The 72,089-nt window shown below is 47.9% G+C and overlaps 1 protein-coding gene and 3 long non-coding RNA genes across 4 annotated transcripts; 2 read left to right on the forward strand and 2 right to left on the reverse strand.

Moving 5' to 3' along the window:
- The first annotated feature begins 7,771 nt into the window (after positions 1-7,771).
- Positions 7,772-13,557, forward strand: LOC115557791 (uncharacterized). Its single transcript, XM_030375892.1, has 4 exons — positions 7,772-10,257; positions 11,210-11,274; positions 13,054-13,273; positions 13,405-13,557. Exons 1-4 carry the CDS (start codon positions 8,017-8,019, stop codon positions 13,555-13,557), a joined length of 2,679 nt encoding a protein of 892 aa, XP_030231752.1. The 5' UTR covers positions 7,772-8,016.
- Positions 13,558-14,510: 953 nt separating this feature from the next.
- Positions 14,511-20,001, reverse strand: LOC115556675 (uncharacterized). Its single transcript, XR_003979114.1, has 2 exons — positions 19,568-20,001; positions 14,511-14,641 (listed from the first exon to the last, which is right to left on the reverse strand). It is a non-coding gene; the product is annotated as an uncharacterized LOC115556675 (long non-coding RNA).
- Positions 20,002-33,721: 13,720 nt separating this feature from the next.
- On the forward strand, positions 33,722-37,218 carry LOC115556670 (uncharacterized). Its single transcript, XR_003979109.1, has 4 exons — positions 33,722-33,778; positions 36,476-36,577; positions 36,817-36,943; positions 37,108-37,218. It is a non-coding gene; the product is annotated as an uncharacterized LOC115556670 (long non-coding RNA).
- A 19,223-nt stretch (positions 37,219-56,441) lies between these two features.
- Positions 56,442-57,632, reverse strand: LOC115556668 (uncharacterized). Its single transcript, XR_003979107.1, has 2 exons — positions 56,913-57,632; positions 56,442-56,737 (listed from the first exon to the last, which is right to left on the reverse strand). It is a non-coding gene; the product is annotated as an uncharacterized LOC115556668 (long non-coding RNA).
- Between the last annotated feature and the right edge of the window lie 14,457 nt (positions 57,633-72,089).

Raw genomic sequence — 72,089 nt, forward strand, 5'->3', positions numbered from 1 at the left:
CTCGCCACGCCCCTTCAGCCAGCTCCTGCGTCTCCCGGCATGACACCCCCCAGTGGGTCTGCCCAGACCAACGCTCGTCGGGACGCTGTCCCTGTCGGCAGCCCCATTGGCTCCGACCGCGCCCGGCAGACCTTCAACCCTCCGGCTGACAGCGCCATCCTGGACACGCCCATACCGCCAGAAGGTCCCGTGTGACCCTTGACCCGCCCGCGGACGGCGTCACGCCGATGGCACACGCACGCATGTTTTCTAGACGTGCCAGCACCGCCAGGAGGCTTGCCGGGAAGCCTCGTTCGGCTGCTCCACCACTGAGGGGCTCAGATACGGAGGCCTCTCCGTAGCATACCTCCAGGACATCATCTCATAGTGTGGGGTTGGGTTGGAGATAAAGGTTAGTTGTGTGATGATGGCCCGTGCACCCAGCGGCGCCGCATGTGGCGCGCCGACCTTTGCTTTTGAACCTAACCCTAACCCTTTTTTTAGCAACTTTGGAGTTTCTAATTTGGATGTATTTTACTTCTTTTACTTTGTTTTTTTCAACTTACTTTTAAACAAAGTTTGTCTTAACTTAGTTGACCTGCATTTTGGAGCGAATAAACTTTATTCTTTTTTACCACCTGTGGAAATTACCTTATTCCCTTTGGTTTTAATCGAATCTCCTTCAAATGGCCCCCCCTTTTTTGGCTGGTGAGTACAGAGACATCTACGTGTTCATCTTTTTTTAACTTTGGACTGTAACAGTTTTGGGATATTCTACAACCCCATCGGGCGGATCAACGACACCCTGTCTCCTAACCCAAGCACAGCCTACCTCCCAGCTAAAAACCACTCGACTGAACCGATTGGGGGAATCAACGTTATCCTGCTTCCTTGCTAAGCTAACCATGCCTCCTAGCTAGACATTGCACCAGCTGACCGGATCAACAGTCTTCTATTTCGCCATTATTATTTTACATTCTTTGTTTATCGTATGGTTATAACTACATCTATTGTTTTAATCTCCATTTTTTGCAAGCTATGGTTTTAACCTTATTTTAGATTAGTTGATTTTACATCTCTCTATTATCTTTTCCTTATTTTTTGTACGTTGGTTCTTTTTAAACTCCAACTCCCAAACCCCCTCCTGTTTTTGTAAATAGGCCTGGGCCTTTTTTATTTTCATTCCATTTTCTCCCAACGAAATGGCTAATGATTTTAGAAATAGGTTTAGCCTATTGGGTAGGCCTACTCACCCCACAGACCCACAGAAACATTCTCTTTTGAAATTGACTCCGGTCGGGACGAGTCTTTCAACCGATCTAGACCCGAAATTAATTAAACATTATTTTCAAATACTACAATCAATTCATCACACAGAAATGTTAGAAGAATCCATTAGAACAGGCATCCCACCATTAGGGATGGCTAGGAAGGTAGCTCAACTTACAGCATTCATCAAACCGGCGGCACCTGACGATCTGGTCTTAAACCAAATCAAAGAGAACACAATGGATTATATGATTAAAAATGTAAAGACTTTAATCCAACACTGTTTTCCTCCCACATCTGTACTGGTTGAGCGGCTAGGCCCCTCAACCACCGCGGCCTAGCCGCCCCCCACTGCCACAGCGCTTACCAGTGACCAGGCCGCGTCCGCCTCCGGTCGTCCCACCGGTGCGGACCACCTCGGCAGTCATTGACCCTCCTTGCGTCTTGGAGACGAGCCTTGGATCTCCCACGCCGGACCCCGAGCCCCCAGTCACCATTCTCGCTTCCTCAACCCCTAGACCCAGCCGTCTCTCCCCTACAGGTGACGCGACCCGGAGGCGGCTCTGCCCGCCGTCCTCCTCGCCGGCGCTGACCTCTCCACCACCTGGCCAGGCGGAGGAACCTTCCCTGACAATGAGAAAGATAAACATCATTAATAATGGTTCAATTAAGAATCGGACCCACTCACAGTTTGCGTTGAGATTCACCCTTGCCCTCTCACGCCTCCTCTGACCACTCCTGCTGATGTTGCCCTTGCCCCAGTGGGGGAAGATCCGAGTCGCCAAGCCCCGACTTCTCCTTCCCTTTTCTCTTCCTCTATGCTCAGTACTTCTTACCACCAGCCCTGCATACACCCCCCTACGAACCACAAAGCCACTATGTGGTCCCTCCCTATCAGAAAACCCATAATTATCACGGGCGATTCAAACTTGGCCCGGATTCCAAAAAGAAAAATGGACGACATCCAAATAGACAGCTTTCCAGGAGCTACATTAAGACACCTAACAGCCGTCTTACTGAGACACACATCTCCCAGACCGGACACTAAACTCATTTTGTTATCCATCGGCAAAAACAACTGTCTTAGAGAACAAACAGCCATCACAATAATCAAGGACACCGTGACCCGACGTTTAATTAGGACAGCCAGAGAAAAATTCCCCCAGGCTGGCATTGCTATTCCCCTCTTAACGGTATCTATTAAACTATCCGCCACCCAACTCCGTTGTGTCAAGGCTTTTAACGACTTTATTAGAGATAATATCGAGGACGTTGACTCACGTGCTGGCTACCTTAACACACTGTCGACACTTAAATTCCAGACCGCCCATGACAACATTCACTGGACTCCGGAGACAGCGAAGTCTATGCTGGATGACTGGCTGACTCAGCTGGATTTATAGATAGACCACCAGGCGCAGCGCCGTCCCCTCCGTCCTCAGTATCTAATGTCACTAACCTTTCTGCTCTTCATCTGTCCCCGTCAGAACAGGAGATCCTCAAACGAGGCCTCATCTTCATCCCGACACCGTCACTCCCAGACCGTGACCTGTTGAGACTACACCGTCTATCTGGGAACCAGCCATGAAATCCATCTCGAAGCCTATACGCCAGCTCATCGATCAGGACCTCTGTTCCTTCCGTGACCTCCGACCTCGACGTCCTGTAGGGGAGGACAATATTACTGTCCATCAACAACAGGCCCTCAACAAATTAAAATCTCGCCATGAGATAATTATTAAACCGGCGGATAAGGGAGGGCAAATTGTAATTCAGGATCGAACTAATTACATTCTGGAGGCGACACGTCAACTTAATGACCCCATCTACTATCGCCCTCTCACGCAGCCCATGTACCTGGAGACTCAGACGATGGTTAGAGTCTTAATTATTCTACCTTCTCCCCAAAATACACAAACCCCCAGAGAATTGGACTGTTCCATTCGTGGTCCCTCCGGGACGCCCCATAGTAAGTGACTGTGGCTCTGAATCGTACCATTTGGCGGAGTTTATAGATTTTTATATAAACCCCCTATCCCATACTCACCCGAGCTACCTCAAGGACACGTATACATTTGTTAACAAGTTAAAAAATCTCACCGTCCCCGATAACACGTTTATCTTTTCAATCGATGTAGATTCCTTATACACGAACATCGACACTGTCCCGGGCCTTGAGACGGTGAAAAAAGCATTGGCTTCGTCACCTGATCCATCTCGTCCTGATACATTTATTTTAAAGTTTTTAGAAATCGCTCTTACCCTTAACGACTTTTTATTCGACAAATCGTTCTTTCTACAAATATGCGGCTGCGCCATGGGGAGGAAATATTCACCGGCCTACGCGGACATTTATCTGGCCGACTGGGAGGAATCTGCATTTCTTAAATGCCCGTCACGCCCCTTAATTTATTTCCGCTATCTAGATGATATCTTTGGACTCTGGGACAAATCCGAAACGGAATTCAACCACTTTATATATATCCTCAACTAACACCACCCCCGTATCAAACTCAAACACACTCTCCATCTTCAGCAGGTCCCCTTCCTTGACACGATAGTTTTTTTCACAGAGACGAAGGATGGACACAAAACATTAGCCACCAAGGTTTATTTTAAAGACACGGACAGGCATTCCTTATTATTTAACACCAGCTACCATCCCCGGCATACTTTCAGCTCCATCATCAAGTCACAACTAATCCGTTTCCACCGCATCTGCTCTCTACCCCACCACGTAGAGCAGGCCACCAGGACCCTTTTCAAGGCCCTTAGACCCCGCGGCTATTCCAAACGTTTTCTTCGGACTATTAAAGGGGAAGTGACCGCCCTCTTCCAGCCAGGCCGGCCCGTTCTCCCTGGAAAAAAGAACACGGAACATAGGTTAATTCCATTCATTACAACATTCTCGCGACAACTAGGCCCCCTCAAGCAAGCTATAAAACAACATTTTAATTCTGCCAAACCTCAAACCGCCCCACTCGCTTCTTTTAAAATTTTAATGTCATACCGCCGTAATAAAAATCTGCAGGACATGCTAGTCCATACGGCACTCAACAAAGCACCTGAAGTACATCTTCAACTGTCGAGCCGGTGCCCCCATCTCGCAGACCTTCACACTACTCTCCTGCAATGTCGTCTACGCCATCCAGTGCAAACAATGCAGGATCATCTATGTGGGCGAAACGGGAGCTACTATCAAACAGAGGTTATACCAACACATTTACCATATTCAGAAAGGAACAAACGATAAACGGCTGTATACTCACTTCATCTCACATCATATCAACGACTTTTCATTGTCCGGTCTAGAGACCAATGTCGGTTGGTCCCTGGTCCAGTGGAGAGCTGCTGAGAGAAGGTGGATCTTTAGGCTTTCCTCCACAGCCCCGTTTGGCCTAAATGATGATCATCATGTGTGTGTGTTTTTACTCTTGCCCCCCCCCCCACCCTAGCCCCAGGGCCCCCCCTCCGTCCCCCCATTTTTTATTTTTCATAACATGTATGTGTGTTCATTCTGCCCCCCCACCCCAGCCCCAGGACCCCCCTACGTCCCCCTATTTTTATTTTTCATATATATATATATGTATATTATTATTAATAACAATATTATATTAATATGATCTTCCACTGCACCCACTGTTATTATTTGGTATTTTTTGTTATATGCCCCGTGCCCCCCTTCCCTGTCATCCTTTTATTTACTTATTCCTCATCCCCCACTCACCTGCTGCCCCTCTTCCTTTAATATATCTGTAGGAGCCGCATTTGAGTTTTGTTTGTTTTCATAATTTACTTAATATTTCTCTCTTTTCGTAGCTACGTAATTGCTCCCTCTACACGTGGAGAGTGTGCATAGTGTGCCGCTCAGTAAATTGGAGAGCATAGCGCATGAGCGGCAGAAGGCGTGCCGAGCATACAGTCTTTTGACCTCGGCCTGGATCCGCGATAGAGCTTGGCCTGCGAGAACGCTGAACTCTAAAGCAATTTGCAAACTTTATTTTGTACTTTATATTTCCTTTACAATAAATATCGACAAGCATTCAGCAACAACTCTTCTCTTGGACTTTTTTGGATCTGGGTCGCGAGTCTGACCCTGTGCCCGCTTTCTCCAGGTGGTTTGAAACAATTAATAGGAAAGGTTATTGGAAAACCAAAAGGATTGTTTTTGCTACTACATTTCGTCAAAAGACTTGCTGTGAATTCGAAAGGACCTGCTGCGAATTCACGGAGGACTCCCTTTTTTTGGATTTCTATTGAAGTTTTGTGTTGGAACTGCGCGAACCGAAGACAAAGGACGCGGCTTGAACGCGCAGCTGGCCAAACAAAGAAACACGTCGTTGGAGGTATGCGCTTTCAAAGCGAACATTTGTTTATTAAAGCATGGCCAAACAATTGAAAGCGGTGAAATGACGGCCGAACCCGAATGGATGAACTTCGATTTTTGTGAAATAATACGACCGTTTTCGATGTTTTTCTACGTTTTTTGAGAACTTTTGCATTTACTGCAATAAGAGGAATACCCTTTGTGTTTTTTGGAACTGTATTGTTTGAGAATAATGGCCAATTCTGACGAAGAAGAAATGACACTGGCGAGTAACATGAGTGACTCTGTTGCGCAATTGCGCTCGTCTAGAGCGGGGAAAATGTCACATGTAACACGAAGAATGAACATTGTAAATGATTTAATGACTAGTCCGGAATATCTTTATGAAATTAAGCAGAACATGATTCAGTTTAATCAATTCCTTGAAGAATTCAAAGCCGTGCATGCTTCCAATGTTAGACGAGGAAGCAAGCAACGAAGACCACCAACAATGGTATCAGCCTAGATGCATACAGATAACTGCTTTTATTGCTAACGTTGAGAAATGGATTTCAGCGATAGAAAACCCAAGTTCCCATAGCACAATTGAAGTTTCCTCTTCTGGCACACAAGTAGAAGAATCTCTTCCTCCTGAGTTACTTGAGAATGCAAATGCTGATGTTCAGGATATCGATGCACAATCATTTAGGTCACATACATCGTCTGCGTCATTGCGCATTAGTGCAGAGGCAGAGAGAGTAGCTTTAATAGTTAAAGCTGCAAAGCTGCAGGAAATGCATGCAATTGAGGAGCAGGAGCATATTCTAAGGAGGCAGAGAGAATCTTTAGAGTTGCATTCAGAAATTGAAGCTGCTACTGCTAAAATTAACTATTTGAAAGAAGTCGAAATGAAGAAACCTGTCCAGCCTGATGTTAAAGCTCATATGCCTGTGATAGGTGCAGAAGCAGATGAACTGAAGATGGAAGCATCAGTCACACATGTACCACTGGATGAAAAGCTTGACAGTTCACTTTATTTCCAGGACAGGACATCCCCAGTGGTTAGGACCAGGCCAGGTGTTCAGGTTCAATTCCCCCTTCTTAATTTAGGTCCAGATAGACATCACAGCAGACCTGTTGTCCAGCCCAGGGCCAGCAGTGATATCCAGCCACAACTACAGCGAACCTCGGTTCACAGCATTCCCCCTGTCATTCCCCAGTCACTGGCAAGTTCAATCCCAGTCCCTGAGCCCGCTGTGCCTCGTTGGCAAATTCCTACACCCAGTTCAGCACAGGAAAGTCATATGATAAGAGTTCTGGAGAATCAGAGTGAATTAACAAGAATTCTTGTGAAACAGCAACTTTTGTCTACACTACCACAAGGTAGCATTCCATTCTTTGATGGACAAGTTCTTGAATACAAATCATTCATTCACTCCTTTGAAAACATGATTGAAAGCAAAACTGATAGCAATAAAGATAGATTGCAGTTTCTTATTCAATACACTAAAGGCCCAGCACAAAGGTTAGTCAAGAGCTGTGAGTACTTGTCTCTAGATAGAGGCTACCAGAGAGCAAAGGACTTACTAAAGGAAAACTTTGGAAACGAATACAAGATCACTTGTGCTTACTTGGAAAAAACCTTATCCTGGTCCCAAATAAAACCTGAGGATTCTAAACCACTGCAGGAGTATGCTTTGTTCCTTAGGAGCTGCTGCAACACCATGGAGGAAATGGAGTACATGGAGGAGCTGGACACGATATCCAACATGAGAAGCATTGTGCTGAAGCTACCATACAAACTCCGGGAAAGATGGCGTAACAAGGCGTATGAACTGCAAGAACAGCGTGGTCGTAGAGTAAGGATTTTAGATTTAGTCTGCTTTATTGAAAAACAAGCCAGGATAGCAGCTGATCCAGTCTTTGGTGATCTTCAAGATCATCCAGCAAGCAGAGGAAAGGCTAGATCCCCTGTCACACAGATCTCCAAGTCACCTAGCAGTAGTTTTGCCACTATTGCCCAAAGTGAGACAAAATTAAACCTTCCTTGCCCGTTCTGTAGCTCAAGGCACACATTAGACCTGTGTAAAGACTTTGTAAAGATAGCACACAGAGACAAGCTCAGTTTTATAAAGGCCAAAGGCATATGTTTTGGTTGTCTCTCCACAGGCCACATTAGCAGAGACTGCAAAAGGCGTCTCAGCTGTAAGACATGTAAGCAAGCTCACCCAAGTGTCCTTCATATTGAGGCAAAAGATAGTACCACCAAAAGGACAGAAAGACCCGCTGATGTGATAGGTAGTGCATCAGCAGAGTTATGTGGCCATATAGGGGCCGGAGACCAAGAGAGTGTGCTGTCCATTGTCCCAGTTCAGGTTAAGGCAGCAAAGGGCAGCGAAGTGTTACAGGTGTACGCTCTCCTGGACCCTGGATCCTCCGCCACGTTCTGCTCCGAAGACCTTATGTTTCGACTCCATCTGAAAGGTAGAAAAACACACATCCTTCTACGCACAATGAATCAAGAAAAATCTGTTCCAACTAATGTCGTATCCGGAATTGAAGTTTCAGCACTGTACAGCAATAACTTTTTACCTCTTCCTGATCTCTTCACTCAGAAGGAAATGCCAGTTACCACAAACAACATTCCCAAGCAGAAAGACTTAGCTCAATGGGAGTATCTAAGTCAAGTCAAGCTTCCCAGCATTAGGTCAAAAGTGGAGCTGTTGATAGGCACAAATGCTCCAAAATGCATTGAACCATGGGAGGTTGTTAACAGTCAAGGTGGGGGCCCCTATGCAGTTAGAACCTTATTGGGGTGGGTTGTAAATGGGCCACTGAGAAGTGCCGATGGCAGTGCAGAGAGCGTGACTGTGAACAGGATATCAGTCGCAAATCTTGAGCAACTTCTGATCTCACAATACAATCAGGATTTCAGTGAGATAGCGTCTGAGGAGAAGACCGAAATGTCAGTTGAGGACAAAAGGTTTTTAGAGATAGCCAATGAGGCGGTCCTACAAGACGGACATTACCACCTCAAGTTGCCCTTTAGGAAAACTGAAGTCAGCATGCCCAACAATCGCCAGGTTGCAGAGCAGCGCCTCCAAGCTCTGAAAAGGAAAATGAAAAGGGATGAGGAATACAAGCAGTCATATGTAGCATTTCTCAATGACATATTTGAGAACAAGTATGCAGAGGAAGTCCCAGAGGAAAAACTCACACAGGCACCGGGAAAGGTATGGTACATACCACACCACGGGGTGTACCACCCCAAAAAGAGGAAGCTTCGAGTGGTGTTTGATTGTGCAGCTACGTACCAAGGCGTATCCCTCAACACAGAGCTGCTACAGGGTCCGGATCTGACCAATTCACTTGTCGGAGTCATTTGGAGATTCCGCAAAGAATCCATTGGCATTATGGCGGACATCAAGTCAATGTTTTATCAGGTTAGAGTAGAACAGTCAGGAAGGGACTACTTGCGCTTCCTGTGGTGGCCTCAAGGTGACACCAGTCAAGCCCCGAAAGAATACCGTATGCTTGTACACATATTCGGTGCTGTGTCCTCCCCCAGTTGTGCAAGTTTTGCATTGCGAAAAACTGCCGATGACCATGCAAGCTGTTTCCCCCCTCAAGTAGCTGAAACAATCCGGCACAACTTTTATGTGGATGATTGTGTGAAATCAATGGCCAAAGAGTCCGAAGCCATCCAGCTCGTAAAGGACCTCACTGCACTATGCAGCAAAGGGGGATTCCAGCTAACTCAATGGGTCAGCAATAGCAGAGCAGTTTTAGCATCTATCCCGAAAGAACATAGGGCCAAGGAAATCAAAACACTGGATCTTGACAAAGACAGCCTACCCACTGAAAGGGCCCTGGGACTGCAGTGGTGCGTGGACTCTGACAAATTCCAGTTTGACATCAATTTAAGCCAGAAGCCACATACCCGCAGAGGAATACTGTCTGTTGTGAGTTCCATTTTTGATCCCCTCGGCTTTCTTGCTCCTCTCATTCTCCCTGCCAAGCAGCTGCTACAGGAGCTCTGCCAGAAAGGCTTGGGATGGGACGAGCCATTGCCCCAAGCCATAGTGGACAGGTGGACAGGATGGACAAACAGTTTAGACAAAATAAAAAGCTTCAGTGTTGCACGTTGTCTGATACCCAAAGGCTATGGTACAACAAAACGTGCAGAACTACACCACTTTTCAGACGCCAGTGAGAGTGGCTATGGCTCAGTGAGCTACATCAGGCAGGCTAATGAGCAGGACACTGTACATGTCACTTTTCTCCAGGGAAAATCCAGAGTCCTTCCTTTGAAGAACATCACCGTTCCACGGCTGGAGCTGGCCGCTGCAGCATCGTTGGTAAAGGTGGACAAAATGCTAAGGGGAGAACTACATGTTGCCTTAAATCCCTCCACTTTTTGGACTGACAGCCAAACTGTACTGAAGTACATTAGAAGTGATACTGCAAGATTTAAGACGTATGTAGCGAACAGGGTATCGCTTATTCGGGACAACTCAAACCCGTCTCAATGGAGATACGTAAAAGGAAAGGACAACCCTGCCGACGATTCCTCAAGAGGATTGAGTGCAGGCAAATTCATGGAGCAGAGGAGGTGGATGCATGCCCCAGAGTTCCTATGGAAGCCTGAGGAAAGCTGGCCAGAGGTGGAGACATTGGGCTCAGTGTTACAGGATGATCCAGAGGTCAGGAGAAGCACTGCTGTGTTTACAGCAGTGGTGGACACTGAAACACCCACAGACCAGCTTATTTCATACTTCTCAAATTGGATGAAGTTGCTTAAGGCGGTGGCATGGTACCTCAAGCTGAAAAAATCCTTGATGTTGAGAGTCAAAGAAAAGGACTTTCCCTCATATCAAGTCACCACACGCTCCCACAGCCAAAAGGTGAGCCCAAAACTTAAGGTTTTCAGGACCAAACCCAGTGGACAGTTACTCACAGTGGAAGATCTCTCACAGGCAGAAAGATCAGTTATCTCTTATGTTCAGAGGCAAGCATTCCCAGCCGAAATTAGAACACTGCAAATGACCCCACCTCAAGTGAAAAGGAGCAGCAAGATCTGTAGGCTCGATCCTGTGCTAGATGAAGGCATCTTAAGAGTAGGTGGCCGGCTGCATAAATTTGCTATGCCTGTTGAAACGAAACACCCCTGCATCTTACCTAAAGACTCACACATTTCAATTCTTCTTTTAAGACACATTCATGAATGCTGCGGTCACAGTGGTAGGAACCACATGCTTTCAGAGCTCCGCAAGAAATATTGGATTAGTAAGGCAAACTCAGTAGCAAGAAAGGTGCTTTCCAGATGCGTTGTGTGTCGACGTGCAAGGAGCAAAGTTGGTGAGCAGAAGATGGCAGATTTGCCAGCAGAACGAATCCTACCTGACCTACCTCCCTTTACCAATGTCGGATTGCCTCCTAAAGACCACCATTAGGGGACGTAATGTATATATGTATACATATTTTTCTGTAATATGAGATATTGATTTTTGGCTCCTTTTTTGTAATTATTTTTAATTGATTCTATAGAGAACAATTAGGGGCCGGTGTGTAGGAGCCGCATTTGAGTTTTGTTTGTTTTCATAATTTACTTAATATTTCTCTCTTTTCGTAGCTACGTAATTGCTCCCTCTACAGGTGGAGAGTGTGCAGAGTGTGCCGCTCAGTAAATTGGAGAGCATAGCGCATGAGCGGCAGAAGGCGTGCCGAGCATACAGTCTTTTGACCTCGGCCTGGATCCGCGATAGAGCTTGGCCTGCGAGAACGCTGAACTCTAAAGCAATTTGCAAACTTTATTTTGTACTTTATATTTCCTTTACAATAAATATCGACAAGCATTCAGCAACAACTCTTCTCTTGGACTTTTTTGGATCTGGGTCGCGAGTCTGACCCTGTGCCCGCTTTCTCCAGGTGGTTTGAAACAATTAATAGGAAAGGTTATTGGAAAACCAAAAGGATTGTTTTTGCCACTACAATATCTTTAATGCATTAACCCTGTTTAAACGAACACAATATTTACCTTTATTGTTCGGCGTCACTTTGCACCCCCTGTTGGTGACCCAGATTAACGCCAGCGCCACGGCTTTCCATGCTCCATCTCCTGGATGTATGGTGGTATTGCAACGTTAAAGTACAATAACATCAAAACGTTTTTATAACGGTCTAATTTGACCTTATTACCGTCCCCACTTGTAATTACAATTTGATTCACCCTCCCGACTCCCCTTTGACCTTTCCCTCGGCTCCTTCTTCCATCCAGGCCCATATTTTTATTTATTTTTATCCTTTATCAGTGTCCCGTGCCCCCCATTCCATGCCTCCTTCTCACTTATCCCCTTTCCCCCACTTACCTGCTGCTCCCTCTTCTTTTATGTTTATATACATTTTTTCAAATGCATATATACATGTAAAAATCGATGTTTTTAATGTATGAACCCGCATCACGGTCGCATTAATGTACATTTTGCCTTTTATGTTTTTGTATATTTTTTTACCCTTGGATTGTATCACCTTGACCCCCACACTGCAATAATTCGATACAACGGTATTATTTTATTGTGTTTTTAATTATTTCTATTACGGCCGTCATCTCTGCTTCCTTAACACCACCCGGTTTAAGGCGACTTAGCAGGCCCTGCTGGCGGCTCCGGTTGGTGCAGACACCACGATCCTCCGGGCTCCACCTGCTGGTGACCTGGAGAAACACAGAAAAAGTGATATAATGTTGCATTCCTTCAGCATTACTTTTGAAATTCGACCCCCTGATTGGCCCAAATTCAAACTTTAAAGTTGTTTACCCTCCTGACCTCTCATTTGCTCTTCACCTGACCCCCCCATTGGCTTTTCATGTTTAAATTTGAAATTGTTTTGATGCCCTGGCCCCCTATTGGATGTCTCTGCCCCAGACCTCAAGTCCCCCCCTCCCTCCTACATGTCTGTATAAAAATATTTGTTTTCGTTGTCTCTCATTTGTGTTTGTAACCACGGCTTGTCTGGATTCTCCATTATACGGTCTGTTTCTATGCTATTTGTACCTGATGAAGTCATTGTATTGACGAAACGTAGTACTATGCCCACAGCAGCCTAATTTCCAAATAAATCGGTTATTGGCTGGATCGCACTTGTCTCATTACCTTACAGTTCAGTTTAGTTTATTTCAGTATAGCTTAGATACTTTCCGTTTAAATTCGAATTCGAACTATTCGAAAAGAAACATGCAACCGAACCACCTTCAACATGACGGTGAGTGGACCCTGGTCCAACGGGGACGTCGCAGGCGGACTCCTCGGGACCCCCACTACCCCCCACCGCTGATGGATTTCTCCACGTGGGCTGCACCTGATCCGCGTCCCGACCCACGACCCCGCGACCGGCCCCGACCTCCGGTCACCACCGGAGTGCGGCGCGCACTGGGTCTGCGCGTCCGCCTCCACCCAGGCAGGCGCCGCGTGCCCCGGCTGCTCAGCTCTCTGACGACCCAGACTCCTGGCGGCCCTGAAGGCCTCTCACCACCTCGCCAACGCCGAGGGCCCGGAGCCCCTTCCCGTCGTCGCCAGGCTAGCTGAGTCCCTGAGGGTCTCCATTCGCCCTGCTGTCCCCAACGCTGCGACCGCCCAGCTGATTGACGGTGACGCGCGCAACTGGCGGTACACCAGCATGCTGCTGCTCCGGGACCACTACAAGGCTGCGGTGGACGAGAAGGTGGGTGCTCTCCTCCTCCTTCCAGAACCCATCTGGCGCCCGAACTTCACCGTGGCCCTGGCCTGGGCTCAACGCCACTTCGGCCAACGCCTGCGCCCGGAGACGGTGAGCGCGCTGCGCTCTCGCCTCAGAGAGGTTCTGGACGGTCCCTCTGGTCCAGCTGTTCCCACAACGCGCCCCTGGAGCCGTGCTGCCACGCTTCACCCTACCTGCTGGACCACCGCCTCCTGCCCCCGGCCTCCGGTCCCCTGGACCCGGTCCGGAGTTCCTCGACGTGGGGGTAGGAGCTGCTGAACGGCGCTCCCCGGCCAGGCTGCCGTCGCCTACCAAAGGCCCCCTTACATGACCTCCACCCCAGCCCCCCACAAAGGATCCCCCTTTCTTATTTTTCTTACCATGTGTTTGTGTTTATTCTGCCCCCCTGCCCCAGCCCCCCTTCGTCCCCCTATTTTTTATTTTTCATACATTCCTATTTACAAACAATATTACTTTTAATATGGTTTCCAAATGCACCCTGTGTAATTATTCTATTGATGTCCTGTGCCCCCCCCTTCCCTGCCATTCTTATTTATTCAAGCGATCACGTTGCCACATCACTCCTTAAAAGTGCTTTAATGTACTCTTCAAACCTCGACAGTACATTGATTTGACCCACTGTTTTAATAGGAACGCATGGTTTTGGTCTATTTGGCGACACCTGCTGACCACGGGGAACGAAAACACTCTGCGGCCATTTTGGTCCGAACTCTTTTAAGTTTTTCGGCTCAATTTGTAGCTTTTTGTGTTTTGTTCTCGGCTGGTTCGTCTCGTGTTCTACTTTTACTATTTATCGTCACACATTTGGATTTTTGTGACCCCTAATACCGCTCTTATTTAATGTTTTGTTTACGTTTCTGCCCACGGAGGCCGCCATCTTGGATCTCCAACATTAATATGGTTTGGAGTCACTTAGCACCCCCTGTTGCTGACCCAAATTCATTATAACACCACGGTTCTCCATGCTCCATCTCCCTCCATCTCCCATCCCCTACTCACCTGCTGCTTCCTCTTCCCTATTGTATATATGTAATTTAAAATGTATATATAATGCAAATAAGGATGCTTCTAATGTTTGAACCGTATTTACGGTCACATTATTACACATTTTATTGTTCGGGGCACGTTCGATCTTTTATGTTTTTATTCTTTTCTGTTATTTGTTGTTTGTCCTCCACTGCAATAATTTAATGCAACGGGGTCATTTGATTATGTTTTTATTAAATTCTGTCGCGAGCTGTCAGTCCAACACCACCCGGTTTAGGGACAATCAGCGACCACTGCTGGCGGCTCCGGAAGGTGCAGGCACCATGGTCCTCCTCACTCCACCTGCTGGTGACAAAATTATGCTACATTGTTGCATTATTGCACAATTACATTTGAAAATTCAACCTCCCTATTGGCCCAATTCAAATCTCAAAGCTGTTTATCCTCCTGACCCCCCATTGGCTCTCCACCTGACCCCCCCATTGGCTCTCCACCCCAAATTTCAAAATTGTTGTGATGCACCGGCCCCCCATTGGATGCGTCTACCCCAGATGTCAACTTTCCCCTCCCTCTGTTGTGTGTCTATAAAAGTATTTGTTTTTGTGCTGTCACATTTGTGCTCTGTTACCTCAGCTTGCGTGGATCCTCTGTCATAGGGTCTGTTTCTATTGCTACTAAATTTGTACCTGATGAAGTCAATTATTTGACGAAACGTCGTACTAGCATACAGCAGCCTAATTTCCTAAAAATAAATACGGATATTGGCTGGATCGCACTTGTCTTATTACCTTACAGTTTAGCTTAGCTTCATTCCGTTATCGTTCGAGTTCCTGCACTGCTCGAAGAGAACCATGCATCCCAACGACCCCCTAACCAACGGTGAGTGGACCCTGGTCCAACGGGGACGTCGAACACGGATTATTATAGATTTAATTTGTACGACATTGGGACTGCACACACATACCTGTTAGGTAACCTTTGCGATTGGTGCTTCCTTTAAACCAATATCCAACATCCACAGCGAGATCCAGGTGGAGTTTTTCTGCATGGCCTCATCCATCTTCTCGACTTCAGCTTTGCCGCAGTTTGGCCCGCTGGTGGGGCACATATCCAGGAACCTGTGGACAACTTTGCTGAGATCACTGTCATATACCCGCACAGTGAGCGGGTTCATCTTCTCACGTCCTGTAACGATAGGTACATATATGATATATGCCAGATTAAAGGTACACATCAGACTGAAATTGTTTGTGTGTTTGTTCTGATTAATATAATACATTAATTAATATCTAAAATGGGTGCTGGAAAATGTGGAAAATGTAATGACCTGTATCATTTGATCCATCTGTGATCAACGTGAAAGGATTGGTCCTCAACTTCATGACCAGTTCCTTTCTAAAGTGAGGAGCCACTGCTTCATTTATTATGCAGGACATTTTTGTGCGGGCAGCCTTGAAGCTCTGTGCAGTAGGGGAATCTTTGAAGCATTCTTTCAGCAATGGGCTGAAGTGATCGGCTACTGCAAATGGCACATTGTGTTCCACCATCGACACTGCTAACTTTACCTCAGCTCTCCTTGTCTGCAACAGAAAGGATGTAATTAAAGAGCAAATCATGCAAAAACATTAATAAAATTGAATGAATGTCTTAGCAGCAGACTCAAGGTCCATAGGAAAACACTATTACATACAAAAATAAACAAATAAGAACAGTTCAAATGAACATCAGATTAGCTAGGCATTTGTTTCATTTACTATGTATTTATGCTCATATAACCTACAAGTGCAATTCAGCTACTAGCAGCGGGTATAACGCCTAGTACCTTGACTTCCTGAGATGTCATGCCACCAACAGTGGCTGGGCCATAATATGTTGCAATGCTGGCTGTTGACTGTGCTGCCTGTTCTTTTGAACGATGTATTTTGCTTTTGATATGCCTTGCGACATCAGCCTTGCCTTGATGGGCACAGCTGTTCTCATGTCGGCAAACAGAGCACCAAAAGTAGGCGGTGGTTGTGCCTACACTAATGAAGGGCCATTCTGCTGTCCACTCCCTTTTAAAAGTGCACCTGTAGATGGCTGCTCCACTTTTGGCCTTCTGCTTCTTCCCTGAATTTATTCTTATCTCCACATTTTTTTCTGCTGGCTCTTCTGTCTCTGTGTTTTCAATTTGTATACAATCAAAATCTTCGCCCTCACTGTCCTCAATCTCTTCTGATCTCGCTTTATCTTCCATTTCTTCTGTGCCCTCTGCACTCTCATTTTCCGGGGGTGCATAAGGGGGGGCTGTCACTGGCACTGCCCAGAATGACAGCAGATCTCTCTGTGGGCTCTTCCTCTTACCTAGCATCGTCTTACCTAGCATCTATCAAAAGATAGCTACATGTTAGTGTTTTATTGAATACTGTATTAAAGGCCCCAATGGGTCCATTTGGTTCTATTTGTACAGAGTTACAGTTATGTGCTATAAATGTCATATCTGAACAGACAGCGGAGACAAAATATTAGCAAGGGGGAGGGAGAGGCGTCTCACACCTACTTCGCTAACATTAAATTGACATCAGCCCTTGCTCCGTTTATGTCACATTATTTCTCTTAGGATTGTTTAATGTCTATATGAAGCCATTTAACATTACACAAGTGATTGTGATCATTTTGAAACCAAGACTGATTTTATTGGTGAGCTGATTTTGAGAAATCAAACTATGCTGCTACCTAGTTATGCTAGCTAACTAACACGAAGAGTTCAGTAATGTATTACCTTACGTTTTTATACATAATGCTGTTATGAAATATGAAAACAACCAGTAGACATCTCTGTGTATAATGTATATTTGAAAGAAGGCGATTGATGTAGGCCTACTTACCCTTCTTGAAAATGTTGCAGAATGCAGTCCAGAAGTCAAATTTGGCACTATATACAAAGACGCTCCACCAAGACGCTCCACCAAGACGCTCACACGCGCAGGTCGCGGGAGATTGTTTACAAACTGTCAAACGTATACATCGCAAAGTGGACAGCGCGCGACTACATAACCACTCGAAGCCGCGAGGACCAAAGCTTATTATCATGAGAAAAAAAAAATAGAGTAATGAATGGGGAAATAAGCGTGAGAAATGGCAAGTGTGGCGTGTGGTGTGAGAATGGGTCCAATTGCGTGACTGTCACACTCAAAGCGTGAGGCTTGGCAGCCCTGTAATTAGCTGTCGATTTTGGAGGCCTTTATCAATAATAACCAGCTACAGATTTGCTTCCCGATGGAGATTTTTGAAAAATTACATGTTATTTAGCATCTACACGTTAAGCTGAGTCCAATGAGATCAAGCTCGCCCTCTTGCTACACGAGATCATGTCCTAGACCTAGGTGTACCATGTAAAATACATGTTACCATTAGCTAGAGTGTCATGCTTGGTGTCATTGGACTCAGCTCAACGTGTAGATGCTAAATAACATGTCATTTGTCACAAATTTCTATCGGGAAGCAAATCAATAGCTGCTCATTATTGATTAAGGCCTCCAATTTCGACAGCTAATTACTACCATTAAACATGTTCGAATATGCTTATGTGTGGCACCGTTGCAATCGCCTGGAAGCGTAGATGTTGAAGGACACCTTGATCGCCCTCTTACGCCACCGGGAAGATATTTACATGCTTCTGATTGACCAATGAATTGATTCAGCTATTCCCCCAGAAGTCTGGGGTCAAAAGGTCAAAAGGAGCCGGCACCACGCCGCTTATGAGACAAAAGTTAACGTGTATTTCTCTCATAACTTTTTGTCATTATTAAAGAGAGGCCTGATTCTCAGATAGGCATGTTGGATGGCTAGGGTGTAGGTCTGGGAAGAACTTCAGGCCAAAATCTTGCAAGCGAGCCGCTGGGTGCAGGTGCAACGAGATGGAGCACTTGCTGAGTCATTTCCTGTAGGGCTGGAGCAACAGGTTGAAGCGTATGCGTACTTTGAAACCCCCTTTGATATATAAGAGACCTCAAGTAACAGCTTACTTAAATGTTGTCGACCCAGTCACCTATTTCATCACTTCCTTTAGGGCTTCGGCCTCCTAATTGATCATTGTAGTATAATTGAATGCCCTCTTTCATATTATATGATACTTCCACCACTGGGACGTGGCAACAACTCTCCAAATCCATATGGGGAGGGGGGGGGGATGCTTGTGGACAGTAGGGTTGTACACTAGACATAAATTGGAAGCAAACTCAGGAGAAGGAATGACCTCTCACAAATATTTATTTAATAAATTGTTTCAAATAACCCTGCCTCGTTAAATCAATGAGCCTTGTGTTTTGCTTTCAAAAATAGGTACTTAGTACCCCCAACTTACTCCAAAGTGCCCCTAAGTGAAGGGGCACCTCAGGCCAAAGTGCCCCCAGAAAAACTTTGGCCTAAAGTACATGAAGTACAAAGTACATGTTTGGTCATTAATGGTCTGAGAGGGCCCCCTATTGGAAAAATGACGTTGACGCAGTCCAAAGACCCCAAAGTAACCCCGGGTGACCGGTTCTGAATTCAGCAGCGGACACTTTCTTCAGCAAAGTGCCCTTCATTTTGGGGGCCCCAATTCAATTGGGGTAACTTTTCGCACAAAGTGTGCCAAAATCTCCAATTTAGTATACCGAAAATGACCTCTTCCCTCAGCGTTGGCGAGGTGGTGAGAGGCCTTCAGGGCAGCCAGGATCAGGCGATTCTTCAGACTGAAGTCCGGGTCCTCCGATCGCGGAGCAGCCGGGGCGCGCGGCGCCTCCCTGGGTGGAAGGGAGTAGCCACCTCCGCCGCGGTAGCCACCGGAGGCCTCGGGCGTCGTGGAGGTCGGGGCCGGTCGCGGGGTCGCGGGTCAGGACGCGGAGGTGGAGGTCTCACCTGTGGCCGTGTCCTCTGGGGTCCGGCGGGGGGGCCCGGAGCCCACGCAGGGTGGCGAGGAGCCCGGCGCGTCTCAGGCGCGCGGCGATGGGGAGGCCTCTGCGTCTCGCGGCGAGTAGGCCGGTCTGTAGGCCTCAGACCAGCCCTCGTGGTGGTGGTGACGGGCAGGCCCGTAGGGAGACCATTCCCTACCGGGCTTCGCGTGTTGCTCCCATCGCCTGGGAGACGGATGGCGTGGAGCCCAGAGGTGTTCATGTCTGTTGTCAAAATGACAGAAGCGGGCCTCCGGGGCAGGTGCAGCCCACGCGGAGGGGTTCATCAGCGGTGGGGGGTAGTGGGGGTCCCGAGGAGACCGTGTTCGACGTCCCCGTTGGACCAGGGTCCACTCACCGTTGGTTAGGGGGTCGTTGGGATGCATGGTTCTCTTCGAGCAGTGCAGGAACTCGAACGATAACGGAATGAAGCTAAGCTAAACTGTAAGGTAATAAGACAAGTGCGATCCAGCCAATATCCGTATTTATTTTTAGGAAATTAGGCTGCTGTATGCTAGTACGACGTTTCGTCAAATAACTGACTTCATCAGGTACAAATTTAGTAGCAATAGAAACAGACCCTATGACAGAGAATCCACGCAAGCCGAGGTAACAGAGCACAAATGTGACAGCACAAAAAGAAGGAGGATAAACAGCTTTGAGATTTGAATTGGGCCAATAGGGAGGTTGAATTTTCAAATGTAATTGTGCAATAATGCAACAATGTAGCATAATTTTGTCACCAGCAGGTGGAGTGAGGAGGACCATGGTGCCTGCACCTTCCGGAGCCGCCAGCAGTGGTCGCTGATTGTCCCTAAACCGGGTGGTGTTGGACTGAAAGCTCGCGACAGAATTTAATAAAAACATAATCAAATGACCCCGTTGCATTAAATTATTGCAGTGGAGGACAAAAAACAAATAACAGAAAAGAATAAAAACATAAAAGATCGAACGTGCCCCGAATAATAAAATGTGTAATAATGTGACCGTAAATACGGTTCAAACATTAGAAGCATCCTTATTTGAATTATATATACATTTTAAATTACATATATACAATAGGGAAGAGGAAGCAGCAGGTGAGTAGGGGATGGGAGATGAATGAGAGGGGACTGGGGGACACGGGATGGTGGGGAACGATAAAAAACGAATAAAATAAATTAAATTGAGGGCCTAGATAAAGGGGGAAGACGCAGGAAGGGTCAATGGGGAGCCAGGAGGGTAAATGAATAAATTGGTGAAAGTAGGGGGGGCGATCGTAAGGTCGAATTAAACCGCAATAAAAACATAGCGTGTAAACAATGTTATTTTTGTACGTTGTACTACCATCAAACATCCAGGAGATGGAGCATGGAGAACCGTGGTGTTATAATGAATTTGGGTCACCAACAGGGGGTGCTAAGTGACTCCAAACCATATTAATGTTGGAGATCCAAGATGGCGGCCTCCGTGGGCAGAAACGTAAACAAAACATTAAATAAGAGCGGTATTAGGGGTCACAAAAATCCAAATGTGTGACGATAAATAGTAAAAGTAGAACACAAGACGAACCAGCGGAGAACAAAACACAAAAAGCTACAAATTGAGCCGAAGAACTTAAAAGAGTTCGGACCAAAATGGCCGCAGAGTGTTTTCGTTCCCCGTGGTCAGCAGGTGTCGCCAAATAGACCAAAACCATGCGTTCCTATTAAAACAGTGGGTCAAATCAATGTACTGTCGAGGTTTGAAGAGTACATTAAAGCACTTTTAAGGAATGATGTGGTAACGTGATCGCTTGAATAAATAAGAATGGCAGGGAAGGGGGGGGCACAGGACATCAATAGAATAATTACACAGGGTGCATTTTGAAACCATATTAAAAGTAATATTGTTTGTAAATAGGAATGTATGAAAAATAAAAAATAGGGGGAGGAAGGGGGGCTGGGGCAGGGGGGCAGAATAAACACAAACACATGGTAAGAAAAATAAGAAAGGGGGATCCTTTGTGGGGGGCCGGGGGCTGGGGTGGAGGTCATGTAAGGGGGCCTTTGGGGGGTAGGGAAGGGAGAGGTTGGGGTTAGGGTCAGGGGTGGGAGAGGTTAGGTTTAGGGGCAGGGGGCGGGGTCAGGGTAAGGGCTAGGTAAGGGAGGGGGTTGGGGTTAGGGTCAGGGGTGGGAAGGGTTAGGTTTAGGACCGGGAGAGGGTCGGGGTTAGGGTTAGGGTCAGGTGAGGGAGAGGGTTAGGGTTAGGACAGTCAGCAATTAACGACGCCACGGTGGCGTCGCTGGCATGGGCCATCATCAGGCGGCTCCCCAGGGGTCCCCGACCCACCCCAACGTTCAAACCAAGGGGTTGCATGGTCCCCAGCCTGTCAATCCAAATCCTCTCCGACCTGCGCCGTTGGGCGGCAGACCAGAAGGGGTTGGCTTCTAGCACCGATGCGGAAAGGGCCAGCCAGGGCTGTAGTGGAGGGTAAACGCACGTAAACGCCGTCTACGCACCTCTGGAATTTAGGAAATAGCGTTTACGCACCTCTAAATAGCGTTTACGCACCTCAAAGTTCCCTGTGCCTTGTATTATGCCTTTGGAATAATCGGAAATAAATTTGGTATCATTTTAAAACACCTAAGACAAAGTTTCATATTGTTGAACAAATAAACGCTGTAATCTGAATCATTTTCATCTGCGCTGTAGGGCTATGCTATTATGGTCTGTGACCCTCCAATCAGTGCCTTAAGCGGCTAGGGCGGCGACACCAATCAGGATCCAGGAAAATATGTAAACAGGAAGTATGTAAACACATGGCCCTACGCGTTGTGGATTATCATGCCTGCCTACCTGTCATTAATTAGCCATGGATATCAGGCGATTTTTGTAGAGACCTTCGAGTGCTCCCACTCCAACAGATGCCCGAAATAGGCCTCAAGTACAAAGTAAGACTGAAGATGATCAATTCACATGAGTTGTTTTTGTGATTTATAAATCAATTTTACTTGACGAACTATTAAATGACTACGAGCATTCAGATTGGCCAATGCGTAGTCATGCTATCCGTGTACTGCCCATGTCAAAATGAGCGAAAGTCAGTCAGAGTTTTACTATCCATATCAACCTCGGAGATGCGAGGTTGGCGGTTGCAGCCGTGGACTCCGCGGCTGAACTGTGGATCGGGCGGATGACGCGACAAAAAAATATATTTTAATTAAATTCGGGCGGTTGGCGGTTAAACCAATAAAAATAAAAATATTTATAAATATTCTTATTTTATATATTATAAATATTTTTATTTTATTATTTATTTTCTTTAAAGTTATTTTCCCAGCAAACTGGCCTGTTCCCCTAGAGGAACCGTATGGGGAATCCAAGTTGAAACAACTTGCACAAAGGTTCAGACTTGATGACAGAAAAATTCTTGAAGGCTATAGGGATTTTAAGGATAACTCAAGCATCATTCCAGAAAACCTTGCACCACTCCTGAATATCGACCATCTCATTCCAGTTATTACTGCTGAGTGTGAGAGGGGGTTCAGCTTAATGAACATCATAGTGTGCTCCCTGAGATGCAGTCTGCACATGGTCACAGTGTTGTCCTTGATGTTTATTCAACTGAATGGCCCACCACTCACAAAGTTCAATCCAACACGTATGTGAAGTCCTGGCTGGTGAAGCACAGGGGAGCCATGAACCCCAGAACACGCCCCTGCAAGGCAGTACCTGACGTGGAGGACAAGGAGGCCCTCTGGGCACTACTGTGAAAAGCATGCATACTAATACACACACATACACACATGCCATAGATAGATAGTTCTTAATCTACACATACTTTTCTTTACTGTTGAAATTTGAATAACTTGAATAAACTACAAACACATTCATTGACTGTCATTGATTGACTTAATATGACTTTAATTGATAACATAATGGAATATAAAGCCAGGCTAGCCTTACAGAGTCGCAACACTTTGCGTTGCGTTGTGTCGAGGTCGGTCTGATCACAAAATTCATAGTTTACCCGCCTCTAATTTGACCACTACAGTCCTGGGGCCAGCCATCCGTGTTGTATAAAATGCACAACCAAGGGTAGGTGAGCGTCTCTTTTATGTTTGATATTATGTCGGTGCTGGTGGAAGCGGACACGTACTGTGTTTCCTGTTTCTCCTACGTATTGGAGTTCACAAGTGAGACAGCGGATCAGGTAGACACAGTTCTTCGTATTGAGGCCTGAGTGCCGTTCAGTGGGGAGAACATTCCCATTGTTTTGGTTCCGGGCCAACGGAATAAAATTATAAAAATACGAGAGTCTAGTGACTCTCCTAAGGGCGAGGGCGTCAAACAGAATTTTAACTGCTTCCCAGAAGTCTGCAGTTCTGGAGCATATGCGCTCAAAGCGCAGGAGTTGCGGTTTAAGGAGCCCCGCGAACGTGTGCCTAGGGTGGAAGCTGTGTAAGAGCGCGTGTGTGTCTGTGGGCTTAAAGAAAACGTTCACGTCTAACATGAGGGACGTCATGAACTGTGGGCCTTTGAACGTGGTGGTATCGAGAAAATCGACGGAGGAAAAATGTTTGCATGATTTGAGAGTAATGGACGGATCGTGCGTGTTTAGGATGTTTAGAAATTGATCGAATTCCGATTCAGAGTGTTGTCAAACGCCCCATATGTCATCTAGATAACGCATGTATGATAGAGGTTGCAGAGGGCAGACGGCGAGCGCAGAGGCTTCCCACTGCACCATAAAGAGGTTTGCATACGAGGGGGCGAACTTCTTCCCCATAGCCGTGCCTTAGATTTGGAGAAAGAACTGATTGTAAAAGAGGAAATCATTTCTCGTGAGGTTTATCTCCAGCAAGCGAAGAAGTTAGTCGTCAGGGCGCGTGACGTCAGGACACAGGTTAAAAGCATCACGCACGGCGCGCATGCCCCCAGCAATGTCTATATTAGTGTACAGACTGCCAACGTCCATAGTGAATAAGAAAGCGTGCGCAGGGATCCGAAGAGCAGACCTTGGTGACGAAGTGTCTTTTACGTAGCTCGCGTGTGAGATGAAAAGCATTTAACTTGGAGAGAAGCTCCTGCTCTCTGAATGGGAGCGCACGGGAATAGTTGACTTCAGGAATCAGGAGCGCAGCGCAAGGGAACGCGATACGTGCCCATTTAACAGCGGTTTGGAGATTACGCACAAACGATTTCTATAACTTGTTATTCCTTTCGTTTAAGCCGAAAGCCAGGACCAGTTTGCGGACCTTGGGGTTGATGGTGGTCTTGGCCATCACCGCGGAGGCATGACGGAACGACGCGCCAGGATAACCATCGATCTGGAGTCCAGGTATGCTAAATTCAGCGAAGCGTGTGACGTTTGAGTCACCGAGAATGAGAAGCGGTTCCCTAGACTGTAAGTGCCACTCTTGGCATTTCTTACCCGTGCTTGGGTGTCGGGTGGGTCGAGCGAGGGTCACAGTCGGGGTGGAGAAGGAAGAGGCGGGGCTGGCGGGGTCCCGTGCGTCAACCGGTGCGTCGTTTCTCTCCGGGTCGGCCCGGGCCAACCCATGCGGGGGTGTCGAGCCGGAGGGCGGTGGAGGAGGAGGAGGGGGGGGAGGAAGAGGAGAAGAGGAAGGTCCGGGAGCGGGCATGGCTGCGACTCGTCGGCGGAGGCGGCTGGACGCGAGCCTGGTCCTTTGAGCCAACGGTGTGGTGCTCTGGAGAAGTCCCGGGGCTGCAGGCCGTGGAGGAGAGGGGGTAAGGGGAACGGGAGAGGAAGAGGAGGCGGGAGGGATGGGGGGGCACAGGGGCGGAGAAGAAGGAGAGGAGGAGAAGGCCAGCGAAAAGGTAGGCGACGGCAGCCTGGCCGGGGAGCGCCGTTCAGCAGGTCCTACCCCCACGTCGAGGGCCTCCGGACCGGGTCCAGGGGACCGGAGGCCGGGGGCAGGAGGCGGTGGTCCAGCAGGTAGGGTGAAGCGTGACAGCACAGCTCCAGGGGCGGGTTGCGGGAACAGCTGGACCAGAGGGACCGGAACGTCCAGAACCTCTCTGAGGCGAGAGCGCAGCGCGCTCACCGTCTCCGGGCGCAGGCGTTGGCCGAAGTGGCGTTGAGCCCAGGCCAGGGCCACGGTGAAGTTCGGGCGCCAGATGGGGTCTGGAAGGAGGAGGAGAGCACCCACCTTCTCGTCCACCGCAGCCTTGTAGTGGTCCCGGAGCAGCAGCATGCTGGTGTACCGCCAGTTGCGCGCGTCACCGTCAATCAGCTGCGCGGTGGCAGCGTTGGGGACAGCAGGGCGAATGGAGACCCTCAGGGACTCAGCTAGCCTGGCGACGACGGGAAGGGGCTCCGGGCCCTCGGCGTTGGCGAGGTGGTGAGAGGCCTTCAGGGCCGCCAGGAGTCCGGGTCGTCAGAGAGCTGAGCAGCCGGGGCACGCGGCGCCTGCCTGGGTGGAGGCGGACGCGCAGACCCAGTGCGCGCCGCGGTGGTGACCGGAGGTCGGGGCCGGTCGCGGGGTCGTGGGTCGGGACGCGGAGGTGGAGGTCTCACCTGCGGGGTCCGGCGGGGGGGCTCGGAGCTCGGGCGGGATGTCGAGGAGCCCGACGCGTCTCAGGAGCGCGGCGATGGAGAGGCTCCTGCGCCTCACGGCGAGGAGGCGAGTAGGCCGGTCTGCGAGGAGGCGAGTAGGCCGGTCCGTGGGCCTCGGACCAACCCTCGTGGTGGTGACGGGTAGGCCCTTAGGGGGACCAGTCCCTGACGGGCCTCGCGTGTTGCTCCCAACGTCTGGGAGACGGGTGGCGTGGGGCCCAGAGACGTTCGTGTCCGTGGTCGAAGTGATGGAAGCGGGCCTCCGGGGGCAGGTGCAGCCCCCGAGGAGAAATCCATCAGCGGTGGGGGGTAGTGGGGGTCCCGAGGAGTCCGCCTGCGACGTCCCCGTTGGACCAGGGTCCACTCACCGTCATCTTGAAGGTGGTTCGGTTTCTTTTCGAATAGTTCAAATTCGAATTAAAACGGAAAGTATATAAGCTATACTGAAATAAACTAAACTGAACTGTAAGGTAATGAGACAAGTGCGATCCAGCCAATAACCGATTTATTTGGAAATTAGGCTGCTGTGGGCATAGTACTACGTTTCGTCAATATAATGACTTCATCGGGTACAAATAGATAGCATAGAAACAGACCGTATAATGGAGAATCCAGACAAGCCGTGGTTACAGAGCACAAATGAGAGACAACGAAAACAAATACTTTTATACAGACATGTAGGAGGGAGGGGGGACTAGAGGTCTGGGGCAGAGACTCATCCAATAGGGGCCCAGGTATCAAAACAATTTCAAATTTAAACATGAAAAGCCAATGGGGGGGTCAGGTGAAGAGCCAATGAGAGGTCAGGAGGGTAAACAACTTTAAAGTTTGAATTTGGGCCAATCAGGGGGTCGAATTTCAAAAGCAATGCTGAAGGAATGCAACATTATATCACTTTTGCTGTGTTTCTCCAGGTCACCAGCAGGTGGAGCCCGGAGGATCCACCTGCTGGTGGATCCTCCGGGCTGCTCCGGGCTGCTAAGTCGCCTTAATAATAATAATAATAATAATATCTTTATTTTATATTGCGCTTTTCAGATACCCAAAGTCGCAAATTACAAAGTCATAGAGGGGGGGGGGGGGGTATTCCAGACAGGGGGACAGTACAAGCAGGACACATTTACATTTACAGGCAAAGAAGGGGGGGGGGTATTACAGACAGGGGGGACAACACAAGCACACACAGCACAGGCAGAAAAAACAGAGTTATTGAGATGTAACAGGGGGTAGAAGTGTAGGCAGTTGGGTAATGGTGGCTAGGGATAGGGAAGATCATAGGCTTGGGTGAAGAGGTATGTTTTTACAGAGTACCCCCTCTTTTTACTATGCAACAAATAGCTGGAATAAACTCCCTGAGGATTTAAGACTTGCCCCAACTCTGAGCACCTTCAAAACAAGATTGAAGACTTTTATGTTTGCTTTAGCTTTCTGCTAAATCTTAAATACTTTAAAATGCCTTTTTAACTTTCAATTAAATTTTCTCATTTTGTTAAATACATTGCACTTTCAATTTTACTTACTAAAAAGCCTTTTTAACTTTCAATTAAATTTTCTATTTTTACCAGAAAGATACATGATCTGATACCAGAGAGAAAGGATAAGGGTTACTAGAATCCGGGTTGGAGTCCCAGAGAAAGTACCAAGTTCCTTTTAGGTCGGGTTGGAGTGCCGACGCGGATACCAGAGAGACTGTTGATCTGATACACGTGTATCTGGGTTAGATTCCTAGAATCTGGGTTAGATTCCTAGAATCTGGGTTAGATTCCTAGAATAGGTGTATCTGGGTTAGATTCCTAGAATCTGGGTTAGATTCCTAGAATCTGGGTTAGATTCCTAGAATGGGTGTATCTGGGTTAGATTCCTAGAATCTGGGTTAGATTCCTAGAATAGGTGTATCTGGGTTAGATTCCTAGAATCTGGGTTAGATTCCTAGAATAGGTGTATCTGGGTTAGATTCCTAGAATCTGGGTTAGATTCCTAGAATAGGTGTATCTGGGTTAGATTCCTAGAATCTGGGTTAGATTCCTAGAATAGACTCATTTCTTTGCAATTACATTTTCTCACTTTCTTAAATACATTGCACTTTCAATTTTACTTACTAAAAAGCCTTTTTAACTTTCAATTAAATTTTCTATTTTTACCAGAAAGATACATGATCTGATACCAGAGAGAAAGGATAAGGGTTACTAGAATCCGGGTTGGAGTCCCAGAGAAAGTACCAAGTTCCTTTTAGGTCGGGTTGGAGTGCCGACGCGGATACCAGAGAGACTGTTGATCTGATCTTAAATACATTGCACTTTCTATTTTACTCATTTCTTTGCATATGTTTTCTTTTACTTATCTATTATTTTATTTTATTGTATAACAATGTTTATATGTGAAGCACTTTGAGTCTGCCTTGTGTATGAAAAGTGCTATATAAATAAAGTTGCCTTGCCTTGCCTTGCCTTTTGAGGCGGGACTTGAATGTTGTGAGTGAGGAAGAGTGGCGAACAGATTGGGGGAGGGAATTCCAGAGTCGGGGTGCTGTGCGTGAGAATGCTCTGTCGCCAAAAGTTTTTAATCGGGATATTGGTGTAGTCAGGGTGAGAGTGGAGGAGGAACGGGTGGCTCGGGAGGGGCGGTGGGGGAGGAGGAGGTCAGACAGGTAGGGGGGGGCTGGGTGGTGAAGAGCTTTGAAGGTGAGGAGGAGTATTTTGAAGATGATGCGCTGCTTGATGGGGAGCCAGTGGAGAGAGTGGAGAACGGGAGTGATGTGTTCACGGGACCGGGTGTGGGTGAGGAGGCGGGCAGCAGAGTTTTGGACCATTTGGAGTCTATGGAGGGAATGGGAGGAGATGCCAGTAAGGAGGGAGTTGCAGTAGTCGAGGCGAGAGGAGATGAAGGCATGGATGAGGGATTCAGCAGCAGGGGGGGGGGAGGCAGTGTCTGATTTTGGCGATGCGGCGGAGGTGGAAATATGAGGTCTTGACGATGTGGCTGACATGGGGAGTGAAGGTAAGGGTGGGGTCCATGCACCGGGTGGTGTTAAGGAAGCAGAGATGACGGCCATAATATAAATAATTAAAAACACAATAAAATAATACCGTTGTATCGAATTATTGCAGTGTGGGGGTCAAGGTGATACAATCCAAGGGTAAAAAAATATACAAAAACATAAAAGGCAAACTGTACATTAATGCGACCGTGATGCGGGTTCATACATTAAAAACATCGATTTTTACATGTATATATGCATTTGAAAAAATTTATGTAAACATAAAAGAAGAGGGAGCAGCAGGTAAGTGGGGGAAAGGGGATAAGTGAGAAGGAGGCATGGAATGGGGGGCACGGGACACTGATAAAGGATAAAAATAAATAAAAATATGGGCCTGGATGGAAGAAGGAGCCGAGGGAAAGGTCAAAGGGGAGTCGGGAGGGTGAATCAAATTGTAATTACAAGTGGGGACGGTAATAAGGTCAAATTAGACCGTTATAAAACCGTTTTGATAATGTTGTATTTTTCCGTTGCAATACCATCAAACAAACAGGAGATGGAGCATGGAAAGCCGTGGCGTTGGTGTTAGTCTGGGTCACCGACAGGGGGTGCAAAGTGACGCAAAACAATAATGGAATGGGGGACACGGGACATGGATAAAGGATGAAAACTAATGAAATTAAATAAAAGCAAGGGCCTGGATGAAGGGAGGAGTCGAGGGAAAGGGCAATGGGGAGCTGGGAGGGTGAATGAAAATATAATTACAAGTGGGGCCGATAATAAGGTAGAATTAGATCGTTATAAAAACGTTTTGATGTTATTGTACTTTAACGTTGCAATACCACCAAACATCCAGGAGATGGAGCATGGAAAGCCGTGGCACTGGCGTTAATCTGGGTCACCAACAGGGGGTGCAAAGTGACGCCGAACAATAAAGGTAAATATTGTGTTCATTTAAACAGGGTTAATGCATTAAAGATATATTAAAGGAAGAGGGGCAGCAGGTGAGTGGGGGATGAGGAATAAGTAAATAAAAGGAAGACAGGCAAGGGGGGCACGGGGCATATAACAAAAAATACCAAATAATAACAGTGGGTGCAGTGGAAGATCATATTAATATAATATTGTTATTAATAATAATATACATATATATATATATCAAAAATAAAAAATAGGGGGACGGAGGGGGGGCCCTGGGGCTGGGGTGGGGGGGCAGAATGAACACACATAAATGTTATGAAAAATAAAAAATGGGGGGACGGAGGGGGGGCCCTGGGGCTGGGGCTGGGGCGGGGCCAGAGTAAAAACACACACACATTTGGTATGAAAAAAAAAAATGGGGGATCCTTTGTGGGGGGGCGGGGGCTGGGATGGGGATCAGATGGGGGAGGGGGGTTAGGGTCAGGGGTGGGAGGGGTTATGTTTAGGGTCAGGGGGGGCCCGGGTTAGGGTTAGGGTCAGGTGAGGGAGGAGGTTAGGGTTAGGATAAGGGGTGGGAGAGGTTATGTTTAGGGCCAGAGGGGGTGGGGTTAGGGTGAGGGCTAGGTAAGGGAGGGGGTTTGGGTTAGGGTGGGAGGGGTTAGGTTTAGGACCAGGGGGGGCGGGGTTAAGGTCAGGGTCAGGTGAGGGAGGAGGTTAGGGTTAGTATAAGGGGTGGGAGGGGTTATGGTGAGGGCTAGGTAAGGGAGGGGGTTGGGGTTAGGGTGGGAGGTGGGAGGGGTTAGGTTTAGGACCAGGGGGGGCGGGGTTAGGGTAAGGACCAGGTGAGGGAGGGGGTTGGGGTTAGGGTGGGGGGTGGGAGAGGTTATGTAAAGGGCCAGGGGGGGCGGGGTTAAGGTCAGGGTCAGGTGAGGGAGAGGTTAGGATGGGGGCTAGGGGAAGAGGATAAAAACCATGATGAGGGCCCGGTCTGTGGTGGAGGCAGAAGGGGGACGGGGCCAGGTAGGCTGAGGTAAGGGCCAGGGCGAGGGGCACAGCTCTAAGGGAGGGGGCATTGAGGGAGGGGGGCACACACACTAACATGAAACATAAAACATCAAACATAAAGAACCAACGGCAGGTAGGTAATCTAAACGGGATCACACTTAATAAATGAACAATCCAATGCATGAACCTTACATCATGTAGAGGATAAAAGGTAAGTATGTACATAATAAAGCACAAGCAACACATAAGGTCATAGCACATAGATAGTCATAGAACAAGTATCAAACAGTGATGACCCTGAGGCGGTGCAGTCCATGTAACAGAGATCCCAGTGGGATTTAAGGGAGAGCAGGCAATGGTGGCAGGGAGGGAAGGAGGTCCGAGGAGACTGTAGGAGGCACTGGCGGGTTAGGACAGTGTTAGGGTTAGGGTTGGGGTTATGGTTAGGTTTAGGATTAGTGCGCTCCCTCATGCGCCATGCAGCAGTACATGGGACTATCATGTAGTCTCCCATGCACTACTACCATGTAACAGGAGGAGGGCACGGGTACAAGCAATTAAAATACGTTAAAAACCTTTGCTTCAATAAAATCAATAAAAGGAATAAAATATGGGAGAGGTTATGTTTAGGAGGGGGGAGGGAAGAGGTTATGGTACGGAACTGATGGAGTGGCTATGTTTTAGGACCGGGACGGATGGAGGGGCGAGACGGATCATCATTTAGGCCAAACGGGGCTATGGAGGAAAGCCTAAAGATCCACCTTCTCTCAGCAGCTCTCCACTGGACCAGGGACCAACCGACATTGGTCTCTAGACCGGACAATGAAAAGTTGTTGATATGATGTGAGATGAAGTGAGTATACAGCCGTTTATCGTTTGTTCCTTTCTGAATATGGTAAATGTGTTGGTATAACCTCTGTTTAATAGTAGCTCCCGTTTCGCCCACATAGATGATCCTGCATAGTTTGCACTGGATGGCGTAGACGACATTGCAGGGAGTAGTGTGAAGGTCTGCGAGATGGGGGCACCGGCTCGACAGTTGAAGATGTACTTCAGGTTAGTAAAATAGGGGTCGAAGGTTGTGCGTATTGCTTTGTTGAGTGCTGTATGGACTAGCATGTCCTGCACATTTTTATTACGGCGGTGTGACATAACATTTTTAAAAGAAGCGAGTGGGGCGGTTTGAGGTTTGGCAGAATTAAAATGTTGCTTTATAGCTTGCTTGAGGGGGGCCTAGTTGTCGCGAGAATGTTGTAATGAATGGAATTAACTTATGTTCCGTGTTCTTTTTTCCAGGGAGAACGGGCCGGCCTGGCTGGAAGAGGGCGGTCACTTCCCCTTTAATAGTCAGAAGAAAACGTTTGGAATAGCCGCGGGGTCTAAGGGCCTTGAAAAGGGTCCTGGTGGCCTGCTCTACGTGGTGGGGTAGAGAGCAGATGCGGTGGAAACGGATTAGTTGGGACTTGATGATGGAGCTGAAAGTATGCCGGGGATGGTAGCTGGTGTTAAATAATAAGGAATGCCTGTCAGTGTCTTTAAAATAAACCTTGGTGGCTAATGTTTTGTGTCCATCCTTCGTCTCTGTGAAAAAAACTATTGTGTCAAGGAAGGGGACCTGCTGGAGATGGAGAGTGTGTTTGAGTTTGATACGGGGGTGGTGTGAGTTGAGGATATGCATAAAGTGGTTGAATTCCGTTTCGGATTTGTCCCAGAGGCCAAAGAAATCATCTAGATAACGGAAATAAATTAAGGTGCGTGACGGGCATTTAAGAAATGCAGATTCCTCCCAGTCGGCCAGATAAATGTCCGCGTAGGCCGGTGAATATTTCCTCCCCATGGCGCAGCCGCATATTTGTAAAAAGAACGATTTGTCGAATAAAAAGTCGTTACGGGTAAGAGTGATTTCTAAGAACTTTAAAATAAATGTATCAGGACGAGATGGTTCACCGCCTCAAGGCCCAGGACAGTGTCAATGTTCGTGTATAAGGAATCTACATCGATTGAAAAGATAAACGTGTTATCGGGGACGGTGAGACTTTTTAACTTGTTAACAAATGTATATGTGTCCTTGAGGTAGCTCGGGTGAGTATGGGATAGGGGGTTAATATATAAATCTATAAACTCCGCCAAATGGTACGATTCAGAGCCACAGTCACTTACTATGGGGCGTCCCGGAGGGACCACGAATGGAACAGTCCAATTCTCTGGGGGTTTGTGTATTTTGGGGAGAAGGTAGAATAATTAAGACCCTAACCATCGCCTGACGCTCCAGGTACATGGGCTGCGTGAGAGGGCCATAGTAGATGGGGTCATTAAGTTGAAGTGTCGCCTCCAGAATGTAATTAGTTCGATCCTGGATTACAATTTGCCCTCCCTTATCCGCCGGTTTGATAATAATCATGGCGAGATTTTAATTTGTTGAGGGTTAGGGTTAGGGCTCCCGAACCTGATCCCCAAGCCCCCCCGCGCACGTTAAGGCCCCCCGGTTGTACGGTACCAGTGTTGGGCGTAACGCGTTACAAAAGTAACGCGTTACCGTAATATATTACATTTAGTCAGTAACGGAGTAATATAACGCGTTACTAACTATATTTCGGTAATATTATTACAGTTACTGAGTCCGGTAACGCGTTACAATCATGGACATAATAAAGGATGGACCACGGACTGGAAAATGGCCGCCCATTCATTCCTATACAAACTGCTCAGTGGCGCAGGGTAACATACAGGAGCGATTTGCTTCCGCGTTATGCGGCCAAGACACGTGGACTAGTCCGTGACGTACCGGATGCAGAAATATAGAACGCATGCGTGCCCACCCGCCCACTCCGGTCCAACAACAATATAAAATGATACCGTATTGCACCTGTTCTTTGTCTTTGGATCTTTTGAATAAATGGATCAATACATGATGAATCACAATGATCGCAAGCAGAGGACCGTGAGAGTTATTGAGCAGCAGATGAACCAGTTCAAAAATCGGACACGTTAACGGAGCACTGAACTAGGCCCTCTTGGATGCCATTTGTTTCACTACGACTCCTTTCAACTGCACACCCCTCTTCCCCCGCGAGATAAGGGCTAATAAAACGCTTGAGGTGGCGTTTTGAGGACATGGCATGAAGGTAATTATTAGCCTTTGATTGATATCCAGACATTTTTTGCGGAGACACATTCCTGTTCCCCACTTGTATTGGAGTGAACGGAGATATCTACTTCTGGGTCCCATGATTTGAGGGACCCGTCCACAGCCCGCTTAAACAGCTGCAATACCAGGCTTGGCCGCTGAGCACTGGTGGATTGCGGAAGTATGTGTTCCTGGGGGCTTGGTTACAATCCGAGCCACACAGACTCCAGCCCTTGTTTGGCTGTATATTTTGTCTATTAAGACTTTGTTGTTTGGTCCTAACCAAAACATTAATAGGCTCTAAACATAAGTTCCTTGTAAAGTCTCTGTGGGACTGAAATGTTGAATGTGTTTCATTATTTATGCTGTTCTCATGCTCTTTTTTATTACTGCTATTTACTGCTATTTCAGGGCAGGATATATGATCAGGTTCTAAAATACTTAATTACAAAACATGCCCTGTCTGGTGGCTGTTAGACGTCATTCTTGAAGTGAACTTTTATTTTATTATTGAAATAGTATAAACTATTAACATGTTTGATTTCATGGAAATGCAACTTTTTTTGTTAAATGTTTGTGTGGCTGCACTTTGTAACTAAGGAGCTAATAAATGAGGCATAGAAAAATAGTTTGTCATGTCGTGTAAAGGTTTTGGTTGTTTAATTATTCTATATCATAACATTATTGTAATTCAGCCATTCATGGAACACACTACATGCAGATGCAATATAGACCTCATTAGACTTTAATGTTTGCCCCCCCCCCCTCCGCCTTGTCCTGAATGTTTATTTTGGTGAAAGTAATAAGTAACTTATTACTTATTACTCTACACAGAAGGTAATATTGTAAAGAAACTTATTACTTTCAAATGCAAGTAACAAGTAATATGAAATATATTACATTTTGGAAGTAACTTGCCCAACACTGTACGGTACCCAAACGTCGAATCCAGAGGCGTTCGACTTGACGTCTGCTAGCGGTAGACCACCTAAGGTTGCTATGTAACGACGTGGCGTACAGTGAGAGCAAGCCGTGCATAGTAAAGTGTTGCACTAGAGGGAGGTGTGTGTCCTTCTCTCGCAGAATGTTGTACCTGTGCTGGGCGAACCTAGTGAGCAAAGTGTTTTGGGTTTCTCCCACATATTGAGCGCCGCAGACGTCGCACCAGATTAGATAGACACAGTTCTTGGAGAGGGGGCTCCCCCGTCCCTGTGTAGGGAACACGTCGTGTGTGGTTTGATTGCGTACCCAGCCTGGACAAGGATGTCCCGGAGGTTCTTGTTCTTCCTAAACGCTGCGATGATGCTAAAGTTATTAAGGAGGGTGGTTGAACTAACCATGTGTGAAAAATAGTTTTTAATTTCCCTCACTAGACGAACCGCCGACGGGGAGTAGGTGGTAACGAAGGGGAGATGAGGGCCAACAGCAACCGCTTTGGTTTCTCTGAACGTTCTGAGGGCCTTTCTCAGAAACGATCTGCAGTACCCTCTGGTGGACAACGCAGAGAATAGTACCTTGGTGGCTGACTGAAAGTCCCCAGGCCTAGAGCGGATCCTATGGAACCTAAGCAATTGTGATTTTACAAGCCCGGCATATGTGTGTCTGGGATGAAAGCTGGACTTGTGCAGCAGAGCGTGTGTGTCAGTGTCTTTAAAGTTGACCTTGATGTCCAGCCGGGATGTGGATGGGAACTCTGGGCCCTTAAATGTGGTCGTGTCTAGGAAGTCAACAGAGGAGGGGCTAAAGGTAGATTTAATAGTGATGGACGGGTTGTGAGTGTTTAGAATGGTTAAAAAGCCGTCAAAATCCTCCCTAGAGTGTGGCCACACCCCCCAACTATCATCCAGGAATCTAAAATAGTGTAACGTTTTTTTGGGACAGGACGCCAGGGCTGACACCTCCCATTCGGCCATGAATATGTTTGCGTAGGGTTAGGGTTAGGGTTAGGTTGAGCAAGTGGCACATGGGAGAGAGCGGAGGGCACAGGCACAAGCAAATATATTAAAATAATAACTTTGGCTAATAAGATAATAAGATAATGATAATAAAAAGGATAAAGAAAATAATTAAATAATAATAATAATAATAATAATAATAAAGGGTTGGGGTAGGGGGAAGAGCTATAATATAGACAAGAAAGGTTATGGTTAGGAAGGAGGTGGAGAAGGTTATGGTTAGGAGAGGAGATGGAGGAGGTTATGGGTAGGAGAGGAGATGGAGGAGGTTATGGGTAGGAGAGGAGATGGAGGGGGTTATGGTTAGGAGAGGAGATGGAGGAGGTTATGGGTAGGAGAGGAGATGGAGGAGGTTATGGGTAGGAGAGGAGATGGAGGAGGTTATGGGTAGGAGAGGAGATGGAGGGGTTATGGTTAAGTTATAGTAAGGGCTGGATGTTGACTGGAACTAAAAGGAAGGAATAAATAATAAACAGATGAGTTACGAAGGGGGGCGAGGACCACCCTCATTTATGCCCAACGGAGCAGTAGAATCAAGCCTGAAAATCCACCTTCTCTCCGCTGCCCTTCTCTGGACCAGGGTCCAACCTAGATTGGTCTCCAGGCCAGAGAGGGAAAAGTTGGAAATATCATGTTTGGCAAAATGGGCGTACAATAACTTTGAAAACGTCCCCCTCTGAACATGATATATATGTTGGTAAAGTCTCTGTTTTATAGTGGCACCTGTTTCGCCCACATAGATGGTTCTACATTGTCTGCATTGGATGGCATAAACAACATTGGTGGAAAGCAGCGAGAAGGTCTGCCAGATGGGAGTTTGCCAAGTTGAAGATGTATTTGAGGTGAGTGAAGTAGGGATCCAAGGTTGTGCGTATCGTCTTATTTAGTGCCGTATGAACCAGCATATCTTTTACATTTTTATTGAGGCGATATGCCATGATGACTTTAAAGGTTGCGAGTGGAGTGGTTCGAAGTTTAACAGCGTTGAAATGCTGTTTGATGGCTTGGTGAAGGGGGCCTAGTGAGCGAGAGAATGTTGTGACGAGTGGGATTAATTGCTGATCTATGTTTTTGTCTTTAGCAGAGAAGTTGGCCTGGTCGGATGGAAAGAGAGCGGCTACTTCATGCTTGATAGTACGGAGAAAGCGTTTGGAGTAACCGCGGGGCCTAAGGGCCTCAAAAAGGGTCCTAGTAGCCTCCACTACATGGTGAGGGAGGGAACAAATACGATGGAAGCGGATAAGTTGGGATTTGATAATAGAACTACAAGTGTGTCGGGGATGGTAGCTGCTGCTAAATAATAAAGAATGCCTGTCAGTGTCTTTGAAATATACTTTAGTGCCTAATGTTTTGTAACCATCTTTTACCTCAGTAAAGAAGACTATGGTGTCCAAAAAGGGGACCTGCTGGAGATGAAGAGTATGTTTAAGTGTGATACGGGGGTGGTGTGAACTAAGAATGTGAATAAAGTGATTTAATTCTGTCTCGGATTTATCCCATAAGCCAAAAATGTCATCAAGGTACCGATAATATAGGAGCGGACGTGACGGGCATTTGAGAAGAGCTGATTCTTCCCAGTCAGCCAAATAGATGTCTGCATAGGCCGGTGAATATTTTCTACCCATAGTGCAACCGCTTATTTGGAGGAAAAAAGATTTATCAAACAGAAAATCGTTCTGGGTAAGGGTAAGCTGTAAAAATTGTAAAATAAAATAATCAGGACGAGATAAAACGGGTGATGATTCCAAGGCTTTTTTAACAGCCTCCAAGCCCAGAGGAGTATTGATATTAGTATAGAGAGAATCAACGTCTACAGAGAAAATAAACGTATTCTCAGGGACGGTTAAATGTTTCAGTTTATTAACAAATGTATACGTATCTTTGACGTAACTCGGGTGTGAATGGGACAGGGGATTTATATAGTAATCTATAAATTCTGCCTGGCGATAAGATTCCGAACCACAGTCGCTCACAATGGGACGACCCGGAGGGACCAGATATGGTATAGTCCAGCTCTCTGCAGCCTTATGAATCTTCGGAAGAAGATAGAATAGTCTAGCGAGCGGGAGATCCGGGCCGTAGAGGTAGTTAGCTTGTTTTGCTGTAATAAGGCGTTCCTTTTTCATTTGATCAATTAAAGTTCTGACCATCGTTTGTGTCTCCAAGTACATCGGCTGTGTGAGAGGGCGATAATATGTAGTGTCGTGAAGTTGACGTGTCGCCTCCAAAACGTAATTGGTCCGATCCTGTAGGACTATTTGACCACCTTTATCTGCTGGTTTAATAATAATCTCCTGCCGAGATTTTAGATCTTTAAGAGCCTGCTGTTGTTGGGTGTTGATATTACCCTCCCCTTTATGACGTCGGGGTCGGAGGTCACGAAAGGACCGGAGGTCGGGGTCAATTAGCTTGCGTATGGGTGTCGAGACGGACTCCATGGCTGGCTCCCACATAGACGGTATGGTAAACGGTAGGTTGGAAAAATCTGTATCAGAATAATCCAGAATTTTAAGACGCCGGTGATATGTGTGCATGTCTCGCCTCAACAGGTCGCGGTCTGGAAGTGACGGTGTCGGGATGAAGGTGAGGCCCCGTTCGAGGACCTCGCGTTCTAGCGGGGACAGCTGGACGGTGGAGAGGTTAGAGACATTGGAAAGGGAGACCGAGGGGGGCGACGCTGCGCCTAGCGACCCAACTGTAAACCCAGTTGGTCCAGCCAGTCCCTCATCATCGATCTCGCCGTCTCCGGAGTCCAGGGGATGTTATCATGAGTGGTCTGAAATTTGAGTAGAGATAGTTGGTTGAGGTAGCCAGAGCGGGAGTCCACGTCCTCTATGTGATCTCTAACAAAGGTGTTAAATGCTTTAACACAGCGAAGTTGGCAGGCGGATAACCTGATGGAAACGGTTAGCAGAGGAATAACAATACGGGCCTGTGGGAACTTCTCTCTGGCTAATCTGACCAATCGACGGGTGTCTTTGATGATGGTGAGTGCTGTCTGTACCCTAAGGCAGTTGTCAATTTTGTGTCCGGTCTAGGGGACGTAAGCCTCAGCAGGATGGCCGTGAGATGTCTAAGTGTCGCTCCTGGATAGCTGTCTGCCTGGATAGAGTCCAATTTAAATGTAGGTATGCGGGCAATATTAGAATCCCCCATAATAATGACCGGTTGTCTAATGGGGAGGGACCAAATGGAGGCCTTCCGGTTGGTGTAAGGATGTAAACGGGGCTGGTAGCAAGAAGGGGACCCGGATTGGTCATCTACCGATGATTCAGATGGAGAGGGGAGGAGTAATGGGGGAGAGGAGGGGGAGGAAGAAGAGGAAGAGGTAGGAAGAGGAGATGGAGCCTGGTGAGACGATGTGATGTTCGGTTCTTCCCCTGTTGTGGTAGATCCATCTGCAGGAGGGATCAAAGGAGGTGAAGGAGAACAAGGGTGGATCTCGGCAATGAAGGTGAGCAGGTTGGGTTGTTTTTTTGCATTCTGGTTTGTGTTATTTTGTTTGACGACTGTTAAAGTGGTCTCCTCCGTCAGAGAAGGCGGTGAGGAGGTCAACATCAGTGGAGAGGTCAAAGGGCAAAGCTGCCCCTGAGTCGGGTTTCTCCTGCGGGAGAGACGACTGGGTCTGGGGGTTGAACAGGTAAGAGATGTAATTGGGGGTTCAGGGCCTGGTGTGGAAGACTTAAGGAGGGTCACTGAGGTGTGATCTATAGGAGTTGGAGGAATGGTGTCAGTTAAGGTAGTCTGTGCTGGTAAGATGACAGGAGGTGGACGTGGTCTGACCACCGGGAGGCGTTGTGGTAGGGGAGGGTGGTTTGCCGTGGTGGTTGAGGGGCTGGTGTAGCTGTAAAGGTGGGAGGAAAGCGTCGGGCCAAACCAAGGGAAAATGGTGGGAGGGAGAGAAGAGAAGGGATAGGTAAGGGCCTGGAAGGTAAGATGAGTGTGTTGCGGTGTTTGAAGGGAAATGAAGCAGTTAGTGGTCGTGTAGGGAGCGGTGGGAAGGTTGCGTTGTCTGAGATAAGCAGTGGAGTAGTAGGTGGTGGCAGATCGGCAGTAAGACTGGTTAACAATGAGCGAAGTGTAGTGATAGATGAGGGAGTCAGGCCTCTGCCGTACCTTTGGCGGGCCCATCTAAGAGCTCTATCAAGGGCCTCCTCACTAAATGGGCTCAGGGTCAAGGGGAAATCCTTTCGGATTCTTCCATAATGTTTCTGTAGGATCCGTAAATTATTATTCAACCAGTCAATTGTGTTATTCTTAATTTCAGCTAAAACAATGTCGTCCGGTGCCGCCGGTTTGATGAAGGCTGTGAGGTATGCTACCTTTCTAGCCATCCCCAGTGGGGGGACCCCTGTAATGAGGGCTTCCGACAGAATCTCTGTGTGGTGGATCGATTGGAGAAGTTTAAACTATGTTTTGCTTAATAAAAACTCTGAATTGCTTGATGTGTCTGTCCCAACAGGAGTAACCTTGGAAGGAGGAGGCTTCTGTGGTACTGTGTTGTAGGTACCCAATAGGCTAAATCTGTTTTTATAAGAGTTAGCCATTTTAAAGGGGGACCCAGACTAATTCAAAAGAAAAAGAAAAGCGGGGAAGGGGTTGGGGTATAAAAAAAGAAAAGAAAAAGGGAAAACAGAAGAAAAATGCAAAACAAACTATCATAAGGTTAAACCGCAATTCGCATTGAAAAAAAGATTTGCTAGAACAGATGTAGTTGTGGTTATGCAGCTGTGAGTCAGATCGTAGAGTAAACTAAAAATAAGAAATGAAAATAAAAATGTAAGGGAATGAACTATGCAAAACCAAAAAGGAAAAAGTCAAAGGTAGAGGGTTGGTGGGATGTGGTTGGTCCGATGGTGAATTGTCTTAGCTGGGAGGTAGATTGTGTTCAGGTCAGGAAACAAGATGTTGCTGATCGTCTGGTAGGCTGGTGGTAAGCTGGTTGTGGGCTGGTGGTAGTTCCCAATAAGTGACCCTAGAATGGTTCAAGGGAGGGGGGGCGGGTGGAGTTGGGCCGGTTGGTTGAGTAGATCGTAGTAGATGTTGTGTCGGTCTAGTCTTCAGTGTACACACATACATATATATGTATATATATGCACACACATGGACACACGCCCAAAAATCACAAACCCATACTCTCTTCTGTAATGAAAAAAAGCCTTAATGTTGGAATGGCATTGTTCGGGGAAGGCAGGAGTGTGTCCCTGTTGTTTCTCTGTGTGTGTTTTATCTTCTCATAGTCTTGCAGTGTGTACACACTTTAGAAAAAACTGAACTGAACACACAGATGTTGGTACTCACCGCCCAATAGACCACCAGGACAAAAGGAGAAGGTCTGAACAACTCACTTCACGACGTGGACCAGATTGAGTAAGTATATTCCAGAAGCAGTTAAAAAAGTAAATATTTATTGGATCTAGAAACAATAAACTAAAAAAGGTTGCACACCAACAAAGGTTAGGGTTAGGGTTAGGATAGGGTGTTTTAACCGAAGTGCACCCCGGTGCAGGCCGTTTTCAGTGAATATCTTTTGACAGGAAGGTGCTAGAGAAACGGGAGGCAGACGCACCCCCCCCCCCCAAAGGGAGGAGCGGCTTTCCAAGTCTGTGCGACCTTCCCCCCCCGAGATGTGGAGTCGGGCATCACATATGCTGCTGGCCGTAGCGGCTTTGCACAGCAAAATCCTAAGTGTGCTCGGTGAATATATTTTGACAGGAAGGTGCTAGAGAAACGGTTAGGGTTAGGTACAAGCATTAAAGGAGACTCCGGGTGCACGGGCCATCATCATGCAACTCCCCGAGATCCTCGACACACTCCCACATTAAAACACAAAGGTTATGAAGTCCCCAATCTAGCGATCGTGAGACATTTTGGTCTGTTCTTTCTTTTTTCAGAAGCCTTTTTTCCGGGTCGCGTAGCTACGGACAAGAAGGGACTCGCCCCCAGTACCTTGGCATGCCCGATGGGCCTCCTGGTGGGCGTGTCTGGTGACGCCGTCCGCGGGAGGGTCAAAGGTCAGCCGGACAGGGGGGTGTCGTAGTCGTACGAAGGGGCGTGGCGAGGAGCTGGAGGAGAGACGACCCGGAAGGGCGGGGCTCACTCCGCGGCAGCGGCAGGGCAGGAGAAGGCCGTGAGGCTTTCTTTGAAGGGCTGACGTGGCGTGTGGGCCCCCTGGGGGGCGTGTCCGGGGCGACGCCATCAACCGGGATGTTCGAGGGCCAGCCGGGCGTGGGCGGAGCCAAGGGAGGACACACGGGCTGACCAGAGGGGCGTGGCGTGGGCGGAGCCAAGGGGGGACGCACGGGCTGACCAGAGGGGCGTGGCGTGGGCGGAGCCAAGGGGGGACGCACGGGCTGACCAGAGGGGCGTGGCGTGGGTCCAGCGCCGGGGCTTGGCGGAGGTGTGCGCCGTCCTCTGCGGCGCGGCCGGAGGGGGTCTCGAGCCTGCAGGGGGAAGGAGAGGGGGAGGGGGGGAGGAGGGGGAAGGGGGGAGGAGGGAAGGGAGGCTGGGGGGGGGAAGGGTGGTAGGAAGGGAGGGGGGCGTCGGGGGCAAGGGGGACCGGTCCCTGGCGGTTCGTGTGTGGGCGTCCCAACCCCGGGGAGATGGGTCGCGGGGGACCCAAGGGGGAGGGAGAGGAACCGGTTCGTGACATGCGCAGAAGTGACTACGGCAACCCGGGAGGCGGGAGGGCCAATCAGGTGCCAGGCTGGATCAACACTTTTGAATTTTCAACAAAGACGCATAACGCGTCACGATCCATGATGGCTGTCCGGAGACGGGGGGACCAATCAGGTGCCAGGCTGGATCAACACTTCCGCACGGTGACAATAGGTGATGACTGACAACAGAGGACGCCAAACAGGCCGATAACATGTGGTATTCGGACTGTACGGGGAAGCACACACAAAACACAAATTACGCGAGTCAGACAATGTAAACGATCGTACCGACAGGACATAAACGAATACATTGGACGGGGCGGGTGAATAAAAAACGACAAACAACAATAAAAGACAATAAACGTAATTCAATGAGGGGATAAAGGGGCAAATAAACCAATAGAAGGTATGGAATAAAGTACGAGCGTCACAATGAAAGTGCGTCACGTGTCATCATTCCAAGATGGATACCCGGAAGCGGGGGGACCAATCAGACGCCCGGCTGCAGAAGGAGAAGACAAACACAGAGTGAATTGAATAGATTAAATAATGTAAACGATCATACCAATGGGACATAAACGAGTACATTAAAACGGGGCAGATGACAAAAAATAATAAACACAATACAATGAAGGGATAAATGAAAAATAATAAACGGATAAATCAATAGATAAATCAATAGAAACTAATGGAAACAACCGAGAGGCAGACGCACACACACACGCACGAGCGGTGCTGGGTCAGGCCAAACGGGGGGGACATAAGAACGGTGGTGAGGGGGACCAGAAGGGGAACATGGTAAGGGTCAGGGTCACAACAGGGTCAGGGGTCAGAGCCCGGGGAGGGGGACGGTTGGGGTTAGGGCCAGATGAGTGAGGGGTCAGGGTTAGGGGCAGATGAGTGAGGGGTCAGGGTTAGGGCCAGATGAGTGAGGGGTTAAGGTAAGGGCCAGGAGAGGGAGGGGTTAAGGTAAGGGCCAGGAGAGGGAGGGGTTAAGGTAAGGGCCAGGAGAGGGAGGGGTTAAGGTAAGGGCCAGGAGAGGGAGGGGTTAAGGTAAGGGCCAGGAGAGGGAGGGGTTAAGGTAAGGGCCAGGAGAGGGAGGGGTTAAGGTAAGGGACAGGAGAGGGAGGGGTTAAGGTAAGGGCCAGGAGAGGACGGGGTTAAGGTAAGGGCCAGGAGAGGGCGGGGTTAAGGTAAGGGCCAGGAGAGGACGGGGTTAGGGTGGACGGTGAAAGGGTGAGGGCAAGGGGCCGTGCGCAAGGGCCGAGGCGAGGGGCACGTCTCAGAAGGAGAGAGAGGGATGGGGGGCACACGAAAACAACAAACACCTACGGCTCGGGGAGGGACACACGGGACCACACGGGAGAAAACAAAACACAACCACAATATACAAGAACCTTAAAATGTATAGGGTGAACAGGTGATGGGCAACAACAATAACACACACAACAACACAAATCATGAGCCCTATAGGGCAACGATACGGCTGAGGGCGGTGTAGTGTTTGTTGAGGACGGTCTGGCCGGACTCGCGTGCCCAGGTGTTGGTGGGGAGGGAAGAAGATCAGGAGAGTCGATAGGAGGCACTGGCGGGTTAGGGTTGGGGTTAGGTTCAAGATTAAATGGCATCATCACACAACTCACCTGGATCCCCAACCCAACCCCACACTATGTGATGACGTCCTGGGGGCATGCTACTGAGAGTTCTCCGTTGATGAGCCCCTCAGCAGTGGAGCAGCCGAACGAGGCTTCCTGGTAAGTGATGCAAGCCTCCTGGCGGTGCTGGCACGTCTGGAGAACATGCACGTGTGCGTGATCGGCGTGACGACGTCCGCGGGCGGGTCAAAGGTCATCCGGGACCTTCTCGCGTTGCTGACGCGTTTCGTGGACCTCCTGGTGGGCGTGTCCAGGATGGCGCTGTCAGCCGGAGGGTTGAAGGTCAGCCGGGCGCGGGTGGAGCCAAGGGGGGTGCCGACGGGGACAGCGTCCCGACGAGGGTTGGTCTGGGCAGACCCACTGGGGGGTGTCATGCCGGGAGACGCAGGAGCTGGCAGAGGGGAAGTGGCGAGGGTCCGGCACCAGGGCAGGGCGGAGGTAGGCGTCGTCCTCTGCGGCAGGGGCGCGGCCGGAGGGGGTCTCGAGCCTGCAGCAGGGCGTCCGCGTGTCCTGGCGGAGGCGGTGGCCGTACTGGCGAGCGGCCCAGGAGGCAGCCACATCAAAGTTGCGCCGCCAGGCAGGGTCCGCAAGGCAGGAGAGCTCACTCACCTTCTGGGCCACCGTAGCCCTGTAGTGGTCCCGCAGGAGGATGGTGGTGGTGTGTCCCCAGTTGCGAGCGTTGCCATCAATGAAGCCAAGGGTCGCGGCGTTGGGGACAGCAGGGCGGCTGCGGATGGAGGCCGTCAAGGAGCCGGTGAGCCTGGCGATGATGGGGAGAGGGTCCGGGCCGGAGGCGTTGTCCAGGTGGTGGGCCGCCTTGATGGCCGCGAGGATGAGGCGGTTCTTGAGCGCGAAGTCCGGGTCATCGGAACGGGGGAAGTCCGTAGTTACAGACTCTCAGAGGTCATTCGTTATTTGATTGTCCTTGTTGGACCGTATGTAGGCAATGCTACACAAAGGAGCCGTGCATTTACTGTTGCGCAGTGTGTCTGTGTTTCAAGTTCAATGGTGGCCCCACATGTTCAACGTACATTAACCATGGATAGTCAAGCGCCGTGTTGTCCATTATCCCTTACATAACCGCTATGTCAGTGACACAATTAGGCCTAGGCTTTTTTTATTCTACAAACTCATATTATAGCTGTGAGAATTGTTAAGAAAAATCCCCTCCATAGTCGCCCTGGAGTCACAGGCCGACAGTCTCCTGCAAGAATCAGGGAAACCTATTATAGGACATTCATCCCAAAAATTAAACATTTAGATCAATACGTGATACTTTGTTTTGATAGTTATATACCTCTGATTGGAGATTGATTGTCGGCGGCTCCTCCAAAATAATGTTTGTACCTTCAACTAAAAATGACACAATTAATTTACACTCAATCATTTCACATTTGATTAGCATGACAATTATTTATGTCCATTGCCAATACATGAATACATACTCATTACAAACGCCTTGGAAGTCGAGGCAGTGCCAGTGGGGTCAGAGGTCATCCCCCCTTCCACCATCATCGGCCGACCTTCGTTATTGGCGAGAGCCAGCTCCTCCGAAGTGGTGAAGGGTGGTGGAGCGGTCCCCCTCCCAGTCGTATTCATTTGGGTTTTCTTTTTATTTGCTACAGGTAATCAACATGAGATTAAAGGTTGGAGCCTAGGTCATTGCAAATCATAGGCTAGATTCACCTGAAATTATTCAAATGGATGCTTACAACTTCCCACATTGAATAATATTTTAATATTTATTTTTGACTCGGCCCAACGTTCGTAGGAGCGTGCTGGCAACACATCTATGGGGATAAAAGGCATGATGTTGCATGATATTTTTCAGACAATATGCAGAATCTTTTCACTTTCGAATTAACACGGTCGGCTATTTTTTGCCAGCACGCCACCCTAGCCATATTATGGGCAACCGTGTTCCCCTTGGCTGTGATTTGAACTTTGAATTCCTCGTAGGAGTTCATAATAAGACACTGCTCGCTGCTAATCTTAATTTTAAGACACTGCTCGCCTTGGGTGAAATACACCGCTCTGAGAGCGGTGTATTTCACCCAAGGCGAGCAGTGTCTTAAAATTAATCGATCGAGAGCAGCGCTCTCGATTAATCGATCGATTAATTTTGCATAAGGGTGAGTCAAATGACGCGAGAAACGCCCCTTTTGTGAACGCGCATTGAACCTAAAGCGGAAAACCTGGTTCAACTAATTGAATCTAAAGTGAGCGTCGTGGAACCATTTAACTCTGATTGCGAGTTGCGGCTCTGTCGAGCCAGGTTTCCCCAAGAAAGCCTGGGTATGTTCAGCGAGCTTCGTGGTATAACCCCAGGTCCCAGTCTAAACAATCAGGCTTGAACAGAGTGACACACAAACACACAGACACTTTAAAGGAGTTTTTCACCCGCTCTGTATCCTTGCTTGCCCCAACAAGTTTGTGCGGCGTGTTTGTTGTTTTGTTTCCGGTGTAGCTAGATCCGGTATGGTGTTGTAGTTTTTCTAATGTGACTAGTTGTTGCTAGACAGCAGGTGAAACAACTACAACGTTTGCCAAGCCAAAAGAGCGTTAATCGCGCGTTAAAAAAATGAACGCAGTTAAAATTGGTTTGCGTTAATGCCGTTAATAACGTTAAACTGCCAGCCCTAATAAAGACACACATAGATAAACATGCGCGCATGCACAGACGCATATATAAACACACATACACAAACACATAGGCCTATACAGGAACACAAACACATATACACACACACACACACACACACGTATATGAACACAAACAAACAAACGTATATATGAACACACACACACTCACGTACATATGAACACGCGCCACGTGCACACACACACCTTATTATAAACACTCAAATATACACACAGACACATGTACACCCGCACACGCATCTATAAACACACACACACACACACACACACACGCAGATATGAACACACACACGCAGATGTGAACACACACACGCACGGACTACACACACAAGTATATATAAACACACACACACTGTTTTGGTGATTTATATTCATGTAGCCTACTCAACTATAATCCAAATGCTACATTTTCTTGGGCTTCTTAAAGTTGATCTTGATTAACCATGAAAGGAAGAGACTTTTAAGATCTTCCATCAGGTTAACTTAGCAGGTTTTGCAAAGACTATATTTCTAATGTCAAATGTATTTTAATTATTGATTGATGGTCAATTTTAACATTTTTAGAATAGAAATAGAATAGAATAGAAAGCCTTTTATTGTCATTGCACGAGTCAAGTACAACAAATTTCTTTTTAGTAAGCTTTCCCAATTGGTGCATTCAAGAAAATAAATAAATATATAAATAGAACAAGAACAACAGTATACCAAATAGAAATGTAAATAATGTAAAATAAATAATAAAGTAAAATAAAGTAAAGTACAATACAGCAGTGGGAGGTAAGGGGGGGGTCAGTCAGTCGGGGGTCAGTGCATGTGTGTGTTCAGGGTGGATACAGCTTTAGGGAAGAAGCTGTCTCTGAACCGTGAAGACCTGGTTCTGATGGACCTATAGCGCCTGCCTGAGGGCATCAGGTCAAACAGGTGAAAGCCAGGGTGGGAGCTGTCCTTTGTGATTCTCTCCGCTCTGCTTAGGCAGCGGGAGATGTATATGTCCTTCAGGGAGGGGAGGGGGCAGCCAGTGATCCTCTGTGCGGTGTTTACCACTCCCTGGAGTTTCTTCCGCTCTGCCTCAGTGCACTGTGAAAACCACACTGAGATACAGAACGTCAGAAGACTCTCGATGGTGGAGCGGTAGAAGGTCACCAGCAGCTTCTCTCCCACGTTGTTCCTCCTGAGCACCCTGAGGAAGTGAAGCCGCTGCTGAGCCTTCTTGACGACCACCGCCGTGTTGGCAGTCCAGGAGAGGCCAGCAGAGATCATGGTGCCCAGGAAGCGGAAGGTGTGGACTCTCTCTACACAGTCACCGTTGATGTAGAGGGAAGCCGGGTCTGCTCTGCTTTTCCTGAAGTCCAGGATGATCTCCTTAGTTTTTGTGATGTTCAATGCCAGGTTGTTGTCTGAACACCACGATGTTAACTTCAGGATCTCATCCCTGTAGGCAGACTCGTCTCCCTCTGAGATCAGTCCCACCACCGTTGTGTCGTCCGCGAACTTCACTATGGTGTTGCTGAGGTGGGTGGGACTGCAGTCGAAGGTGTACAGAGAGTAGAGGAGTGGGCTCAGCACACACCCCTGTGGAGAGCCTGTGCTGAGGGTGCGGGTGGAGGAGAAGTGGGGACCGAGTTTCACCTTCTGGGGTCGATTTGTGAGGAAGTCACTAATCCAGGAACAGGTGAGCGTGTCGAGACCCAGAGCTGACAGTTTGCAGACCAGGATAGCCGGGATGATGGTGTTGAAGGCTGAGCTGTAGTCAATGAAGAGCATCCTGACGTAGCTCTCCCGGGGTTCCAGGTGACTCAGCGCAGCATGAAGGGCTATGGCAATGGCGTCCTCGTGGATCTGTTCGCTCTGTAAGCGAACTGGTGAGGATCTAAGGTGGGGGGGAGGTAGGCTTTTATGTGGTGTAGGACCAGCCGCTCGAAGCACTTCATAATGATGGGTGTGAGTGCTACTGGGCGGTAGTCATTCAGAGTGTCCGGTGCTGATTTCTTGGGTACGGGGATGATGGTGGAGGACTTCAGACAGGCTGGGATGATGGCCTGTGTCAGGGAGAGGTTGAAAATTGTTGTGAAGACCTGTGAGAGCTGGTCAGCACAGCCCTTGAGTACCTTCCCAGGAAGTCCTTCTGGTCCGGCAGCTTTCCTGGGGTTGACTCCACTAAGCACACGTCTCACATCCTGCACCTGTACAGTCAGTGAGTGGGTGCTGTGAGCTGGTGGGGGCTGGGGTGGTGATGAAGCTGAGGTCTGTGATGTCCTTGATGTCTCGAAGCGGGCAACGAAGCTGTTCAGTTCTTCTGCCAGCGAGATACTTGAGTTCACAGTTGTGGTGTTGCGTCCCCTGTAGTTTGTTAACTGTTGAATGCCTTGCCACACCTGGCGTGGGTTGTTTTCAGAGAGGTGATCCTCTATTCTCCTCCTGTAGTCCGCCTTTGCCTTCTTAATTGCCCTCCTCAGGTTGGCTCTAGCAGCGCTGTACTACTCTCTGTCTCCAGACCTGAAGGCGGCGTTGCGGACCTTGAGGAGCGTCCGGACCTGGCTGGTCATCCAGGGCTTCTGGTTGGGGAACACACAAATGTGTTTGTCCACTGTGACGTTTCCCACGCAGTACTTGATGTAGGAAAGTACAGATTCTGTGTGGACAGCCAGGTCCTGGTGTTTAAAAACATCCCACTCGGTGTGTAGGAAACAGTCTTGTAGTTGGGAAAGTGCATCCTGAGGCCACGTGGTGATGGTTTTGGTCTGTGGTGGTGCACTTCTCCTGGAGGGGTGTATGCAGGGGTAAGGAGCAGAGAGAGGTGGTCTGACTGGCCCAAGTGAGGTAGTGGTATGGCTCTGTAAGCATGTTTAATGTTAGTGTAAACATGTCCAATGTGTTTTTCCCTCTGGTCGGACACTTCACGTGCTGATAAAACTTCGGCAGGACAGACTTTAAGTTTGCCTGATTAAAATCACCGGCTATGATGTGAACACCGTCGGGGTGAGCACGCTGTTGAGTGTTTATGGCTTTTAGCAGTAGAGAGAGAGCTATGCCAACGTTGGCAACGGGAGGAATGTAAACAGCCGTGATTAGCACTACTGTTAACTCTCTGGGCAGAGAAAATGGGCGACATTTAACTGTAATGTACTCTAAGTCCGGGAGCAGTGTGTGTCTATAGATGTTGTGTTTATAGACCAGCTGTTGTGTATAAAGATGCACAAACCACCTCCTCTGCTCTTACCGGAGTCTTTGTTGCGATCCCAGCGGTGGACGGTGCGCCCCCCCAGCTGTACGGCTGCGTCCGGGATCGACGGGTGAAGCCATGTCTCAGATATTACAGACACGCAACAGTCTCGTACATAGCGGTTACCGTTGGCGAGTAGTTCCAGCTCGTCCATTTTGTGGGTCAGAGATCTTGCGTTGGAGAGGAACATACTCGGTAGAGGAGGCTTATGTGGGTCTTTCCTCAGTCTTGCCAGGAGGCCTGATTGACGTCCCCGCTTCTGCTTCCTCTCCCTTCTCCGTCGGCGCCGCCTGCCGCAGCTGATTACGATCCACGGAGAGCCTGGTGGTCTCGCTATCTCGTCCGGGATGTTGTTGTGGCAGTGAAAGTCGGCTGTGACCGGTGATTTTCTGTGGAAACCAACGTCCAGTAAAGCCTGTCTACTGTAGCAATTGTTTCCTTGCGTAGTAGACACAAACAAAAACGTAAATAAAAGCGTAAAAAACAAATAAAGCACCGAAAGGGAAGAGCCGTTGCGACTGTGCGCGCCTCCTCCTCTTCCGCCGCTGCGACCGTGCGCGCCGCCATGGCATATGCAAAGGTCAAAGGTCTGAGCGTGTGAACGTATGGAGGGGGGGGGTTGTGGAGGGGGGGGGGTCGTTGGAAGGGGGAGGTCGCTGGATGGGGGGGGTCGTTGGAGGGAGGGGGGGTCGTTGGAGGGGGGGGGTTGCAGGCAACCTGTTCATTGGGTGAAAGCAGAGTTGTATGCCGGCTCACCTTTAGATGTTGTGTGCGTCAGCGTGTAGTGGTCCTGAGCGTACGAGAGACACACACACACACACACACACACACACACACACACACACACACACACACACACACACACACACACACACACACACACACACACACACACACACAGTGTTGCTGGTGAGTAGTGCCAGCACTGCGGTGTACTTCCATTGAACCGTCCAATCAAAGCGCTCCCACCGCCGCCGCCATTAAGCCATATATATATATATATATATACAGGTGCTGGTCAAATTATTAGAATATCATGAAAAAGTTGATTTATTTCAGTAATTATATTCAGAACGTGAAACTTACATATTATATCAATTCATTACACACAGAGTGATATATTTGAAATGTTGATTTCTTTTAATTTGGATGATTAGTACTGACAATTACTGAAAATCCCAAATTCAGTATCTCAGAAAATTAGAATATTAGTTACGACTAGTACAAAAAATGATTTTTTAGAAATGTGGGCCAACTGAAAAGTATGAACATGGAAAGTTTCAGCATGTATGGCAATCAATACTTAGTTGCAGCTCCTTTTGCCTGAATTGCTGCAGCAATACGGCGTGGCATGGAGTCGACCAGTCTCTTGCACTCCTCAGGTGTTATGAGAGCCCAGGTTGCTTTAATAGTGGCCTTCAGCTCTTCAGCATTGTTGGGTCTGGCATCTCGCATCTTCTGCTTCACAATACCCCATAGGTTTTCTATGGGGTTAAGGTCAGGTGAGTTTGCAGGCCAATCAAGAAGAGGGATACCATGGTCCTTAAACCAGGTACTGGTAGATTTGGCACTGTGTGCAGGTGCCAAGTCATGTTGGAAAATGAAATCGTCACCTCCATAAAGTTGGTCCGCGGCAGGCAGCATAAAGTGTTCTAAAACTTCCTGGTAGACTGCTGCATTGACCCTGGACCTCAGGAAACACAGTGGACCAACAGCAGCAGATGACATGGCACCCCAGACCATTACTGACTGTGGAAATTTTACACTGGACTTCAGGCAACGTGGATTCTGTGCCTCTCCTGTCTTCCTCCAGACTCTGGGACCTTGATTTCCAAAGGAGATACAAAATTTACTTTCATCTGAAAACATAACTTTGGACCACTCAGCAGCAGTCCAGTCCTTTTTGTCTTGAGCCCAGGCGAGACGCTTTTGACGTTGTCTCTTATTCAAGAGTGGCTTTACACGAGGAATGTGACAGCTGAAGCCCATATCTTGCATACGTCGGTGTGTGGTGCTTCTTGAAGCACTGACTCCAGCTACAGTCCACTCTTTGTGGATCTCCCCCACATTTTTGAATCGGTTTTGATTGACAATCCTCTCCAGGGCGCGTTTATCCCTCTTGCTTGTACACTCTTTTCTACCACATCTTTTTCTTCCCTTCGCCTCTCTATTAATGTGCTTGGACACAGAGCTCTGGGAACATCCAACCTCTTTGGCAATGACCTTTTGTGTCTTGCCCTCCTTCTTTAAAGTATCAATGGTCATCTTTTGGACAGTTGTCAAGTCAGCAGTCTTCCCCATGATTGTGTGTCATACAGAATCAAAACGAGAGACCATTTAAAGGCTTTTCCATGTGTTTTGAGTTAGTTAGCTAATTAGAGTGTGGCACCAGGTGTCTTCAATATCTGACCTTTTCACCATATTCTAATTTTCTGAGATGTTGAATTTAGGGTTTTCATTGGTTGTCAGCTATAATCATCTTCTTTTTGGCAAAAAACACTTATAATGTATCAGTCTGTTTGGAATGAATGTATACATTCTACAGGTTTGACTTTCTAAATGGAATTAATGAAATAAATCAACTTTTTCATGATATTCTAATAATATGACCAGCACCTGTATATGGAATCCCTAATCACCCTGAACAATTACAAAAGCAGGATCAAGGACTATTTAACCACAAACTGAACACTGACTTACTGCCAATTAGATTGATGCTTTGTGACTTTTTATTGTGTTTTGTGTCTTGTTTTTAGTGTGAAATTTTGTGTTTTTGTTGTTTTTAATGTGAAACTTTAAATGTTTGTATGCTGCCTTCTTGGCCAGGACTCTCTTGAAAAAGAGATTTTGAATCTCAATGAGAATATTCCTGGAAAAATAAAGGTTAATAAAAAAAAAAAAATATATATATATATATATATATATATATATACATATACATATACATATATATATATATATATATATATATACATATACATATACATATATATATATATATATATATATATCTGGGGCCGTATTCACAAAGCATTTTATCTTACCGCTAGGAGTGCTCCTAACTCGCGCTAAAACATTTTACGTAGGAGTTTTTTCTTAAAAGTTATTCACAAAGCCGCTGAGACCTACTCTTACTAAGGATAAATCACAAAGAGTGAACTAAGAGTGACGCGCCGTTGCTATGGATTACGTCAATTCTCGTGCACGAGTTTAGAAGCGGTCAGTTCGGTGATTGGTTGTTCAGACGAGCCCACTGAATCACCGAAAAACAAGGAAATAGCCTAGGCTAGAAATGAATTCCTATTAAGTAGTTATAGTGCAGTTAGCAGAATACACGCATGATGACAATTTTGTGCAGACCACGATAATGACGTTGTAGCCTGCACGTTCAAGAGAGAGAGAAAGCAAACAATAAAAATACGTAAAATCTAAAAGAAAATAAATGTTACGAACTACCCAAGTGTTGACTGATTTGGGCCAAGGTGTTTACCTAAAATGTGTTTTCAAAGTGATCCCTAAATGCCAGTTCACTCGGTTCCACACGGCCAAATTCCTTGTAATGTTGATCGCCATCATCATCATCATCATCATCATCATCATCGTCTGGCTGTGGAATGTTCCTCCGCTTGCAAAGGTTGTGTAGAATGGCACATACAGTGATTACTGTGCTTGCCCTCTCTGGGGTGAGGCGTATTTCGCCGTGGAGGACATGAAACCGACGTTTCATCTGCCCAATTCCTCTCTCCACAACATTTCGTGTATGTTTGTGTGCTCGCAAAGAGCCAATACGATGTGTTTTACGCATAGGACTAAGCGTAATCTGCGTAATCACTTACATGTTACACTTTAACTGTGCTCCCGGTTGTGGATTAAGGTAGGGTGTCTAGAGCCACGTCTTGCATGGATAGTCACTGTCACCCAGCAAGTGACACCCAACTCCTACATCTCAAAAAGCTGCCTCAGACCGCTCAACATTAAAATGCGCGAATCATGGGTAGCTGAAGATCCAGGCCACTTTGCAACAACATCCAGTAGGCTATGTTAAAATTTACATCAAAAACAACCTGCGTGTTGATGGAATGCACTTTCTTCCTATTGACGAACACGTCCTCGTCTTTTGATGGCGCAATTATTTTTATTTTTTATAAGTTATATATATTTTTATTTATTTTTTATAATTTATAATAATTTATAATTTATAATTTTTATAACATTTTATTTCGGGACTAATCGGATTATTCCTGTTAGTCGGGGATGTTATTGCATCGCTCATTAACTCCACAATAAGTTGAATACCCTAACATTTCGTCTCGCAGGCATTTTAAGATTCTTTGTGAATAGGTCTTACTGAGTTAGGAGTCCTCTTGAGGACTTTTAAGCTCTCCTAGACTTAGGTGCTACTTTTAGTCCTAAAATACTTTGTGAATTGCTCTTAGTGAAAAAAGTTAGGAGTCCTAAATTTAAGAGTGACACGCCCATTATTTTTAGGAGTTACTCCAAAATTCGCCAGTTAGGACCTACTTTTAGCCCTAAGATCCTTTGTGAATACGGCCCCTGATATGTATATATGTATATTTAAGCAATAGATCACGCCAGGCTGTGGTATGTGCTCATTATACCACTGTACATGCACAAGCACATGCCACTGACTGAAGTGATCTATTGCTTTTATACAACGGTTACTGTTATTGCGAAACGAAAGTCATAGACACACTACATTTAAAAAGAAACCAAGAAAGTCAAAGTAGCCGTTTTATTAAAGAATACAAAAAAGTAGTCCCTCCTACTTGCCTTCCAAATGCACGACGGTCGCTATGCAACACACTTTAGCGTCCCTCCGAGAGAAGGCTCGGCTAGAGCGGTTCGCCGGCAATTTATCCTATGGAGCAGTTCACTCCCCGTGTACCTAAGCTTTCGTTAGTCTCTCCATCGCCTTGCTCACTCCCGGAGTAACAACATTTACACCCTCTCCATCATCCAACATATGTTTTACTTTGTAACTGTTTCTACTTCCAGGCGCGGAGTGATATGCAAACTTTCACAAAATGATCGGGCGTCATAGCAGTTATGTATACGCTCATTATACAACAGTTGGGAACCAATCAGATCGCTGGATTTAGGTCCCCCGTTGTATAAATGTATATATATATATGCATATCATATGGTCCCCGTGGTCTGGGGGGGGGGGACCAACCAAGGATCTGTTAGGGGCTGATCGGGGTCCCACGTCGACGCAGCCCAAGAGGGTCTACGGACCCCTCACGTCCTCGCGGACCCTCCTTGCGTCCACAGCAAGGGCCTGACGCGCGCCTCCCCGATACGTTAACCCTCCGTCGAGGCGACGCAGCAGCGAGGGCTGTGATTGGTCCGCTCACTAAAAGCCGCCGCAGAACCGAAGCAGGTTCACGACTGCCTGGAAGCGTCTGCGGGGTCATCGTTGCGTCGATGTGGAACCATAATCAGCCCTTTAGCCGGTGGCTAATAAGCAATAGCATTGACCCCTCTCATGTAGGGGGCGGACGCAGAGACACTCAAAGCCCCGTACCCTGCAGGGCGAAGCACTCCTGGACGGAGAGGGGCGCCCCCAGGAGGGGGGGGGGTCTCCTCCTCCATCATGTGACCACAGCCACAGCCCGACGAATTACAGTTTGCAATTCGTAAACACAGAGAAAGAGAGAGATTTGATTTAGATTTTTCAAAAACACTTTTTTTTACAATCAACCGAGAGTACAATACATCAGGAAATGTGCTATTTGTTCAGTCTTTAAAAAATGTTGGTTTATCCAACAAAATCCTGTGCAAAGTGCAACTCATCATTTTCAACAAAGCAAATAATATTATTGTAACACCGGCGCTGTTTAAAAGCATCTACATCCCCAAACGCCTTATAAAACGTATACTCCAGCCAGACTCTGGCTCTGAGATGAGATAAACAACGGTCTTGGGGAACAAACAGCCGTTACTGTTATCAAAGACATCGACGACTCGTTGGAACAGCCAGAGCTAAAGTCCCTCAGGCCCGTTTCGTCATTCCTCTCCTCTCTGTTTCAGTCGAGCTATCCGTTCACCAGCTCCACTGCACTAAGGCCTTCAGCAGCTTTGTGAGAGACAGCATAGAGGAGGTGGACCCCCGATGCGGTCACCTTAAACAACGGTCTCTCCTTCAATTCCAGACGACCCAGGACAGCGTCCATTGGGCTCCGGGGACGGGGGTTAAGGCTTATTCATTGGAGGCTTCTTTTATGTTAAAGGATGGTATGGATGTGTGAATGGTTTTATTATGTCTTATTTATCTTTATTTATATTCCTATTTATTAATTAATTTCAACTTTTTGCACTTATCTGCCAGCACTTATCTTTACCCTGTGTGTTTTTAATACTTCTTGCATGTTTTATGCTTTTACCATGTTTTTTATATATATATATATGTATATGTGTGTGTGCAATTTTGGGGTTCCTTTATTTTTCACCCATGACTTCTACTGAGATTGCAGTGTGCTGCTTTTTGTTCCTATATTTTGTATAAATGCGCATGATTCACTATTAATGAGAGGATGTGTATGGATGGGTCTGGATGCGTGTGTGTGTGTGTGTGTGTGTGTGTGTGTGTGTGTGTGTGTGTGTGTGTGTGTGTGTGTGTGTGTGTGTGTGTGTGTGTGTGTGTGTGTGTGTGTGTCTCTCTTGTTTTGCCCTCTACCCCCAGCACCTTGCCAGGGTTGACAGATGGTATAAACTCCTCTCCATCAAACCACGCAGACGAGAAGTTGCAGTTCACTCTTTATGGTGAGGTGAAGTAGGGTAAAACTGAGGAATGGAAGTACAGCATTTCAGTATGAGAATGACAGAATGCTGTAAAATTAGCTTAGCTACTAAGTTAGCTTGCTAACGTAAGAATATCCATCCATCTAATTTGTTTACAAAGTTTCCTTAATCTTATTATACATCAAACCCCCTTAACATATCAATACAGATAACGTACCAACGATGCTTACAAAGGCCAACTTGAAACCAGAGGAGACGCAATTATGAAGACGAGTGTGAGTACCATGCTTTCCGATCAAGTGAATGTAGTGTAATGGAGTGCAAGGAATGCATATCAGAACGTATTCCAGAAAAATACCAAAGTTCCCCAGTAGATGGCATCACAGGACCATCAATAGACTGAATTACACTGAAGACTGAATTACACAGGAGAAAACATACATGTAACAGAACACATGTGTTTATATATATATATATATATATATATATATATATATATTTATATATATATACTTCTATGCGTGTGTGTGCGGGCGGGGTCCTCAGATCCCCCCTTTTATTTACTCTGATGTACTTTTCATCCTTTCCAATAGAAGTGTGTTTCTATTGGCCCGTTGGCTGTGTCACCGTCAGCAGTTACCAGGGACCGTCCTGCCGTCGCCTCTACCCACCACGGGACCACCACCCTCTCCGGCTACCCACCACGGGACCACCACCGTCACCGTCAGCTGGAGGCCTACCTACACCAATCGCACCAACACCACACAGCCACACTACCACGCACACAACAGACGCACGCTACCTCCCACACCTACATCCCGTTATAGACCCCCCAGCCTTCAGTATAGACCCCCACACACCCACCATCACCACAATAGACCCACACACACATATCAAACCACAGAACACACCAGACCCACACCAACACACCCACACACACAACCAGTCAGACCACAAAGACCACCTCCACCATCCACCCGTCCACTCCTCCCACCACCACCAACACACACCCGGTACATTGCACCAGATGGCCCAACCCGTGGAAAAGACAAAGTATATTTTAAAATACTCCAGGCCCTGCACCACAGGGACACAGCGGACAGAGCGGTGTCCTCCCGGGAACTCCCCAGGGGGATGTTACGACAGGTCCACAAATGATCCCACTTCATCAAACCCATCACCCACAGACACCACATCACAAAGAAATAATCACAACACCAACACCTGGATGCACAATGACATGTAGATCCTAAAAGAACACTACACACACAATAGACCAACTCACACAAACACCCCAGCCCACCAACACACTCTCACTTAAGATCACGACCAACTGGGCACACAAGAGCTTGGGCCACAGACTATTACCCACCACCTTACATCAACTAGAACACACACTACTCCATACACCGTCCGCCCCTCACTCACCACTCATCACCAACCCACACCCCCTCAACCTACTCCCCCCCTCCCCCATACCGACCAGTCCCCATACCACCCCACCTCGAGCCTGGACCTTCCCCTCACCGACACCTCCACAGCCCACACTCAGCCACACAGACCCCCCCCCCCCTCCCCCCTCCCTCTGCCTCCCCAACCAGCACCCACACACACCCTAGATCACTCTATTCAGGCCCACGTCAGTCAGAAATCCTCTCACCAGATGAACCTCCGTCTCAGAGGACCGAGCAACAACCAACACACCACCATACACCACCCTCTCTCCAGAGTTCCCCCTCACTCCATCCAGACACTTGCATCCAACCTCTCCCACTCCCAACCTACGCCACTCAACAGCTACATAGTCACTGATCTCAGTCCCCTACTAGAAACTCCCCACGACACCTTCACCACTCAGCCTGACAACATACACTGGACACCAAACACAGCACAACACATCCTGGGACTGTAAGCTCCCTGGGGTCCGGGGCCCCGGACCCTGACTACATCATGCAATCCCAATCTGAAGCCCCCTCTAATAACACCAAGTCTCCTCCGCTGTCCGTCCAGTCCACGAGCACACCCTCACAGCGCACTGTGCAGCTTAGACTCCACCACGTCCTTAATTCGGTCTCGTTAAGTCCCCTCACCATCACTCCCGAGCGCCGACGGCCGAGTGGAACCACCGACCCGAAGCCTCGACCGAACAAGACGATGTTCAAAAGGACCAGACACGATCCCACGGGGCATAAAGTTAGGGATTGGACTATTTGATCCATCCAGCCCGTAGTGATCATCGGTGACTTAACCCTTGAGTCGCTTCCTTCCCCACAATCACACAGACGTCCACATGGAGAGGTATCCCGGTGCCAAATAGCAACACGTCACACAGGTCTGAGGTAAACATCCAAGATTCACACCAAGATTCTGGTGCTCTCTCTGGGCCTCAACCACAGGGACAGCCTGTTGGAGCCGGCCGCCAGGACCCCCACAACAACCTAACCGGCCCCCGCGGGGCCCTGCTCCCTCTGGGTTCCCCTGGGGCCCTCACCGGCCCTGGAGGTGAGGGCCCCACTCTCTCAGGCCTCTCTCTCTCTCTCTCTCTCCTCTGTCTCTGTCTCTGTCTCTGTCTCTCTCTCTCTCTCTCTCTCTCTCTCTCTCTCTCCCCCTCTCTCTCTCTCTCTCCCCCTCTCTCTCTCTCTCTCTCTCTCTCTCTCTCTCTCTCTCTCTCTCTCTCTCTCTCCCCCCGCTGAGAAGAGGGAGACCCCCCCACCCATCTACGAGGCTACACACACATACACACACACACACACACACACACACACACACACACAAACATCGAACACACACGCACAAACACACACACACACACACGTACTTACATAAACAGACACACACACAATAACACGCACGTACACACACACACACACACACACAGTCTTAGCGTGTCAAGATGTAACCCCCGTCATGGCCCCCCTAGCGTCTAACATAGCGCTGTTTGACTCAACATGGCCGCTCTGACGGCTGCAGACTCAAACGCTTCACTCTGTTTCTACTGGTTTAAGCCTGCGCCCCTGGAAGACGGTTAACTATTGAACACGTTAGCATCGTTCATTTTTGTTATTTAACACCCACACAAACACACACACACACACACGCACACACCCACACGCACACACACACGCACAGTTCTGGGAAGTCTAATTCAGTCACTGTGGTGAAAGGATGAATTAGGTTGTACAAACCTACCTTGAAGGAACCTTTCATTATGTGTTCATTCAGTGGGGTTGGGTTGGTGTTGGGTCTCTTTCTCTTTTCGCCTGCTTGTTGTGGTGTGTTGAGCACCAAAGGCTCTTCAACCATTCAACACCGCCGCCACACACACACACACACACACACACACACACACACACACACACACACACACACACACACACACACACACACACACACACACACACACACACACACACACACACCTGTGTCTCCTTCACCCTAATCCTGTTGGCCAGAAGGTGAACTGCACCGAGATGGATTCACCGCCTCTTGGTTAAAGGTATTATTATTATTTGCACATAGTTCTGCGAATCTCTCTCCATTTTCGTTCATCACGCCTAGACCATGCTGCCCCATTATCCTCTCATAGCCTCTGTTGTTACTTCCTATTTTTGCATTAAGGTCTCCCATTAAGATGGTAATGTCTCTTTCTGAGTATCTCTGGATGATGGTCTGTATTCTGCTATAGAATTCGTCCTTGCTCTCTTCGTCACTACCGTTTGTTGGGGCATAGCATTGAATGATGTTCATGTTTATTCTTTCCTTCTTTGTTTTGAATGTAGCTGCTATTGCTCTCGAGCCATGTGCCTCCCATCCCATGAGTGCTCTCTGAGCAGCCTTGGACAGCATCAAAGCGACTCCCTGGGTGTGGTGTGCATTGTCCTCCTCATGGCCTGAGTACAGCAGCAGCTCTCCTGTGGTAAGCCTCTTCTGTCCAGAACCCGTCCATCTTGATTCACTAATTCCGAGTATGGCAAGGTTGTACTTGTTCATCTCGGTGGCAACTTGTGCGGTCTTTCCAGCTTCGAACATGGTCCTTACGTTCCATGTACCGATGGTGGTTGTAACACCGGTTGAGAGGATGGTTTTCGGCAGAGTGGCTTCCAGGTGCTTCTGGCTTTCTCCACCCTGCGTCATAAATCCTTCTGACGAAGGTCCATCTTCACTCCGGGGCGGGATATCTTGGTTTACTCTTGTTTGCGTTTCTGTAACAGGTATTGTTTTATGGGGTGGGGTTGTTAGCCCCACGCCTAACCCCCAACCTGGAGGACCAGGTGTTGCCTTTAGTCGGACCTCTACCCTAAAACCTGCCCGGCTTGGTAAGACCTGCCAGGGGTATTACCCCCGCCGGTATAGCCTCCAGGGTCACGGAAGTACACAAGCCTCCCCACCACGGCAAGGTAACAACACAGAGGGAAGCGGCTAATACTTGGTTCGGCTAATACATGGTTCGGCTAAGGTGGAGCACACCTGCACTGGCACAGGTACTACGTTTGATCGCCTAGTTTCTCGCCTTAACTGTGGCTCCAAAGCATTGCATAGCTCCATCAGGAGATGCCTTGGGAGACGAAAACGAGTCAAGAGCCATTCATCGCTCTCCATAAAAAAATCGGCGCGGTCTCGAAAAACTCTGAGGCGTTGAGGTCCTCTAACAGAGCCAGATCTGCCATCCCTGAGACTCTACCACCTATTTGGCAAAGCTCCTGTTTATATAGACAGCTGAATAAACATTTCACCTGTCACATTCTAATTATTTTCATAGCAATACTGTTTTCAATTAGGCCTGACTTGATTGTAATTGTTTGAACGGCTGGGCTAATTCCAATTTATTTAGTAATTAATACAGATGTGCAACATGGGCTACTTGTACTGCACTATTCATCAGTGAAATACCCGTATGTTGCGCCAAAAAAACGTGCGTACACGAGCTCAGACCCGACATGAGATTTCATTGCAGCCTGCGCTCACGTTGAAATTGATAAATGCCAAGCTGAACGTTGAAATGAGCGTACGTCCATTTTACGCACGTTTTCTGTCGTACGCTCGTTTGATAAATGTGTCAGTGTCACAGCAGAGCTCCATGTCCATCAAGAAAATAGTGGAGGGAGAGCTGCAGACATACCAGGAAATTCCACCGGCCATTATGTCTGAGGACCCTGCTGCATGGTGGTGGAACCAACGAAAGACTTATCCTTTGCTGGCAGATCTTGCGTTCTCATATTTATGCGTTCAAGCTTGATCTACACCCAGCGAACGTGTGTTCTCCACTGCAGGAGACACCATCTCTCCAGAATGCTCACGCCTACTGCCTGAGAAGGCAGATATGATCATTTTCCTAAACAAAAACTGTTTCTAATTTTATACTGTACCTGCTGCTAATCTGGGGTAGGTTGTACAAGTTGTTCCTCTTTGTTTGTTCGATATTCTGCACCAGGTTATCATCAGTTGGAGCTCAGTTCTATGTTTAAGTACCTGCAGGATGTCCAAATTGGAAGTTTTCAAAAATGAATTAAACTATCTTGTGAAAATTGTACCTCTGTGTAAAGAAAATTCATAACATTTATATTTATTTCATAGATTTGATATCTATATACTAATTGAAAACAGCCCTGTGAGAAATTCAAAAGGAAGTTCATAAAAAGTAAAAATGTCATAGAATTCAAATTCATGGAGAAGTTCAGACCATTTCATCCAGAAAGACCTCTGGTTAGCTAGCTGATATAAAACATGTAAACTTTTTTGACCCTGCCTCTTAAGAGAATCGGAATCGAGAATCGTTAGGAATCGAAACGAGGAATCGGAATCGTTAGTTACGTATTGTAACTCTAGATTCTATGAGTATATGCGCAGCCTTTTAAGGGTATCGCTATTGGGTTATCCCTCGGCGCGTGCCGTAGCACGGAAAAATTTGTAATCCCTCCCCACCAACAGCGTGGGCCTCAAAGCCGTCCGCAGATATAAGCGGGCGCCGGCGGACGTTCTGCTCCCAATAAACAGCTTTTCTTCAGCTATTTAAAGAACAATGAGGCTGACACTTAAAAGGCTGCGCCTATACTCATAGAATCTAGAGTTACAATACGTAACTAACGTTCTATATCGTATAGACTTCGCCTTTCAAGGCTATCGCTATTGGGTTAGACTCCTCCTTACGTTGTCTAACTGAGTGCGTCATAGAGAGGCGCGACATGTCTCATAAGTAAAACCTAATAAAAGAGCATGGGGAAGCCCAGGAGGCTGCTGTGCAGATATACTCCAAAGGCATCCCTCTTTGCAGAGCAACAGAGGACGATATTCCTCTGGTCGAGTGAGCTCTGGTAGTCTCAGGCGGCTCTGCCCCCGCTGACACATAAGCCTGTGTGATAGCATCACACAGCCAATGCGACAGCCGTTGTTTCGTCAGGGGGAGGCCCTGGGAATGTTCTCCGTAATGCGCAAATAACCGTTGAGATTTGCGCAGAGCCTCCGTGCGCTTCACATAACAGGCAAGTGCGCGTACGGGGCACAAGAGATGATCTCTTAGCTGACGTCAGGGCCTGCAGCAAAGCTGTCTTGGCTGACACAACTTGAGGGGCACCCGGTCAAGAGGCTCAAATGGGGCTTTAACCAGTTCGCGCAGCACCAGTGTTAAATCCCATTGTGGAGTGAGAGAGCGCGTCACGGGTCCCTTTCTCCTCACACCTTTTAGGAAGCACTTCATTAAGGGGTGACTAAAAACAGTTTTATCCCCGAAGCCTTCGTGGCATGATGAAACAGCAGCCGCGTACGTCTTAACCGTGCTAAAGGCCAGCCCTCTTTCCATCAGCGTCTGGAGGAAAGAGAGCACACGCGGAAAAGGGCAGGAGATGGGATCACAACCCCTCTCTGTGCACCATTTCTGGAAAGCCGCCCATTTTGCCGAGTAACACGCTCTGGTGGAGTAAGCTCTGGCAACCTGGATGGTCCGTACGACCTCCTGGGAGAAGCCGAGACCCTCTAGGCGCTCGCGTTCAGCGGCCAGGCCCACAAGCGCTGGCCGATCTCTGGGATGTACGCTGCTCTGATGGAGAGCTAGTGTGTGTGCGCCCAGCATAACAGCTGTCTCGCTATGCTCAGCAGCTGTGCCGAGCGCCCGCCCCCTTGGCGATATATGTATGCTGCTGTCACCTTGTTGTCCATGCGAATCATTACGTGTTGATTCGTCAACAATGGGGCAAAGTGTTGGACCACTTTCAGCACAGTGAGGAGCTCCAATGCGTTTATATGCATGGTCACGGGGGGGGGGCAAACGCCGTCCACCACGTGAAACTCGCATGCTCCTCCCCAGCCCGACAGAGAAGCATCCGTGAATACCGAGATGTGTGACGTTGCTCTGCCTGACGGCACCCCTCTCGCGAGAGTTCGGGGATCGCCCCAGTGGGTCAAATCGGGGCCCACTGATGGGGAATGGTCACTTTGCGCCGCCGTTGGCGCACCGAGTCGATGCGCAGGCGAGAAAACCATCTCTGCAGCCGCCTCATGTGAAGTAGCCCCAGCGGCACCACCGTGTGAGCGGCTGACATCATGCCCAGCAGCCTCATGACAGAGAGGGCTGTCACGACGCTGCCCGGGGAACAGCGGCGGAGGAGAGACCACAGCGTCTCCATCCTCTGCTGTGAGAGCCGTGCTCTCATTACAGCTGAATCCAGCTCTACCCCCAATTACATCACACTGTGGGGGGAGGGGGGAGCTCTTCTTCCAATTTATGGCGAAGCCTGAATTCGTCAGGTGAATCACCAGCTTTTTTGTTTGAATAGCTGCTTCCTCCTTGGAGCGAGCCATCAAAAGCAGATCGTCCAAGTAGAACAGTACTCTCATTCCTGTTGCGTCAAGCGGCCGGAGAACCGTCTCCACGCACTTGGAAAACGTTTGTGGGGCTAGAGAATAGCCGAACGGGAGACGGTTTTACTGGTAGTGTGACCCTTGGAACGAGAAACGCATGAATTTCCTGTGTTTGGGGATCACTGTGACGTGGAAGTAGGCGTCCTTCAAATCTATTGAGTTGAACCAGTCGCCCGGCTTTACACACTGTTACACTCGTCTGATTGTTAACATGTGAAACGGCCTCTCCGCGATGCATGTTGAATAGGGCTAGATCGAGAATCGGTCTCAGCCTTCCTGTTTTCTTGGGTACCAGGAAATAACGGGAATAGAATCCCTGCATTTCCTCTCCCTTCGGGACCGTGGAAATCACTTTTTTCGCTAGAAGCTGCTGGAGCTCCGCCAAAAGTGACAGCTGTTGATCCTTGGATGACAGCGTTGTTTCCACAATCCCGTTGAATCGCGGCGGAACGGAGGTGAACTGCAGGGTGTGACCATTGCTGAGCATCCTGTCCATTCATTTGGCCAGGGTGCATGCGTTCAGCCATTCTGAGTAATGCTCTGAAAGTGGCTGTGCAGCCTCTTGTTTTGATGCGGCTGTCATTCAAACGAGCCACGCTTGAGCCCCTGCCGCCGCTGCAAGGGGAGGATTCCTCCCCGCAGCCCATGGGGAGCTCTGCCCGAAAGGGCTGGGTGTATGTGTCATTAGCAGAGGCATTCCCTGCCTGCTCAGCTTGTGACAAGAGTGTTGCTTCCTCTCCCCTGAGTGTTGGGATGCGAGGAGGAATAACACCGTCATTGGGCAGCAGACTGCTGACACTGAACGAGCTGCGTGTCATTCGTAGACAGAGAGCTCGTTTTAGCGACCGTCTCGCCACGTGTCATGCCAGGCATGACGTGGTGAGGGGAAAGTAATGTAGGGCTGGCTCGATCAATAATACAAATTTTATTGACGGCCTGCCTATATGTGGGGGGGGATGCGTGTGAAACAGTTATGGCCGGCCGATATCCCCTGGATATCAAGTTCTTAGCCCTTGTGTGTGCTTCACATCGACAAACAGAGATGGCAGTGGGTAAGAGGATAGCATCCAGTAGATTAGCAACCAATTGTGAATGGTTAATTCGTTGGCCCGTGGATGTGAGGAAGCCACGCATCTTCCATAGTGTGCCAAAATCATGAACAACACCAAAAGCATACCTACTATCAGTGGTGTGCACAGACATTTTGGGGGGCAGGTGCTCAGGGGGGAAGGGAAGGGCACTTTTTAGCGCACGCGGAACACCTTATTATAAAAAAGTTACGCGCACATGTTGAATGAAATTGTACTTTTATTTGTATCATTCTCTACACGTGAGTTTCCTATAGAAAAAAGTCACACCACCAACAGATAAAATCCACATCCTATATTAACTATATACAGTCATTGTTAAGTCCCAAGATGAACTCTAGACATCTTGGCGAAGTAGATAAACTTCACTTTGCCCTCCACTGTCTTCTGTTTACCCTCCACTTCTTGCTGCGTACTGCTTTAAAGCAGCATCCTTCCAATTGCAAACTCTACCGAAATGATTTGTAGCCTAATAAGCCTATGGTCGTCCTTGCGTTATCTGTCATTGGGCTATACAGCATAAAACTTTATCAGGTGACCAGTCGGCAAAAAATGCTTAGTTGTTTGTTGCTGTATGAGACATTTTACTGCACAACAAAATGATTAGGCTACACGTTGGGCTTAGAGGGCAAACTATACGATTTTACTTGATCTGTATGTTACCTGGCTGGTGGGAACACGGGAGAAGATGCCTGTCTGCGACCGTGCCTGCTATGCTGGAGACGCTTCTAGTTAGTGAAGCGCATGTGGTGCCCTGCGCGTGCCAGCGCGAGTGCACGTGACAAAGGAAGAGAATTGAGTCTGGTCTGTGCAAGGGGGACGTGGCTCATTTTTGGGCATTGTTTCAGTAGTTTTTAATCGCTTAGGTTTTTAAAAGATCATTTCAAAACCGGCCCCAGTAAAATGTTAATAATATAAAAAAATATATATAAAAAAAAAAGTTTCAAAAGGGCATTTTCGTTGATAAAGGGCAAAAGTCCTGGTGCGTTAGCACCACCTAGTGTCTATGTGTGCACGCCACTGCCTACTATCAGTGTAAATGGTAACCCGTTTACCCTCTGAAAGTATACACGCTCTGGTCAGGGCGAACGGCTCAGCCGCCTGGGCTGAAAGGTTAGATGGTAACCTTGCTGATTCCACCACGCAGTCCTGCGTGGCAATGGCGTAGCCCACTTCACTAACACCTGTGATCACATTCTTCCGGCTAGAACCATCGACACACAGAACATCATTCCCCGCTGGGAGTGGGGTGTCTGACAGGTCCACCCGTGGTGTGCACACCTCGTTAATGGTGGCCACACAATCGTGGGGTTCCCCATCTTCAGGGGTGGGCAGCAAGGTGGCTGGGTTTAATACAGTACATCTTTTCAAAGTAATGTTAGGCATTGCAAGCAACACGTTGTAGTATGACAAGAATCGTGATGCTGTTAGATGTGATGTACTTTGGGTTAACAAAATAGATGAAACCTCATGGGGTACAAGCAAAGTTAATGGCATGTAACCCACCAACCCCCTACTGGCGGCAACCGCCATTGCCGCTGCTGCCACTGCCTTCAAACAGTGTGGTAGACCTGCTGCCACCGGGTCCAATTTAGATGAGTAATAGACGATGGGGCGCATCTTGCCCCCATGTTCTTGCAACAGAACCGATGTCATGTATCCATTTCGCTCCCCCACAGTCTGTGTGAAGGGACGCTTGTGGTCCGGCAACCCTAAAGTGGGAGGAGCCATAAGGGCCTTTTTAAGGTCTTCAAAAGCAGCGTCTGCCTCTGGGGTCCATGTCACGTGGTTAGTTGGGGTCAGCCCATGTCTGTGTGTGATGTCTTGGAGTGGTTGTGTCAGATTTGCATAATCGAGTATCCACTGTCTACAGTAGCCCGTTGTTCCCAGGAAGCCCATCATTTGTTTCTTTGTGATGGGTTTTGGCATGTTTTGAATTGTCTTTATCCTCTCCTCGCTAAGGGACCTGCCGTTCGGCGTGATGATGTGGCCCAGGAATGTTACCTTTTGCAATACAAACTGTAGTTTAGCTACACTGGCCTTGTGGCCCTGACTGGCTAAAAACTGTAATAATACAATAGTGTCCTGTTTGCACACGTCGGGGTCAGGGGAACAAATTAAGAGGTTGTCTACTTATTGAATCAATGTACTCCCCCCTGGTAAAATTAAATGATCCAAATTGTCGTGGAGCGCTGCTGAAAAAACAGCCGGTGATTCACAATACCCTTGGGGCATCCTAGTCCACGTATATGGTTTACCATTAAATTGAAAAGCAAACCAAAATTGGCTCGCGGGATCCACCGGTATGCTAAAGAACGCGTTTGCTAAATCGACCACTGAAAACCATTTACTATTCCCAGGTACCTGTGATAATAGTGTGTGAGGATCTGGAACAATGGGTGTTCTAGGACGCACTGCATCGTTTACCTTCTTTAAATCTTGCACAAACCGCCATGCGGTAGGTTGGCCTTCAACTGGTGCGTTCTTCACTGGGAATATTGGGGTACAGCATGGTGAATACGGACACGGGATTATAACACCGGCTTCCAACAGTGAGTTGAAAACAGGTGTTATACCATCAATCGCCTCTTGGCGCAGCCTGTATTGTGGTTGCTTTGGTCTGTATGTTGATTTGGGAGTCACCATTAGGGGCTCCACATTTCGTATGCAGCCCACATCGTACTTGCTTTTAGCCCACAGGGTGGGTGGGACCTCAGCCAATCGTGGGTCATCCACCGTCATCTGTGGGAGCAAGTACTCTGGCGACTCCCCCGTAGCACCTCGCACTGAGTGTCGGGTTTCGAAAGCTCCACCCCACGCTCTGTGTCTCAGACCCGTTGCGGGTGAGAAATATTGTCCCTCAGGACCATGCGGGTCTGGTATCCAATCACATGCTCCCCCCCCTTTCACTGCCCATGGGCCCAATTCAGCCCATGTCTGGTCGGGGTTTTTTGCAAGGGACACATGTGGTGCTGAGCCTGGGATTCTAAAGAATTCCTTTACTTCCTCATTAGAAGCTACGGTTAGCATGCAACATTTCTCATTCCAAAGCAACAACTGCCCCATCAACACAGCTGTTTCACAATCGTCTTTGTACCACTGTTCCTCCACCTCTGCTATTAGTCCATCATAAGACATTCTGGCAGTACAATGCAAATTATCTGTGGGCATGTATTGTATTTCTGGCTGGTTCTGCATGCAGTGGCGTGCGTTTGTTATGAGTATGTCAGCCATTGCTCCCAGTCCCTCTCGCAGCAAGTCCCATGAATAAAAGTATCCTGGTGCGCGTGCCACACACGAATATGCTTGGATCATGGGGCCTGCATTGGAGGTAACCGTGAGGCCCGCGTCGGTGCAAATGACACTCAGCCCCAGGCGACACATTAAATCTCTCCCCAACAGGTTTGTCGGACATTGGTCTGACAGAAGGAACGAATGTTTTAGTTGTTTATCGCAGTCCCGTACGGGGAGCGGGACCGTGAATTTTTCCTTAAAGGGTTGTCCGCCCGCCCCAACCAACTGTATGACGCGACCACTCAGTTTTGTTACATATCTCCATTCCTTGAAGGACAATACTGAATGTATTGCCCCTGAATCAACTAGGAATGTTGCGTCTTTACCATTTACATTAATGCTTGTCTGTGGGAGCTGATCAGGTCGCGTAAGGCTGGTGAGAACCATACAACAATTATTTGGATGTGATGCTTGTGAGCGTTGTGACTCTGAGCCTAACAGTTCGGGTGTTTGTTGTGTTTGTGTCATGGTGCTCATACCTCCTCCTTGGACCTGGCCTGCTCCTGCGTCCCGTCAATGCGAATTCCCCCTTCCATCTTTGCCTCTCTTTTCACCTTTGCCCTTCGGGTGATTTACAGTCACTTCACGGGAAGGTGCGGACTCCCAGTCGTCCGCCCCATGTTCTTCCTCTCTTCTCTTGGGACAGTCTTTGATCCAATGATCCTTGGCTCCACAATAATGACAGTTCCATCGTCCGTTGTTCTCCTTTCTCTTTTCTTTCGGCCGGTCGCCTCTTTTGTCTCTGTTGTGACGGGTTGGCTTAGGATTCTCCAGGGCCTCCAGTTGGGCGAGCTGGAGCTTCTTGGTTATCTCTTCTTTTCTATTCTTCCCGAACTTTTCTTTCTTCATGAAGAGGTTTTCTGCGTGGGTCGCGTGACTTACAATCAAATCAAGTCTGGCGGTACGCCCACCCAATGCAGTGTGTCTCTATGAATTCCGATATTTTGTCGGCCAACGCATCCAGGAAGGCCGCGTGAGATTTTCTTCGTACGGAGTCTGAACCACTCGGTCGGTTGGTACAGGCACTCCCCCGTGGATCTTGAACACCTTTTCAACGCGGTCCATCAAGTCAGCCACCGTTGCGCCTTCTATTTGTTTGATTTTTCGAATAGCGGTCCAATCTCTAACCATGGGGAACGCCCCCCTGGCCCGTTCACACAGTCCCTCTACCAGCCGGCGGTACACGGACCCTTGATCCCAATTGAACATTAAATCAGCTTCGTCCCTCCCGGGCATGTCGCCTTGGATCCGACCCTGTACGTCAGTCTGTACGTACAGAGTTGGCGAACTTCGCTGATGGAGGCCTTGTGTTGTTGGACCAACTCTTGAAGGGCTGTGGCAAAGGCAGCCCCCCCCACTACAGATGGGTCTGGGAGCCATTCCGCTATGTCCTTAATGTCACTGGGTCTCCATGCACGGAAAACGTATGCTGGACTGCCATCCTGGGGGTTCAGTACTTCGATCATGGGGAATTGTCCATCCATCACGTCCCCATGTTGAGGAGTTGGGGAGAACGCCATTCCCTGGTTCCTCAAGCGGCTGGCGACGGGTTCCCGCTTGGTCGGTGTGGCCGTCGCCTGCTGTGGAGCTTTCCCCTGGCTACGAGTTGCAGGCCTATCTTCTCTCGCGCTGCGAGCGGGGGCTTTCTCCTCTTCTTCGAGGTCAGGGTAGAGATTGTCCGATGAGGCGGCTTCATGGGCGTTAGGGTTAGGGTTAGGGTTAGGGTGGAGGAGAAGGGGGATCCGCACGCGGTCCGCCGGTGCAGTCCAGGTCCGGGTCTATATCTCGGGTGACATTGAGATTAAAAATCCCTATACTCTCTACGCTCTCTGTCCCTGGCTGATTTTTTTTTCTATCCTGGCCCTCTCTTTCCCACAAATAAAATGCACACCAACATAGTTTGGAACTTTTCTTTTTCATTTCTGACTCCAACAATCGTCTCTCTAACTCCTGTAATCGTTTTAAGCTAAAACTCCCCATTTCAAGAAAGCCCAGTTTGCACCAATATTTTAAACCCTCCAGAGCCGATTCACCATGCTTCTCCAACATAACCTTTGCAGGCCCTGTTATCTCAGTTTTTCCCGATTTGTTCCCCATGTTTTTTTTTATTTTATTTTTTTTATCCATACACACTATTAATTATTATCTAATCACCGTAACCTCCTTGTTACTACACATATATATTTATTAATGAATGCCCGTTATTATTATCTATATATATATATATATATATATATAACACACCAACCGCGCTTCAACGGGTTTCCCTTTTTCCCGTTCCCCGACAGACTCTAGCTGCCCTTTCTGTTACCTATATATCCATATATATATTGATGGAACCGGAGCTTTACCGTATGTTCCTATAACAGAGTTTCCTTGAACGAGGCCCAAGTTCAGATATAAGTTTACGTTCACCGAAACATTTATATACCGTTCCTGTAACGGATTTTCTTTGGAAGCTTTAACAGTATTGTGATCTCACCTGCTCGAATTCTTTTTCCTTTGGATACCGTATTGAAGAACCCCTACTCCATCCCCCACAGACACCCTTTCCTCGACCCCATTAGTCTGGTTACAGTCACCTGGAGGCGAGGTAGAGCTTTGGGACTGAGACCGAATTCTCAGACCTGACTTGGCAGACACCCAGGGATTTTTCACGGGATCATCAGGTTAGGTATCCCGGACGAGCCCCCAAATTGTCGTGGCAACTTCTCTATCAGAGTTTGAGTCTAAGACAGATGAGATATTTAGATGCAAAAAGCACACAATACTGTTGACAATGAGTTGTTATATATATTTGTATTAAAAAAGTACGAACAAAGATACATCACAACATGTATCAATAAACAATAAAACAGGCATACATTACAATAATCTGAGGCCTCAGATGGGAGTTCTCCGTGCGTGGTACTTCATATACTAAAGGCACGCTTGGAAGAAGTCCATCGAGTGTTTGAATCGATGAATTCTTATTCCCTTGGGTTGGGCTCTGGAGGAGGTGTGTCCCCCAATAAACCAAAAGCCTTTGTTTACCAGATGGTAATCTTTTCTATTGAAGCCCCCCCCCCCCCCCCCCAATGCCATTTAAGGGGTCGGCGGCCGTGTCATGTAACCCTCTGGCTTCGTTGACGCTAGCCAGGGGGTTGAGGAACAGGCCC

This window comes from Gadus morhua, chromosome 13 (genome assembly GCF_902167405.1).
Source record: "Gadus morhua chromosome 13, gadMor3.0, whole genome shotgun sequence".
Taxonomy (NCBI): Eukaryota; Metazoa; Chordata; class Actinopteri; order Gadiformes; family Gadidae; genus Gadus; species Gadus morhua.

Bases quoted from the DNA above. Each gene is read 5' to 3' on its own strand.
- LOC115557791 (XM_030375892.1), top strand. From the start codon at position 8,017: ATGTTTCGACTCCATCTGAAAGGTAGAAAAACACACATCCTTCTACGC. The intron at 10,258-11,209 runs GTCAGGAGAAGC...CTCCCTCTACAG, and splicing joins TGTTACAGGATGATCCAGAG to GTGGAGAGTGTGCAGAGTGT. The intron at 11,275-13,053 runs GTGCCGAGCATA...CTGACGACCCAG, and splicing joins GCGCATGAGCGGCAGAAGGC to ACTCCTGGCGGCCCTGAAGG.